The sequence below is a fragment of the Malaclemys terrapin genome, chromosome 24, assembly GCF_027887155.1.
Source record: "Malaclemys terrapin pileata isolate rMalTer1 chromosome 24, rMalTer1.hap1, whole genome shotgun sequence".
In the NCBI taxonomy this organism is placed as follows: domain Eukaryota; kingdom Metazoa; phylum Chordata; order Testudines; family Emydidae; genus Malaclemys; species Malaclemys terrapin.
Window position 1 is genome coordinate 473938 of NC_071528.1, and position 71356 is coordinate 545293.

Sequence of the window (71356 nt, forward strand, 5' to 3'; positions counted from 1 at the left end):
GACATGATCACATGTCACTACAAGACTTCATTGCCCACTTGCCAGCACACACATATACAGGAAGACTTACAGGTAAAACACATGCATCCGAAGAAGTGGGTTGTAGCCCACGAAAGCTTATGCTCTAATAAATTTGTTAGTCTCTAAGGTGCCACAAGTACTCCTGTTCTTTTTGAGATAAAACACAGCCATCTGCAGACAATGGTCCTGGTTAATGGGAGTCATCAAGATTCCAAACCACCATTAATGGCCCACACTTTGCATAATTACAATAGGCCCTCAGAGTTATATTTCATATTTCTAGTTTCAGATACAAGAGTGATACATTTATACAAATAGGATGATCACACTCAGTAGATTATAAGCTTTGTAATGATGCCTTGCAAGAGACCTTTTGCATGAAGCATATTCTACTTACATTATATTCACTCATTAGCACATTTTTATAAAATCATATAGACTGCAACGTCACACCCTGATCCCAGCTGGGGCAGGGATTGTGATCCGCTGTGTGTCTGGGCAGCACCGGACACAACTGAGCTCTGATCCCAGCTGGGGCAGAGACTGTCTCTTGCTGTGTGTCTGGGCCGCGCCTGGCACAACAGCACCCTGATCCCAGCTGGGAGAGGGATTGTCCCTCGCTGTGTGTCTGGGCTGCGCCTGGCACCACAGCACCCTGATCCCAGCTGGGAGAGGGATTGTCCCTCGCTGTGTGTCTGGGCTGCGCCTGGCACCACAGCACCCTGATCCCAGCTGGGAGAGGGATTGTCTCTTGCGGTGTGTCTGGGCAACACCTGGCACAAGGGGGCCCTGATCCCAACTGGGGCAGGGACTGTCTCTCGCTGTGTGTCTGGGCCGTGCCTTGCACAATGGGACCCTGATCCCAGCTGGGGCAGGGACTGTCTCTAGCTGTGTGTCTGGGCCGCGCCTGGCTCAACGGGACCCTGATGGCCTGCTGCACAAAGACGAGTGATGAAAGCAGGCCTCCTTGGTTCTTTATCCAGCTGTGGGAGGAGAGCAGAGTCTACAGGTTAGAGCAGCGGGTGGGGCACTGGGAACCAGGACTCCTGGGTTCTGTCCCTGGCTCTGGGAGGGGTGTGGGGTCTTGTGGTTAGAGCAGGGGGACTGGCAGTGAGGACTTTTGAGTTTTATATCTGGCTTTGGGATGAGAGTGGGGGCCCAATGCATTAGAGTAGTGGGGACTGGGAATCAGGACTCCTGGGTTCTATCCCTGGCTTGGGGAGTGGAGTGGTGTCTAATGGTTAGACCAGGGGAGGAAGCAGGGGCTTTTCTCTGGTAGGCGGCTGGGTGGAATGAGCTGTGAGCATCTCAGATCTGTTTCTAACAAACGTTTCTGAAGCACAAAATCGACACCCCCGGAGGGTGTTAACCAGTCCCTCACTGGCTGAACAGGATGGGGACTGAGCTCTCCTCTGCCCCCTAGAGGGGAGAGGGCATTAGCAGGGGCATGAGTATGGCATACAGAATGGCTCAGCAAAGACCCCAGGGGGAATTCAGTCTCCATGGCACATGAGCTGCGCCTTTTCTTTGTTCTGCCAGAAGCCTCCAGGTGGCACTGTTACAATCAGCTTTGCCTGTTCATGCCCTTAGTGTGCAATCAACTGTTCAGGCTTTGGAAGACATTAGTTTTTCATTCATTTTTGCACTTTAGTTCTCTCTCGGGTGCTCGCTGCCTCAGTCTGTGGGGAGTCATTTTCTCCCTGGGAACCTGGCATCGGTGGTTTCTGCTGAAAGTACCCACAGAGGGAGTTCCATGGATGCCATTTACAACAACCTCTGTACAGGACTGGTGCACGTACAGCAAATAAACAAGTTGCACTGAGAATATACCCAGCCTCCAGGGCCGGCTCCAGGCACCAGCTGACCAAGCATGTGCCTGGGGCGGCACCTTGTAAGGGGCGGGCAATCTTGGGGTGGCGGGGCAGCGCTCGGGGTTTTTTGTTATTGTTGTTTATTTGTTTTGTTTTGGCGGGGCAGCACTTGGGGTTTTTTTTTTTTTGGTTCAGTGGGGCGGCGCTCGGGGGGGGGGTTGTTTTTGGTTCAGCGGTGTGGCGCTGGGGGGAGTTGTTTTTGGTTCGGCGGGGCGGTGCTTGGGGGGGTTGTTTTTGGTTTGGCGGGGCGGCGCTCGGGGGGCTTGTTTTTGGTTCAACGGGGTGGCGCTCAGGGGGCTTGTTTTTGGTTCAACGGGGTGGCGCTCGGGGGGCTGTTGTTTTTGGTTCGACAGGGGGGTTGTTTTTGGTTCGGCGGGGCAGCACTCAGGGGCGGTTGGTTTTGGTTCAGCGGAGTGGTGCTCGGGGGGCTTGTTTATGGTTTGGCAGGCGGTGCTCGGGGGGATTGTTTTTGGTTTGGCGGGCGGTGCTTGGGGGGGTTGTTTTTGGTTCGACGGGACAGTGCTCAGGGGAGGGTTGTTTTTGGTTTGGCAGGGGGGTTGTTTTTGGTTCGAAGGGGGAGTTGTTTTTGGTTCGGCGGGGTGGCGCTCAGGGGGGTGTTGTTTTTGGTTCGGCGGGGCAACGCTTGGGGGGTTGTTTTTGATTCGACGGGGCGGTGCTCGGGGGAGGGTTGTTTTTGGTTCGGCAGGGGGGGTTGTTTTTGGTTCAGTGGGGCAGCGCTCACGGGCGGTTGTTTTTGGTTCGGCGGGATGTGTTTCTTTTTTGCTTGGAGCAGCAAAAAAGTTAGAGCCAGCCCTGCCAACCTCCATGGCACTAATTTCTCTTCCTTTGGGTAACTGACCTGCAAGGCCGTGGATTTTTCTCCCACTCCCCAGAGGAGCAGCGGTATTCCTGTGTTTCTGCAGCGCCTACCACATTGGGGTCCTTGTCTGTGCTTGGGGCTCAGCACTACTACAGAGCAAATACTAACTAATAATACATCTACAAGATATTTACTTCTTCATCCAAACACCATATAACACAGTTACCAGTTGCACACTGACACTGCGTGGGGATGGCTCGCCTGGAACTGAGATGCAGCCACCTCTGGGGTGGGGCAGCTGGGTAAGAGCTACACATAACACCATGCAGAGATGGTTCACTGGGTGCTGAAATGCAGCCACTTCTGGCACAGGGCAGCCAGGTAACAGCTGCCCCACAGGGATGGCTCACCCGGCACTAAGATGCAGCACCTCTGGGGCAGGAATCATAGAATCATAGAATCATAGAATATCAGAGTTGGAAGGGACCTCAAGAGGTCATCTAGTCCAACCCCCTGCTCAAAGCAGGACCAAATCCCAGCTAAATCATCCCAGCCAGGGCTTTGTCAAGCCGGGCCTTAAAAACCTCCAAGGAAGGAGACTCCACCACCTCCCTAAGTAACGCATTCCAGTGTTTCACCACCCTCCTAGTGAAATAGTTTTTCCTGATATCCAACCTGGACCTCCCCCACCGCAACTTGAGACCATTGCTCCTTGTTCTGTCATCTGCCACCACTGAGAACAGCCGAGCTCCATCCTCTTTGGAACCCCCCTTCAGGTAGTTGAAGGCTGCTATCAAATCCCCCGTCATTCTTCTCTTCTGGAGACTAAACAATCCCAGTTCTCTCAGCCTCTCCTCATAAGTCATGTGCTCCAGACCCCTAATCATTTTTGTTGCCCTCCGCTGGACTCTTTCCAATTTTTCCACATCCTTCTTGTAGTGTGGGGCCCAAAACTGGACACAGTATTCCAGATGAGGCCTCACCAATGTCGAATAAAGGGGAACGATCACGTTCCTCGATCTGCTGGCAATGCCCCTACTTATACAGCCCAAAATGCCGTTAGCCTTCTTGGCAACAAGAGCACACTGTTGACTCATATCCAGCTTCTCGTCCACTGTGACCCCTAGGTCCTTTTCAGCAGAACTGCTACCTAGCCATTCGGTCCCTAGTCTGTAGCAGTGCATGGGATTCTTCCGTCCTAAGTGCAGGACTCTGCACTTGTCCTTGTTGAACCTCATCAGGTTTTTTTCGGCCCAATCCTCTAATTTGTCTAGGTCCCTCTGTATCCGATCCCTACCCTCTAGTGTATCTACCACGCCTCCTAGTTTAGTGTCATCTGCAAACTTGCTGAGAGTGCAGTCCACACCATCCTCCAGATCATTAATAAAGATATTAAACAAAACCGGCCCCAGGACCGACCCTTGGGGCACTCCACTTGAAACCGGCTGCCAACTAGACATGGAGCCATTGATCACTACCCGTTGAGCCCGACGATCTAGCCAGCTTTCTATCCACCTTACAGTCCATTCATCCAGCCCATACTTCTTTAACTTGGTGGCAAGAATACTGTGGGAGACAGTATCAAAAGCTTTGCTAAAGTCAAGAAATAACACATCCACTGCTTTCCCCTCATCCACAGAGCCAGTTATCTCATCATAGAAGGCAATTAGGTTAGTCAGGCACGACTTCCCCTTCGTGAATCCATGCTGACTGTTCCTGATCACTTTCCTTTCCTCTAAATGTTTCATAATTGATTCCTTGAGGACCTGCTCCATAATTTTTCCAGGGACTGAGGTGAGGCTGACTGGCCTGTAGTTCCCCGGATCCTCCTTCTTCCCTTTTTTAAAGATGGGCACTACATTAGCCTTTTTCCAGTCATCTGGGACCTCCCCCGATCGCCATGTGTTTTCAAAAATAATGGCTAATGGCTCTGCAATCTCACCCGCCAACTCCTTTAGCACCCTCGGATGCAGCGCATCCGGCCCCATGGACTTGTGCACGTCCAGTTTTTCTAAATAGTCCCGAACCACTTCTTTCTCCACAGAGGGCTGGTCACCTTCTCCCCATGCTGTACTGCCCAGTGCAGCAATCTGGGAGCTGACCTTGTGTGTGAAGACAGAGGCAAAAAAATCATTGAGTACATTAGCTTTTTCCACATCCTCGGTCACTAGGTTGCCTCCCTCGTTCAGTAGGGGGCCCACACTTTCCTTGATTTTCTTCTTGTTGCTAACATACCTGAAGAAACCCTTCTTGTTACTCTTAACATCTCTTGCTAACTGCAACTCCAAGAGTGATTTGGCCTTCCTGATTTCACTCCTGCATGCCTGAGCAATATTTTTATACTCCTCCCTGGTCATTTGTCCAATCTTCCACTTCTTATAAGCCTCTTTTTTGCGTTTAAGATCAGCAAGGATTTCACTGTTTAGCCAAGCTGGTCGCCTGCCATATTTACTATTCTTTCTACACATCGGGATGGTTTGTTCCTGCAACCTCAATAAGGATTCTTTAAAATACAGCCAGCTCTCCTGGACCCCTTTGCCCTTCATGTTATTCTCCCAGGGGATCCTGCCCATCTGTTCCCTGAGGGAGTCAAAGTCTGCTTTTCTGAAGTCCAGGGTCCATATTCTGCTGCTCTCCTTTCTTCCTTGTGTCAGGATTCTGAACTCGACCATCTCATGGTCACTGCCTCCCAGGTTCCCATCCACTTTTGCTTCCCCTACTAGTTCTTCTCTGTTTGTGAGCAGCAGGTCAAGAAAAGCTTTGCCCCTAGTTGGTTCCTCCAGCACTTGCATCAGGAAATTGTCCCCTACGCTTTCCAAAAATTTCCTGGATTGCCTGTGCACCGCTGTATTGCTCTCCCAGCAGATATCAGGGTGATTAAAGTCTCCCATGAGAACCAGGGCCTGCGATCTAGCAACTTCTGCTAGTTGCCAGAAGAAAGCCTCGTCCACCTCATCCCCCTGGTCGGGTGGTCTATAGCTGACTCCAACCACGACATCACCCTTGTTGCTCCCACTTCTCAACTTTATCCAGAGACTCTCAGGTTTTTCTGCAGTATCATACCGGAGCTCTGAGCAGTCATACTCCTCTCTTACATACAACGCAACTCCCCCACCTTTTCTGCCCTGCCTCTCCTTCCTGAACAGTTTATATCCATCCATGACAGTACTCCAGTCATGTGAGTTATCCCACCAAGTCTCTGTTATTCCAATCACATCATAGTTCCCTGACTGTGCCAGGACTTCCAGTTCTCCCTGCTTGTTTCCCAGGCTTCTTGCATTTGTGTATAGGCACTTAAGATAACTCAATGATCGTCCCTCTTTCTCAGCATGAGACAGGAGTCCTCCCCTCTTGCACTCTCCTGCTTGTGCTTCCTCCCAGGATCCCATTTCCCCACTTACCTCAGGGCTTTGGTCTCCTTTCCCCGGTGAACCTAGTTTAAAGCCCTCCTCACTAGGTTAGCCAGCCTGCTGGCGAAGATGCTCTTCCCTCTCTTCGTTAGGTGGAGCCCGTCTCTGCCTAGCACTCCTCCTTCTTGGAACACCATCCCATGGTTGAAGAATCCAAAGCCTTCTCTCCGACACCACCTGCGTAGCCATTCGTTGACTTCCACGATTCGACGGTCTCTACCCCGGCCTTTTCCTTGCACAGGGAGGATGGACGAGAACACCACTTGCGCCTCAAACTCCTTTATCCTTCTTCCCAGAGCCACGTAGTCTGCAGTGATCTGCTCAAGGTCATTCTTGGCAGTATCATTGGTGCCCACGTGGAGAAGCAGGAAGGGGTAGCGATCCGAGGGCTTGATGAGTCTCGGCAGTCTCTCCGTCACATCGTGTATCCTAGCTCCTGGCAAGCAGCAGACCTCTCGGTTTTCCCGGTCAGGGCGGCAGATAGATGACTCAGTCCCCCTGAGGAGGGAGTCCCCGACCACCACCACCCTCCTCCTCCTCTTGGGAGTGGTGGTCGTGGAACCCCCATCCCTAGGACAGTGCATCTTTTGCCTTCCAATCGGTGGAGTCTCCTTCTGCTCCCTTCCCTCAGATGGGCCATCTAGTCCACTCTCCGCATTAGCGCCTGTAGAGAGAACATGGAAACGATTGCTCACCTGTATCTCCATTGCTGGTGCATGGACGCTCCTCTTTCTTCTTCTGGAGGTCACATGCTGCCAAACCTCCTCACAATCCTTCTGTCCCTGCTGCGCCTGCTCTGAATCTTCAGAACATTGTGGCCGTAGAAGCATCTCCTGACGTCTGTCCAGGAAATCTTCATTTTCCCTTATGCAACGCAGAGTCGATACTTGTTTCTCCAGCCCTCGAACCTTCTCCTCCAATATGGAGACAAGCTTGCACTTTGTACAGGCAAAGTCACTTCTGTCCTGCGGAAGAAAGACAAACATGGCACAACCTGTGCAGGTTACAACAGCTGATCGCTCACCTTCCATATCACCGTCCTCTTAGGAGCTTCCTCAACTGTTGCAGGAACTACTCGGAGAAACCTGCAGATGAAAGCCTTAGTGCGCTCTCCCCACGCGAACTCCCAGGCAAACTCCTGCTGTTAGCCTCTGCTGTTCGCCGCTCAGCTGGTTCGCTGCTGACTACCTTCCATTTCAGTTTATGCTGCTTTGAGACTCTAAGAGCCACTCTCCCAAAACACCTCCCCTCCCCCCGCTCCAAACACAATCATGGAAGTTCCCGGGACCGTGAGATCTCAGGAGCACAGCACTTACCCTGGCCCTGGGGCTGCATTAGCCTCTGGGAGCCCCGTCCTATCCCACCGCGGACAGTAACCAGGGAGGCAGGGGGCTACGGCAGATAGACAAACATCCCCGCTCATGGATTTGTAACCCACTAGCCCATATGCCAGGCTGACAGGGGCTGGGACTCAGGGGAGGAAAAGGAACTGTGATAAAGACTTCCTGGCTCTTGATGGCACCAGGCCTGACCTTCACATGTCAAGAAAAGCCAGTGGTGAGAGATGGGGGGGTAGGGAGTGGGCAAACTGGGAACCAGGACTCCTGGGTTCCATTCTCAGCTCTCAGAGCAGAGTGGGGTCTAGTGGTTTCAGCGATGGGTTAGGCACCAGAATTCCTGGGTTCTGTTCCAGCTCTAGGAGGGAAGTGGGGTTGTTTAGTTAGTGTGGTGGGTGGGAGTCTGGACTCCTGGGTTCTAGTCCTGGGAGAGGAGTGGGGTCTGGTGGTCAGAGCAGGGGATGGAACTGGGACTCAGGATTCCTGGGACAAAACCTGCAGAGGCTGGATTGGAAATGCCACAAGCGGTGCTGGAGGCTGGCCCCCGGACAGAGCGGCGGTGTGCGTCGACAGTGAATGACCGAGGACTAGCTGGGAAGGGACCAGCTGGGAAGGGCCCTCCAAGCAAAGAGAAGCAGTGGGTGTTCAATGCGCTAGAGATGGGGGAGCCCAAGGAGAGAAGCAATTATGAGCTCCTGGCACATGCTGGCTGCTCTGGTTCTCCTGCAGCCTTGTGGGCTCCCGCTCTGCCTTGAGCAGCCACAAACATAAATCTTTGCCAATTCACACCTAGACTCACGGTGCCATCTGCACCTATTCTCCCTGCTGCTTTGCAGAATGTGGTCTGGTCCTTGGGCCCCGCATTCCAGCTTCCAGCCTCGGCAGGCCTAGTTGACATCCGGCTGTGTCTCACTCCCCCTGGGAAAAGTTAAGCCCTTCACACCCAGTGGTGAGCTGGGCCAGCGAGTGGAGAAACTGAGTCATCAAATGATTACAACCCCCCACACACATTCTCCACCACCCTCCTCCCTATGAAGGAGATTTTGGGGCACAGAGAGCTCTTTAACCCAGCTGACAAAGGCAAAGTGAGATCTGATGGCTGGAGGATGAAGCCAGACAAATCCAGACTGGAAATAAGAAGCAGATTTTCCCCAGGGATGGAGCAGATTCTGCAGCCCTTGGAGTCTTTCCATTGAGATTGGGCGTCTCCCTCTAAAAGCTCTGCTCTAGCTCAACTACCAGATATGGGCTTGAAATCTACAAAGGGAGCAGAGTTCAAGGTATTCTAGCTTGGCCACCAGACATGGGCTTGTAATCTATGAAGGGAGCAGAATTTGAGGGCACACATGCAAGGAGGCAGAGTTGAGGATGCTCTAGCTTGACCCTCAGATTTGTGCTGGAGGCAGGGTAAGAGCTACACATAACACCATGCAGAGATGGTTCACTGGGTGCTGAAATGCAGCCACTTCTGGCACAGGGCAGCCAGGTAACAGCTGTCCCACAGGGATGGCTCACCCGGCCCTAAGATGCAGCACCTCTGGCATACGCAGCATACGCAGCTGTGTAGGGTACCCGCAAATTTGGGGCACCCGTGGGTCTTGGTGTCCACCCTCCCGTGTCTTCCTATCCCTGTTCTGACCCTTCCTGCAGGCTCCCACAGCTGGCTGCTGCAGCGTGGTGTCTCTTACTCCGGAAGGGATCTAGTAACTTAAAAGTGAAAAAGCCTCCAGCCTGCCAATCCTATTAGCACAACATTGAAACTGTTAAAGTGGTAATGAAGCCATTTAACAGGCATTTGCCAACCCCCAGGTATCTACTGTCAGTTTCTGAATGTACTGACAAAAACAGTTGTGCATTACTGTAATAACAGGTTTCAGAGTAGCAGCCGTGTTAGTCTGTATCCGCAAAAAGAACAGGAGTACTTGTGGCACCTTAGAGACTAACGAATTTATTAGAGCATACTCCTCAATATATGTTTCACTCTATATGCATCCGAAGAAGTGGGCTGTAGCCCACGAAAGCTTATGCTCTAATAAATTTGTTAGTCTCTAAGGTGCCACAATTACTGTAATATTTACTCAGAACATGTCAGTCTACAGGAACTTAGTTTAAAATTTGCTTTAAAAATATTTAATTAGTGTTTAATTTTAATTACTATAGTACAAAAAACTTGCTTCCAAAGTCTTCCTGTCCTTTCTGTCCATCCCTTTGTCCCTTCACCCTGCTCCATCTCCCAGTTGAAGAGAGCCCTTAAAGGGACAACACCCCTTTCCTTCCAGATAGCTGAACAAATGAGTTTCCCTTTCTATACTTCTGACGATTTGATGAACTAGTTTTAAGAGAACCCTTCAGCAAAATGAGTACCTTAGTAAGATATAAAATCCCTTGTTATGCCTAAAATCTTTGGAAACATTTTTTAAAGTTGGTGAAATTTCATAAACATGTGTAGTTTTATGGAGCTCACACACAGTAAATTAGTGTTCCCTTTTTCTAAAAGCAATGAACATTGTTATGAACACACTAAACCTCTGTGACTGATTAATTTAAAAGAATGTCTGTTTCAGTGAGTTAAATATGTAGTAATCTGGAATGATTACTTTATGAAGGCTTAAGAGTACATTTAAAATATAAAATCAACTTAGAAATACTGATTAAGAAAATGTAAAACAGAGAAGAGCTGCATCATGTATTCCATAATATTTAATGTTGTGTTCAGCAAGACAGCTGATTTGCCCTTACTACAAAGTTTTGCAAATAAATCTCTGACAAACTTCAAGGTATATCAGAAAACCTGTGACTGACATTTTTTATCCCCAAATTTAGTGCTTCTGCATGTCCAGTCTTCACCATCTAGCATGCAGTGGAAAACATGCTCCATTTCTTTAGAAAGAAATTGCAGAAGAGTGTTTTTTTCAAATGTCATTTGCATTATTTAGGTTCAGGGATTTGGCTGGAAGGGGGGTGAGCAGGATGGGGGATGGAAGAGAGGAGGGAGACAGTGTGGAGAGGGCGGGGCCTGGGCAGAGTGGGGGCGGGACCTGGGGCAGAGCAGGGGTGGAGTATGGGCAGGTCCACAGGCGGGCTGGGGAGCTAGCCTCCCCAAGTGGCAGCTTCACCCATTGCCCATGACAGCAGGTAAGAATGGGTCGGCTCCCACACACCCAGCACACGCTGCAGTGTCCTTAGGCAGGGGCTGTATTCACAGAGCCGAATGCACCGGCGCTGCACATTCTGCGTGCAGGAAAGGGTACAGGGGTCTCTGCCAGGAACTGTGACTCTTCGCCGCTGTGAGCTCACTATCCTTTGCTGCCTCGTCCCTCCCGCCCCGGGCTGCGAGCCTGGGCTGACGTCGGGCATAGGGGCACCAGTTTAATAATACTGCATAGGGCCCCATAAATCTAAGGACGGCCCTGGCTGGAGGCAGGGGGTGGTGCAGCCTGGATGCTCGTAATGGTCCCTTCTGGCTTTAGAACCTGTAAATCTCTGAGTCCTGCCTTCCAGCCAGCCCCCTCCCCCACTCCACTGCTTATAACCACTGGGCTTTATCGTCTCCTAAACAGCAAGTCTCTCGCTGCTGGGAGGTAGGAAGTTTCTCTCAGCTCCTTTCCCTCAACTCTCTGCAGAAACACACGAGGAGGGATTATTTTTATCGGCCTTGACCCCACTGCCTCCATGATGAGTTTCAGTGGTGGGATCAGCCCAGACAACCAGTTGCTCTCCCAGCTCTGGGGGTAGGTGAGAGCTGCTCTGAGATCTAACCTCCCAGCAGTTTTCCCTAGTCTGGGCCTACAAATGTCACATTTAGGGGACACCAGGGGCTCTTGACCTCTGCAAGGCGGCTCAGAACAGCTTCAATGATTTCAAAGTATCAGAGAATGTTTTTTGGAGCTGGCAGCCGGCTGACGCATCCCACCTCAGCAGCGGCTGAATTTCAGAGTTGACTGAATGCACCCTATGGGACATATCTGTGAGGCTGTGAAATAACTGCTGCGCCTCACCCCAGAGACTGCTGCATTTCAGTGGTGCGGGAATGGGTCACCATGTTCACACACTGTGAAGTGTTTTGGAGAGACACCAGATTAAGCTATAATTGTAGCATGTGAACAGCAAATTCATTAGATCGGGGTGGGGGCGGGAGGAGGGAATCTGAGACAGACCAGAGGGCTGAGAAGAACAGACCTGGAAGGAAGAAGTCGTCTATAAAACTGGTAACCACCTTCTCTGTTTGCCAAGCAGGAACTGTGTGAGGCTAGCATAGGGCCTGTTTGTGTATGTTTGCTTAAGAGCCTTTGGTGAAGGATCTTTGTCAAAGGCTTTCTGAAAATCTAAGTAACTATACCCACTGGATCCCCTTGTTGACTCCCTCAAAGAATTCTAGTGGATCAGTGAGACATGATTTCCTTTTACAAGGACTCTTCCACAACAAATCATGTTCGTCTATGTGTCTGGTAATTTTATTCTTTGTTATAGTTTCAACCAATTTGCCCAGTACTGAAGTTAGGCTTACCTGTTATACCAATAGAATAAAAACCAGCAGGATCTTATTAAGAGGGATAAGGCAAAGATGCCACATTTATTGTAAATATAATGATAAAGCAAAAGATAAAAGTAAACAACGTTGTTTGTCTACTTATTCCTATCACTACTTAGTCCTTATACACACACACACACACACATATATATATATTCATTCACACAATCATTCATTCAAGTTCTGTATAGGTGTTATAGTTACTAGCCTAGAAGTTCTCATGCCAAGTTACTGGCCAGGTATCTTGGTCATGAGGATGGAGCCGAGTCTGTGACAGATGCACCTGATGTTCCTGGAGGTGGCAGCAGAACCAGAGACTCCAAGTCCTCAGTCTTTAGAGTCCATTCTTATAGGAATTAATTCCTATGTTAGTCTATGGGAACTGTTTCATCCTGCTGTTGCTGACTCAATCAGCAGATGGCACATTCCTGTCCAAAGTGGCACATTCCTGGCGGCTCCACACTGTCCAAAGTTTGTGTTTCTCATCCTTCCAGGTGATGGGGTGGATCCCAGTTTACCCTCCGGGGGGGGGGGGTTGTCTGGTGGTCCTACTTGACACATTCTTCAGCCGATGGATACTCCCTTTCTAGGCTGGAACCTCCCTAACCATTCATGTACATCAAGCATTCATCAACATACATTCCATATCTTAACCATATTCTAATTTACTGTCTCCACCACTTTCGGGGTGTGTGCTAATTCATTTGAGACTCCCGGCCCTTTAATCACAGAGGGTGGGGGTCTGTTCCTAGGAGCTGTTGCTGTTACAATGAAGTGAAAAAACAACAAGGAGTCTGGTGGCACCTTAAAGACTAACAGATTTATTTGGGCATAAGCTTTCGTGAGTAAAAACCTCACTTCTTCGGATGCAAGTGAGGTTTTTACTCACGAAAGCTTATGCCCAAATAAATCTGTTAGTCTTTAAGGTGCCACCAGACTCCTTGTTGTTTTTGTAGATACAGACTAACAGGGCTACCCCCTGATACTTGAATGAAGTGAAAGTCACTTAACGACTTATAGCATTTGTTTACATTATATCAATTACAGAATACATTGCCTGAAGCAATGGCTTAAGGCTCACAGCAGGGGTGGTAACATAGTGTTTACTTCAAGAACATAGTCAATTAACTTGTTTGTAAGTTTTACATAGTGATAAAGTATCTTTCACAGGACAGATACAATCAATGGTTTCTACAGACAGTAGCTTACAAGTTTTAACAGAAGACCCAAGAGATTTTTGTACTTGGTGAAACTGTTGGATTTTAAAGTGTGGGGGACAAATTATGGGGGAGGGGTCACTGTCACTTGGGGGAATCACTGTTAGTACCTTCTTTAATATCCGTACATACCAGCCTATAATTGCCGGGATCACCTCTCGCGCCTTTCTTAAAAATTGGTGTCACATGAGCTATCTTCCAGTCATCTGGTACAGAAGCTGATTTAAATTATAGGTTTAGTAGTTACCCAATTTCACATTTGAGATCCTTCAGAACTCTTGGGTGATACCATTTGGTCCTCGTGACTTATTACTGGTTAGTTTATCAATTTGTTCCAAAACCTCCTCTAATGACACCTCAATCTGAGACAGTTCCTCAGATTTGTCATCTAAAAAGAATGGCTCAGGTTTGGGAATGTCCCTCACATCCTCTGCCATAAAGACAGATGCAAAGAATTCATTTGGAGCGCTCCTTTAGCATCTTGATTGTCCAGTGGCCCCACTGGTTGGTTAGCAGGTTTCCTGCCTCTGACATACTTAAAAAAATTTTACTGTTACTTTTTGAGTCTTTGGCTAGTTGTTCCTCAAATTCTTTTTTGGCCTTCCTAATTATATTTTTACACTTCACTTGCCAGAGTTTATGCTCCTTTCTATTTTCCTCACTAGGATTTAAATTCCACTTTTTAAAGGATGCCTTTTTGCCTCTAGCTGCTTCTTTTACTTCGTTGTTTAGCCACAATGGCACTTTTTTTGTTCTCTTACTATGTTTTTTAAAAGCAGAATGGGGGCTTGCCTACACTTACAACCCTGCGCTCATGCAGTTGCTCCAATTTAACACTTAGGGCTTGTCTACACTGGCACTTTACAGCACTGGAACTTTCTCGCTCATGGAGATTTTTTTTTAGACTGCTGGGAGAGTGCGGTGCTTTAACGTTGCCAGTGTAAATGTGCCCTTAATGAAGATCCTACCTATGGCAATAGGAGAGCTTCTCCCGCACAGGTACTCCACCTCCCCAAGAGGTAGTAGCTATGTTGACAGGAAAAGCCATGTCAGTTGCTTGTAGTGTAGACCAGGGCATAGTCAAACAACAAAACAAAAGGCAGGAGCAATAAACAGCCACTTGATGCTAAAAGTGATTTTAAAACCCTGAGGCAAGGAAAGAGAACTCCCAGGCTAAAAGGGACAAATTCCAGCCTACATGCACAAGCAGGGGGAGCAAACCTAAAAAAGGCGCTCCCCTTGGCTCCTCCTCCGGCCACTCAGCGCCCCCCCCGGCTGCTCCGGCCATGCCACGCCCCCCCCCTTGGCTCCTCCAGCCACACTGTGGCCATGCTGCGCCCCCACCCCCAGAGGGGCTCGGTCTGGGGGGAGGGGGCCGTGGGTGGGCTGGCGGCAAGGGCTAGCTGGGGCTGGCGGCTCCCCCCGGCGGAGCAGCAGGCACAGCCTTCGGGGAGGCTGGAGGGCTCCTCATGGCAGAGGTGGGGGGAAAGCTGCATGGCTCCGGCTGCGTTCTGGGAACTGGGGCCGCTGCCGTGGGGCCCGAGCTGGGCCCAAGTCACTGGGGCCGGGGGTGCTTGGCCGGCGCCGCTCGGCCAGGGCCGGCACCAAGCCAGGCTAGAGCTGCCAGGGCCGGGGCCGGCACCGAGCTGGGCCGGAGCCACTGGGGCCGGGGCTGGTGCCGGGGTCAGGGCCGGGGCCAGGGCTGGGGCCGGGGCCGAGCCAGGCCGGAGCCGCTGGGGCCAGGATCAGGCCGGTGCACTCGGCCGGAGCCACCAGGGCCGGGGCTGGCGCTGAGCCGGGCCAGAGCCAGTGGGCCTGGGGCTGAGGCTGGAGCTGGCGGGGCTGGGGCTGGCGCCGAGCCAGGTCGGAGCCGGGACTGGGCCGGTGCGCTTGGCCGGCCGCTGGGGCCAGGGCCGAGCCAGACCGGAGCCGCCAGGGCTGGGAGTGGGCTGGCGCACTCAGCCGCAGCCACTGGGGCTGGGAGCGGGCCGGCGCTCCGGGGCCCGAGCTGAGCCGGGGCCGCTGGGGTCGGCCAGAGCCGCTTGGCCGGGGCCAGAGGGAGCCACTTGGCCAGGGCCGGACTGGGCCGTGCCGCGCCGCACATCCCCGGAGCCCTTCTTCTCGCATCCCTCTCAGCCCCAGCTTACCTGATGCTGCCGGCCTGCCCCTGCTTGTTTTCAGACTTCCCGCGAACATGTGATTTGCGGGAAGCAGGGGAGGGGGAGGAGAAGGGGGGCAGAGCGTTCAGGGGAGGGGAGGAGGGGGAAGTGAGCTAGGGGAGGGGTGGCACCGCTTTTGAAAAATGTGATGAGGGGAAGCGGCTGCTTCCCCTGCACCCCACTAGCTACGCTAGTGTGCACAAGGTATGGAAAAAGTCATATCCCAAGAGATGATGCCTGTCCAGACAGAGGCGTATGGTGTAATACAAACATGACATGTAGATATTTTGCAGCTGTTTAGTGCATTAAAGTAGACAGATAGTTGTGACGTTCCCCTCTGGTGTTGTCTGGACCGGTGATCTGCCAGGTCACTCCAATCCTTGACTCTGGGAACCAGCCTGACCCTGCTCTGCTGTGAGAACCCCCACTCCTGGGCTGTTCCCGCACAGCCTCTGGCACGTAAGCTGCTCCTTGGATTCTGCAACTGAATGACACTAGACAATATCTCCGGTCCCAGACACAACCCTAGGAACCTCCATCTTGCAGTGTCCAGTTATGCCTGCTGGATCCTTATATGAGCTCATCAATTTAACAAAGAAAGTGATATGTACCAGGCTTGTTACCCCAAGGGGAGTCTCTGACATGCTTCAAACCAAATGCACTGCTTCAGGTAGAATAAACAAACAAATGTATTAACTATAAAGATAGATTTTAAGTGATTATAAGTCAAAGCATAACAAGTCGGATTTGGTGAAATGAAATAAAAGCAAAACGCATTCTAAGGTGATCTTAACACATTCAATGACCTTATAAACTTAGATGCTTCTAACCACAGGCTGGCTGGTTGCTCTTCAGCCAGGCTCTCTCCTTTGATCAGCACTTCAGTCGCTTGGTGTGGTGGTGTCTGTGGATGGAGGTGGAAGAGAGAGAGAGCATGGCAAACGTCTCTCCCTTTTATCATGTCCTTTCTTCCCTCTTGGCTTTGCTCCCTCTCTTCAGAGTCAGGTGAGCATTACATCATTGTAGTCCCTGATTGACCAAGGGAAAGAGGGGTGACTCACTCGAGAGTTCGACAGATCCTTTGTTGCTGCCTAGGCCCATGTCCTTTGTTCCTGTGAAGCTCTGCTGGATTTGTCTCATACATGCCCTGATGAGGTGTGAACTGCCTCTGCTCCTGGAGAGTTTTTGCCTGGGCTTATTTTAAGCCATGAGGACACATTTTCAGCCTCATATCTATATACATGAAATTATAACCTATAGCATTACTATAACATTACTGTAACAACAATGCTCAATGCATCATGAGACTTCCGAAGACACCTGACATGACAAACTTTGCATTGGATACCACTCAATCATTTTACAAGGATGAACATGGGGGTGCAGGGTGTTCCCCCGTGGTACAGAGAGTCACAGTAGTTGACTAATATTACAGACAATCAAGAGCCATAGTTTCTGGGATCTATCACTTGTGATGACAAATAACCTGTCTGAAGAGTCAACTTTAAAATTTGTGGCAAGACAATTCACTTTAAACTTGACTGAGGAGCTGACATCACAGCCATCTCAGAAAGTACTTACCTTCAACCCCTCCTGGAGCTGAAGTCACCAAATGCACCTCAGACTAGCCCTGGATGTAGCTGAACTGCAGTGGCCAGTTCACTACAAAAAAACCTTACAAAGATAAAAGTTGCATTCAGAGTGTATATGATCAAAGGACCACAGATCAAGAGCCTTCTCAGCCTCCATGTGCCAGCCATGATGGGCCTAGTGAAAAAGGAGGGAGAACTCAACAGAGGATTTGATGACATTGGAGTTTTGAAAGGAGATCCAGTACAAATCCACTTAAGAGACTATGCTGAACAAGAGAGTGTACAAAAACCCCTATGTAATGACTGGGGAGTGGGTGGTCAAGCTTACGGGATAGAGTCAAGTGCCAAGCAAGGGGTTAGAGGTGGAATCAGCATCAGGGATAGAGCGTAGGAGCAGGGACTTGAAGTGAGGTAGGAACCAGGAACAGACAGGGAGTGTGGGATAAGGAGAACATGAAACATCGGGGCTCAGAAGTCAGGTAAGCAGGCAGGGTTCAGGGATTCTTCTAGTTGCTCAGATAATTTCCTATAGCTTTTCTTGGTTTAAATAAAGCTCCCCAGCCAGTTGGGGGTGTTGGACGTTTCCCCCAACCAGAAGTGGGGCCCTTTGTGAGCTATCACTTTACTAGTTCTTTTCTTCCCCTGTTCAGGTAAGCAGGTGAGAGGCACAATGCCTCGGGACTGATAGGCCTGTGTTTGAGATCTATGGAACATTACACCCTACTGAAGAGACTAGCTGCAGAGTTATGTAAATTCAGAGGACATCATTACCTGGCCATCATGGACTGTTTTTCCAGGTATATAGAAATAATGTACTTGAAAGATATAGCATGTCACAGTGTTATCAAAAAACTGAAGTGCACTGTTGCTCACTTTGGTATTCCAGAACAACTAGTGATGGACAATAGATCACAAGTCACAAGACAGCAGAATTTGTCATTCCAAAAGAAATATGATTTTGATCATGTTACTAGCAGCCCACTTTACACACAAGCAAATGGAGAGTCTGAAGAGCTGTCTGTAGACAGCTAAGAAAATCCTACAGCCGGAAGATCCATTCCTTGCTCTTCTGAGCTACAGATCAACACAGATAGACAACAACTCCTGATGGGAAAACAGCTCAGAACAACTGTTCCAACTTGGAAAAGAACCTACCTCCAAGGTGGCCAGACATGAAGAGAGTGGCCAAATTTGATAAAAAGGCTAAAAGAGCTTATGAACTCTTTTACCACAGACATCATTCAGTGAGAGAACTGTTGGCTCTAGAACCTAGTGACCGTGTTTATGTCAAATTGGATGGAGAAAAAGGATGCACAACTCCAGGTGTCATAAAGAAGAAAAATTCAGCGCCCAAATTATATGTGATCCTGACTGAGAGTGAAGAGTTCAACAGAAACCATCGACATCTACAGTTTGTCCCTCGGAAAGTACAATCAACAGAGCAAACTCTACAGAAGGCAGATGCAGAACAAGAAGAAGACTCAAGGATTCCAAACCAGCCACAGCCAGTTGTTGCAAATAATGGACAGCCAGATGACCAAGTTGTTATGCATTTGGGTCGTGTAATTGGAAAATCAGTATGATTCAGAGACAATTAACAGACTAATATGTACTGAAGATAGCACAATAGAGTAAATATTGTAAATGGTAAGAACTTAAAGGGGGAGATGGAATGGAATGCTACTCTGCATTATACTGTTTTGCCACTGGGTGGTGTTGCGTGTAAAATACCTTATTTAAATAAACCTCAGACATACCTTGTATGTAGTGTTATAGCTGTGCTGGTCCCAGAATAGGAGAGAGATAGAGTGGATGAGGGAATATCTTTTATTGGACCAACTTATGCTGGTGAGAGAGCTACACAGAGAGAGCTACACAGAATTCTTCCTCGGGTCTGGGGAAAGTACTCAGAGTGTCACAGCTAAAAATACATGATCAAACAGTCTACCATAACCATAACAGCTATACCTCACTGTGGGACTCTGTACCTCAAAGCAGCACCTTGGAACTCCCATATTCACCACTGTCAGATAATTATGATATATGTCATACAAGGCATGCAATGTAAGATACCATAGGAAAGGTCAAAATCTGCTGAAACCCATTGTTCAGTCAAAATATGTATATCATTACTGTGTATGAAGTTATGAGATTTTGCTGTATAGTTGTTATTGAAATATGATGTAAGTTTAAGAGTTGTCCACTGCTAGTTCTCCAGAGACAACAAAGGAGGTGATCCACTCCCAGGAGGATGTTAAACTACCATTAGTCAGCAGGGGAGTTGTAAACAAGGGATTTACAATGCTGTAAGAGATCTGCACAAGCATCACACAATGGGGGACTGCTCAACTCTGTGGCTCAGCAAAGCCCATCCGGACATGTCTGGGGAAGTGTTTTCTAGGCACATGGATTGAGAATATAAAACAGGGTACAAGGGCATCATGCTCTTACTTTTCTCCTCCCCTGTCACCCCAGATTTGAGGGGTGTGTGTACCCCAAATGTTGATCAAGCTAATTGCAACCATATTGTATGCATTTAGCCACCATTAATTTATAACTCCACATAGTTAAGGGTTAATCTGAACACGCAGGGCTTCTGGAGATAAGATCAAATGCATTCTGCTAATCAGAATGGAAGTAGGGGAGAAAAGAGTCAACAATTTGAGACTGAAAGAAAATAAGTGAATGAAGACCTTGAATTTGGGTGCCTTTGATATAGAAACTTATTATGACTAAGATTGTTAGGAATGTTTGTTGATAAGTAGTTGATTGAAGTTAGGAGAGGTGATGACCCATTACGGTCACTATGAGCTGTGTGTTTTGTAAAAGTTAGTTATAAAAAGACTATATAATAGAGTGTACTTGGGAGCAGTTCTCTGAAGCTATCCTAAGATATTTTTTTCCTGACACCATACTCCCCAGTGGGGAAGCAACCGGCCATTGCTGACCTGCTGCAAATTACTCAAAACCACCTCAGATTCTAGGTAATTATTTGGGATGCACTAAACCTATTACTTATGTCTGTGTGTGCTTAAATCTAATAAATAGTAGTTTTAAATAAGAACACGCTTACTTCTATTAACCTTTCATCAGACAGAATTGCTATGTTCCCATTGATTTATTCCTGACACCTCCTGGAGTGAAATAGTTAAGTTACCATTACTTTAGGTTCTGAAAACCCTGGGTAACACCCCCCCACCTACGCTAGAAGCAATAAGAACACTGGGAAGACAAAGACTTGAACTGAAGAGACTGGTCCCAGGCTTAAAGGGAAAGCTTGTGTATTAAGAACCATAACCTACCTGCAACATCCAGTGGGGTGAGAAAAACTGCTTGATACAAATATTCCTGTTTAATAAAGTTAAGGTTTAGACTGCACGCTTCCCTTTTATTTTCTTTGGGAACTCTCTCTGACCTTTAGGGCCTACCACTTATAATCACTTAAAACCTATCTTTCTGTAGTTAATAAATCTGTTTTATATTTTTTCCTAAAACAGTGTGTTTCAGTTGAAGTGCTTGGAGAATCTCAGCTCAGTTTACAAAGCCTAGTATGTGTTCTCTCCACATCGAGGGGGGGTGGACTGGGTAATGAACTTATACTGGTCAGACTTCTGATCAGGGCAAGATGGTACAGTTCTGGGGTGCAAGGCTGGGAGCTTGGAAGATTTGTTGGTGCCTTTCTCTGTATGATTTGTGAGTGGCTCAGGAAGCATTCATGCAATTTAGCTGGGTGTGGGGCTCCACATGCTGTTGTACTGAGTGATAACAGCGCCCAGAGGGATTTGCTGCTTGTCACTAACAAAGCATTGTGAGAGACAGCACAGGCTGAAGAGTTAAGGGGACATAGCAGTACCTCAGTTCCAGGTTGTACCCTGAGGATCCCATCACACTCACCCACCTTGTCTCAGCCATGCCTAGCAGAGAATCAAAGGCTCTTATGAGGAACACAGCTGGTGTGGATTAGCAAGCACTATAGCCAGTCCAGATTTACTACAGGAACATGATACTTGGTGAGGCTGGGTGTTACAGCCACTGCATCCCTAAGGCAGGAGGGCAGGTGGGACAGCTGGATGTTGCTGCCACTGCATCCCTAAGGCCAGGCTGGGGACGTGGGGACAATCAGGTGCTGTTGCTACTGGATCCCTGAGGCCATTTTGGGAGTGGAGGCAGCTGGGTGCCATGGCCACTGGATCCCAGAGACCAGTTGTGGGAAGTGGTCTGGTACCACTGGATCTCTGAGTCTGGTAATTCTGGATTGCTAAGGCTGGCAAGATGGGGGGGGGGCAGCCATCTGCTGCCATCAATGGATCCCTGGCACTGGCTGGGGCATTGCTGCAGCCAGGAGTGTCTGGTTGCTGATGCCATTGGATCCCTGGGTTGGGTGTTGATACAACTGGGTGCCTGGATTCCTGAGGCTGGTGAATGTGGGGTGTGGGGGGGATAACCAGGTGCCACCAATCAGGATCTCTGAGATCAGCAGGGAGTAGGGGTGACCAGATGCCTCCACTATTGGATTCCTGAGGTTAGAGTCTTCAGCTGGATGCTGCATATCATTTGATCTCTGAGACCAGCAGGGAGTGAGGGGACAGCCAGGTGCCACCACCACTGGATCCCTGAGGCTGACAGAGGGCTATGGGCTGCTGAAGGTGGCCACCATTAGGCTAGCAGAAGCATGGCCAGATGCCATGGCCACCAGATCCCTAAGGCTGGTGTGGATAGGCAGCCAGGTGCCTCCACCATTGGATCCCTGAGGCCGCAACTGGATCCCTAGGGGGTAGGGTGGGAGGCACCTGTGCATCACCACTATTGGATCACTGAGGGTTCCATGGGGTTTGGGGAGATTTTGGCAAACCACTAAAGTGCCTAAACCACTATCGCTTGTTTCTAACAATGGACAAGTTAACAGGCCATACTGAACCATTCTTGCTTATTGCTAGCAGAATAGCCAAGTCAGCAGGTCGTAAATTGGTCATGCAGTGGCCTCAGTGTAACCAGACAGGAGGGGAGGTGGTTTTGGGTGCCACAGACAGGGCAGCTTGACCCCGTGCCCTTCCTGCTAAGAGTGTTAAAATTGCTGCATGTATTGTAGAAAAACAAGAAGTCTGTTTCTATGTGCCCCCAGGAATGTTTGTCAGGGCCCAAAGGCATGGACACTCTGAAAAAAAAACCTCTGGTTAATTGGCAATCATAAGTTTTCTTTAAGGGATATGTTATTGTATTACTAATGTATAAATAAGGGGGGAAAGTTTGAGGTAATTGGACTTCTCAGGAGGGGCTCTTCAGGGACACTCCCTCTGGACACATCTTCGGGTGCCCACCAGCAGACGGAAGCTTGGCCAGCTGAAGCCTGTCACAGTGCCACTCGAAAGCCACGCTCAGCTTCGGTAATTATTGAGGGTTGGGGTTGTTTCACTAACCTGTTGCGGATGTGTGTAAGTGCTTGAGACTAAGTAAAGTTTAGCTTTAAGTGAAAGCACTCTTGTGTTGTCCTATTTGTGCCAGCCATCTATTGGTCAGACGGCCATGTCTCCCTTGATTTATTTCCTGATCCCACCTCACACAGAGTAAAAGTTACCGAGAGCTTTGGGTTAAAAGAACCCCGGGTAACAATGGGGCCAGGTGAGGGCTGCAGGGTTCTGCCAACACTGGATATCTGAGATCAGCCATGGTGGTGGGGGCAGTTGGATACTACCATCACTGGATCCCTGTAATCCACAAGGATCCAGTGGCACCTGGCTATCTCCACCCCCCCCCCCCCAATACACCCTCTCCTCAGGCTTCAAGGATCCTGTGGCAACAGCATCCATCTGCCCACACCCACCTCTACCAGCCTTGGGGATCCAATGGTTGCATAACACGACCATCTGCATCCCATCCCATGTGCCTGAGGGATTCAGATGTGGTGGCAAGCAGCTACCCCTGCCAGCCTCAAGGATCCAGTGGTAGCAACTTCCATATGCCTTGTGACACTAAGCACTCCTGTATTCACTCTGTTTACACCATTGTAATAATGTTTATACAAAATATGCCTTGTGAAGCATCATGAAATGTGTATTAAGAGTAAAAGACATACACTGGAATTATGACTAAAGTGTGTTTAAAACAGGCATGTCAGGGGGAGCTAGTAAACAGGTTTGTACAGGTCTTGATTACAAATGAAGCAAGGTCAACCAGAAACAGTGGAATTGCAATTTACATGTGTACTAAACAGAACCACCAAACCTCACAAGGTTATTGGGGGATCAACATGTGTGGAACACTTTGGTCAGCAGGCAAAGACAACGAAGGCACCTTGGCATGCCAGATAAACAAAGCTATCAAGTTAACAAGTCGAGGAAGAGACAGCATGACTACACCCAGCAGAAGAGAGAAGCTAGGTCTGGGTTTTACTTTTCAGTTGACGCCATTTCAAAGGTTTACCAGTCTATAGAGACAGGGAGTCTGAACAACAAGTGATCAGCAACTGATTGTATACAACAATATTGTATGATAAAAGTGTATATTTGCAATAAAATGAAAAAATGGATATTTCCACTTTAAAAACTTGAGAAAAATGGAAAAAATAGATTCTTCAACTAAATCAAAATATTTGACAAAAAATCAAATTTTCATGTAAAATCAAATGACATTTTTTTAAGGAAAAAATAATTTTCAACTATAAATTAGAAAAAAAATGCCTCCATCCAGTAAGTATGGCTAACATTCTTTTTTGTTTATAGATGTATACAGTTACATTACGCCATATTAAAATGCATATTATTTGCTTGCACTCAATTTACCAAACAATCCAGATTACTGGATTACCTGAATCAGTGATCTGCCGTCTTCATTATTTACCACTCCCCCAATTATTGTGTCATCTGCAAATTTTATCAGTGATGATTTTGTTTTCTTCAAGGTCATTAATAAAAATGTTAAATTACATTTTGAGACCTATCATTTAGGCAGCTTTTAATCCACTTAATGTGTCTGTGTCAATTTTATAAGTTTCTATTTTTTAATCAAAACATCACCTGGTATCAAATCAAATGCCTTACAGTAGTCTATCCTATCACATGAACACTATTACCTTTATCCACCAAACTTGTAATCTCTGCAATAAAAGATATCAAGACAGGATCTATTTTCAAAAATAAGTATTGATTGGCATTAATTATCTTATCCTCAATTCTTGATTAATCTAGTCCCATATCAACCACTCCATTATCTTGCAGGGATTGATGTCAGATGGATAGACATATAATTACCCAGGTCATCCCAGTTACCCTTTTTAAAAATTGGCACAATAGCCTTCTTCCAGTCTTCTGGAACCTCTCCAGTGCTCCAAGACTTATTGAAGGTCAAAATTAAGGGTCCGGCAAGCTCCTCAGCCAGCTCTTTTAAAACTCTTGGAATGCAAGTTATCTGGACCTCCTGATTTTAAAATGTCTAACTTTAGTCTCTGCTGTTTAATATGTTCCTGAGATACTAGTGGAATGGAGTATTGTCATATGAAACGACTACATCATCTCGTTTTTCCCACATACCAAACAGATATATTTATTGAACACTTCTGTCTTAGAATGATAGGATTAGAAGGGACTGCAAGTCATCTAGTCTAGCCCCCTGCCAAGACATAGGATTTGTTGTGTCCTTTTGAAACCCTCCAGTGAAGGAGCTTCCAACCAGCACCAAATAGAGCAGTACTATTGTGACATTGCACTTTATATGATTTTATGAAAATATGCTAATGAGTGTGACTATAATGTAACTGGAATATGCTTCATGCAAAAGGTCTCTTGTAAGGTATCATTACAAAGCTTATAATCTACTGAGTGAGGTCATCCTATTTGTATAAATGTATCACTCTTGTATATGAAACTAGAAATATAACTGAGGGCCTATTGTAATTGTGCAGAGTGTGGGCCATTAATGGTGGTTTGGAATCTTGATGTCTCCCATCAGCCAGGACAATTGACTGTGGATGGCTTTGTTTGCAGGCAGGCCTTCCTATGAGTCAGGCTGGGAGGAATGAAGGCTTAGAGTCTAACAGGAAATTTGACCATGTCACCTGGTACTGAAATCCATCTTAAACCTGGTGCTTTTCTATTTAGAAGTGGGGGGTGGGGACCCAGAGAGACAAAAGATTCCCGCCTTGTGCCAAAGCTATATAAGGGGGTGGAACAGAACAAAGGGGGCGGCAGTCATGAGAAATTCCCTAGCTACCACCTGAGCTGGAACAAGGGGAAAGGATTGTGCCCAGACTAAGAAGGCATCCAGTCTGTGAAAGAAACTTATTGAAACATCTCTGAGGGTGAGATTTTATCGGTATTCAGTTTTATTACTGTATTAGGCTTAGACTTGCGTGTTTTATTTTATTTTACTTGGTAATTCACTTAGTTCTGTTTGCTATTACTTGGAACCAATTAAATCCTACTTTCTGCATTTAATAATATCACTTTTTACTTATTAATTAACCCAGCGTATATATTAAAACCGGGAGGGGGCAAACAGCTGTGCATATCTCTCTATCAGTGTTTAGGATACCCTTTATACAGGGTAAAATTGATTTATTTGGGGGTTGGACCCCATTGGGAGTTGGGCATCTGAGTTGGGAACACTTCTTAATCTGCTTTTAGTTAAGCCTGCAGCTTTGAGGCACGTGGTTCAGACCCTGGGTCTGTGTTGGAGCATTTGCTTTTTTTTTGCAACAGCATCACACTGCTGACTCAATGTCGAGGTTGTGATCCACCACGATTCACAGATCTTTCCTAGCAGTGCTGCTGCCAAGCCAGTTATCCCCCATTCAGTATTTGTGCATTTGGTTTTTCTTCCCTAAGTGTAGCATCTTACATTTGTCTTTGTTGAATGTCATCTATAGCCCAGTTCTCCAATCTATAAAGATCCCTCTGAATTTTAGCTCTATCTTGCAAAGTGTTGGCAAACTCCCCCTCACCCCAGCTGTGTGTCATCTGCAAATTTGGTCAGTTTGCTCTCCGTTCCTATGTCCAGGTCACTAATAAAGATGTTAAACACCACCAGACCAACAACAGATCCCTGTGGAACCCCACTTGAGACCTCCTTCCAATCTGACATCATTTCATTAATAGTTACTCTTTGTTTGCAGTTGTTTAACCAATTATATATCCACTTAATGGAGTTCTGCTCAGCCCACATTTCTCCAGCTTACCTATCAGAATGTCATGTGGCACTGTCAAAAGCCTTGTTGAAATCCAGATATATTATGTCCAACGCATTGCCTCTATCCACCAAACCACTTACCCTGTCAAAGAAGAAAATAAATCCGGTTTGGTATGATTTGTTCTTAGTAAATTTATGATGGCTACTAGTAATTACCCCTTCAGCATCCAGGTATTTGCAAATTGAATGTTTTATACATTGCTCTAGTAGCTTCCCAGGCATTGAAGTTAGGTTGACTGGCCTTTTCTTTGTTATTATTGATAATTCTACAAATTCCATCTCCTAATTGACCAGACTATTGTCAGGATTATTTTTGCTCCTAATGTGCCTTAAAAACTCCTGATTAACCTTAACTTTCTGGATGTAGATTTCGCCTTGTGTCCCTTGTCAATTTTCTACAGTTCCTAGCTTCTGATTTATATTCATTACTATCAACTTTCCCTTTTTTCCAATTGTTATATACTATTTTTTTATAGCTGCCTTCACTTCCCCTCTAAACCAGCTCATTTTTTTAACCAATATGGCCTTCTTCATCAGTTGTGGGATTGTGACTTTATTGCATCTAATAAAATGTTCTTAAACAATTCCCAATTATCATTCACATTTTTCTGATTAAATTTTTCCTCCCACTGATTTGGCTCATAATTGTTTTCAGCTTTGATAAATTGGCCTTTTTAAGGCACCATATATGTATATCACTGGTCTGGACTTTATTTTATTTGCATACTATAAATGTGATCAAGGCATAATCTCGTGATGATTCTCAGGGTATCCAGGACTGTGAGTCACCTTGTTAGCCCCTGCTTGCAGTGTGAAGAAGTCCTGCCTGTGCCTGGCTGAGCGTCAGCTCCCTAACACCACCTGCCTTTCGGCCACTCAAGCATTCTTCTCTGGGCTATGCCAGCCCTGTCTTCGCCTTGCAGGTTAACTATAGATGTACCTCAGTCCCTGAGCCCTTTTGACACATTCCCCTATGATATCCAGTCCCTGTCACTGGCTACTTACAGAAACACCAGTTTGCTATCCCTAACAGGAAAATGCATACACAAGCTTGTTTGAATCAACTGAGGATCAGCTTCTATATAACACCACAGCACTGAGATAGATTAATAGTGAAAACAATCATAAGTCTATTATGAAAGGCTAAGATTATAGAGATAGTGAATAAGGATAATGGAAACAGAAAAGTTACAAACACAATATCAATATTCACCTTCTAGAGACTAAACTTAACTTTACCAGGCTAAAGCTGTCACCTGCCAGCTGTCCATTCTCACCCAAAGCCTGCTTGCAGCAATTCCAACCCTGGCTGCTTGATTACTTCCTCAGGTGCAGAATAAACAAGAGGTGTCCTTTTGCCTTCTCCTTCTATCCCCAACGTTCACTGTTGGGCCTTAAAGTCAGAATGACACCCTGCCCCAGGGCTTGTTCTCTTGTGTGCTGACTTTATTTTGACTTCACATCCTCATATTGACTTCTTATGCAAACAGGGCTTCCATTGTGCTGGGCTACAATGCTTAATTTACATGTGAACTGAGGCAGACAGGTGAACATACATCCTCTAGTTGGCAAAAACCTGCTTGTCAACCCTGCCTTAACACAGACTTTACAATTATACATATACACAATTCCTTAAAGATCAATCATACATACATCTCACTGATTATGAGGCTTAGTATGACATAAGTTTTTATTAGAGAGCTCCCATGACATCCGTTTTGGATAAATGCCATGAAAACAGTGTGCTAGGTTTAGTGAGTTTGTCAGGCCAGTTAGGAGCAGCTGAACAGAACCTGGCAACAATGAGCACCAAACTTGGTGATTTGCATTGTTTTTTGGTATAGTTGCTGGACCCCCTACACTGGTCTATGTTAACTGGTTACAAGACAGCATGTGTATTGGTGTGTTCAGTACATGCCTAGATCATTGGTTGTGTCTACATTTGATTGATGAATTTATGTGGTTCTGGGTGAATTAATTAACTGATTGGTTAAAAATAACCTAATTTCTTGATCTGAGAAATACAGTCAAAGGTAAACCTAGAAATGAACAAAGCATTAAAATGAGTAAGCTGGACACAATAAAAAGGGTTATTTCTAATGAAATTCTATCATATTGGCTACCATACTTACCAAATTAGCAAATCTATTTTGTCAGACTTCAGCTTAAAATCCAATTGCAAACTTGGTAAATTCATATTAACCTCATTCACACAGTGCATGCAGGCATGCATAATGTCTGCTCCTGAAGGTTGAGTGCATATGAACATGTGTAGTGTGTCTGTCAAGGCTGCTTCCCCACTTTGAACTTTAGGGTACAAATGTGGGGGCTGCATGAAAACTTCTAAGCTTAACTACCAGCTTAGATCTGGTCCGCTGCCACCACTCCCAAAGTGCTAATTCCCTTCCCTGGGTAGCCTTGAGAGACTCTTCACCAATTCCCTGGTGAATACAGATCCAAACCCCTTGGATCTTAAAACAAGGAGAAATTAACCATCCCCACTCCTACCTCCGACCAACTCCTGGTGGATCAAGATCCAACCCCCTTGGATCTAAAAACAAGGAAAAATCAATCAGGTTCTTAAAAAGAAGGCTTTTAATTAAAGAAAAATGGTTAAAATCATCTCTGTAAAATCAGGATGGAAAATAACTTTACAGGGTAATCAAACTTAAAGAGTCCAGAGGAATCCTCTCTAGCCTTAGGTTCAAAGTTACAGCAAACAGAGATAAACACTCTAGCAAAAAGGTACATTTACAAGTTGAGAAAACAAAGATAAAAACTAACATGTCTTGCCTGGCTGTTTACTTACAAGTTGGAAATATGAGAGACTTGTTCAGAAAGATTTGGAGAACTTGGATTGATGTCTGGTCCCTCTCAGTCCCAAGAGCGAACAACCCCCAAAACAAAGAGCACAAACAAAAGCCTTCCCCCCACCAAGATTTGAAAGTATCTTGTCCCCTTTTTGGGTACTTTGGGTCAGATGTCAGCCAGGTTACCTGAGCTTCTTAACCCTTTACAGGTAAAAGGATTTTGGAGTCTCTGGCCAGGAGGGATTTTATAGTATTGTACACAGGAGGGCTGTTACCCTTCCCTTTATAGTTATGACACGCCCCCCAAATCACAGATAGTGTTGGACAGCCGGTTCCACACTGGCTGTGATTTCTTCCTGGAGCTCTAGGAGAAAACAGAGTTAATAAGACACATGCACCTTTAGACATACTACTGATTATATAAAAACTAACAATATGTTTCACTTTCCAAGAACAATGTTTAACCAGTTGATTCTGGGAAACTTTCCCGGGAAAGTGCATCAGCCACTTTGTTAGACGCTCCTGAAATGTGTTGTATTTTAAAATCGAAATCTTGGAGAGCTAAACTCCACCGAAGAAGTTTTTTGTTATTTCCCTTGGCGGTATGAAGCCACTGTAGCGCAGCATGGTCTGTTTGTAGTTGGAAACGCCATCCCCAAACATATGGGCATAGCTTTTCCAGCGCGTACACAATGGCGTAGCATTCCTTTTTGCTGATTGACCAGTGGCTTTTCCTCTCAGACAGTTTCTTGCTGAGAAACGCAACAGGATGAAATTCTTGATCTGGTCCTTCCTGCATTAAAACTGCTCCCACGCCCCGCTCAGACGCATCTGTGGTTACTAGGAATGGTTTGTCAAAGTCTGGGGCCCTTAGCACAGGGTCAGACATGAGTGTTGCCTTAAGCTGGTTAAAGGCCTTTTGACACTCATCAGTCCACTGAACTGCATTTGGCTGTTTTTTTCTGGTTAGGTCTGTCAGTGGGGCGGCGATTTGGCTGTAGTGTGGTACAAATCGCCTATAATATCCAGCCAAGCCTAAGAAGGATTGGACCTGTTTCGTTAACTTTGGAACCGGCCACTTTTGGATAGCATCCACTTTGGCCTGTAGGGGATTTATAGTTCCTTGACCCACCTGGTGCCCCAGGTAAGTCACTCTGTTCTGGCCTATTTGACACTTTTTAGCCTTAACAGTTAGTCCTGCCTGCCTGATGCGCTCGAAGACTTTTTCCAGGTGCTCCAGGTGTTCTGCCCATGAATCAGAAAAAATGGCCACATCATCGAGGTAGGCAACTGCAGATTTTCCCAATCCCGCTAGGAGACCATCTACAAGTCTTTGGAAGGTGGTGGGTGCATTTCGCAGCCAGAAAGGGAGTAACATTAAATTCGTACATCCCTGCCTGGGTGATGAAGGCTGACCTTTCCTTGGCAGGTTCATCTAGTGGTACTTGCCAGTACCCCTTGGTTAAGTCTAAGGTAGAGATGAATTGGGCATGTCCCAATTTCTCCAATAGCTCATCTGTGCGTGGCATTGGATAGTTGTCAGGACGAGTTACAGCATTTAGCTTACAGTAGTCCACGCAAAAGCGTATTTCCCCATCTGGTTTGGGAACTAGAACCACTGGAGATGCCCATGCACTCTTAGAGGGGCGGATTATACCCAACTGTAGCATGTCCTGGATCTCCCTTTTTATAGCAGTTTGGGCATGAGGTGACTCCTGGTAGGGTGGGGTTCTAATTGGGTGACCATTACCTGTGTCAATGGAGTGATACGCCCGTTCGGTCCGTCCTGGGGTGGCTGAGAACATTGGCGCAAAGCTAGTGCACAGCTCCTCGATCTGCTGCCGCTGCAGATGTCCAAGGGTCGCGGAGAGATTCACCTCTTCCACGCCACCATTACTTTTTCCTTCGTAGTAGACAACATCAGGCCACTCCGCGTTATCTGTTTCCAGGGCTGTAAACTGGGAAACCTTTAATTCTCTGGAATAAAAGGGCTAAAGAGAATTAACATGGTATACCTTAGGCTTTATGTTGGAGGTGGAGGATGCTATGAGATAGTTAACAGTTCCTAGGCGCTCCTGGACCATGAATGGTCCTTCCCACGACACTTCCATTTTATGGGCCTGGAACGCCTTTAAGACCATGACTTGGTCTCCTACTTTGAAGGACCGTTCTCTGGAATGTTTATCATACCAGGCCTTTTGCTCTTCCTGAGCATCCTTTAGGTTTTCTTTAGCAAGGGCTAAAGAGTGTTGGAGGGTGCTTTGTAGGTTGCTTACAAAGTCTAGAATGTTAGTTCCTGGAGAAGGCATAAACCCCTCCCATTGCTGCTTCACCAACTGTAATGGCCCCTTAACCTCGCGGCCATACACAAGTTCAAATGGTGAAAACCCTAAACTGGGATGTGGTACAGCCCTGTAGGCAAAAAGCAACTGCTGCAACACTAGGTCCCAATTATTGGAGTGTTCATTTACGAATTTACGTATTATGGCCCCCAAAGTTCCATTAAACCTCTCCACCAGGCCATTGGTTTCATGGTGGTAAGGGGTGGCAACCAAGTGATTCACCCCATGAGCTTCCTACAGGTTTTTCATGGTCCCTGCCAGGAAATTAGTTCCCGAATCTGTAAGGATGTCGGAGGGCCAACCTACCCTGGCAAAAATGTCTGCTAATGCCTGGCACACACTTTTAGCCCTGGTGTTGCTTAAGGGTACTGCTTCCGGCCATCGGGTAGCAAAATCCATGAAAGTCAGTACGTACTGCTTTCCTTTGGGTGTCTTTTTTGGGAAAGGACCCAGAATATCCACAGCTACTCGCTGAAATGGGACCTCAATTATGGGTAGTGGCTGGAGAGGGGCTTTGACCTGGTCTTGGGGCTTTCCCAGTCACTGGCACACTTCACAAGACCGGACATAATTAGCAACGTCCTTGCCCATTCCCTCCCAGTGGAAGGACTTCCCCAACCGGTCTTTGATTCTGTTCACCCCAGAATGGCCACTGGGATGATCATGGGCTAAGCTCAAGAGCTTTACCCAATACTTAGTGGGAACTACCAACTGTCTTTGAGGATGCCAGTCTTCCTGGTGCCCACCAGAAAGAGTCTCCTTGTATAAAAGTCCTTGTTCTATAACAAACCGGGATCGGTTAGAAGAGCTGAGAGGCAGTGGGGTTCTCCGTGCCACCGCCCAAGCTTTCTGAAGGCTGTCATCTGCTTCCTGCTCAGCCTGGAACTGTTCCCTTGATGCTGAAGACATCAGTTCCTCCTTGGACTGTGGACTTGGGCTTGGTCCCTCTGGAAGCGATGCAGGTGCTGGGGCTGTTTCCGTTGACCGTGAACCGCTGTCCGCTGGTGCACTATGTGGTATTTCAGGCTCCGTCTGAGCCTCTTGGGTAGGGTTATCTGCTGCTTCCGCCAGGTCAGGCTCGCTGGTGCCCTCTGGCGTTGGAGTTGTAGATGGGTTTGCAAGCGCTGGACTCAGTGCTGGCAATGGTTCTGGTGCTGGTTGCATTGCCAGTTCCGGTTCTGGGACTGGCTTTGGCTGGGTCTCTGGGATTGGATCCACTACGGCTGTTACAGTCGTTGGCAGGGGATCCGGTTCCACCACCTTTGGCTGGGTCTCTGGTAACACAGACGGGGCCCTGGGGGACGGCTCAGGAACAGGGATGGGAGTGAAAGCTTGCTTAGCCTGGCTGCATTCCCACCCTCTTGGCTAGCTTCACATGGTTGGCCAAGTCTTTCCCCAGCAGCAAATTGTCATAGACTGCAAAAGTCCACATTCCTGACCAGCCCTTGTACTGGACATGCAACTTGGCTGTAGGCAAGGATACAGACTGTGACATGAAGGGTTGAATTGTCACTGGACTTGTTGATGAGTTTGGGGTCCACTAGGAATTGGTGGATAGTCGACACTTGTGCCCCAGTGTCCCTCCACGCAATAACCTTCTTTCCGCCCACTCTCAAGGTTTCCCTTCGCTCCAAGGGTATGAGAGAGGCATCTGGGTCTGAGGATCTTTGGTGTGATAGTGGTGTAATGAACTGTAATCGGTTGGGGTTCTTGGGGCAATAAGCCTTTATGTGTCCCAGTTCATTACATTTAAAACATCGCCCTGCTAAGATATCACCGGGGCGATGTTGTTTGATGGAGACTGGTGTGGTGGGGTGAGAAGGCATCTGGGGTTTCCCTTGGGATGTAGGTGGGGCCTTGGGTTGTCCCTGGTGGTAAGGTTTTGTTTTGGGTTGCCCCTTCTGATATTCACTCCAACTGCTACTAGTCTTTTTTCTTTTCTGCCACCTCCCCCCATTTGGTTCCAATCTCCCCCGCCTCGGTTACAGTTTTGGGCTTCCCAGCTAGGATGTACCTTTCTATTTCCTCAGGAACACCCTCTAAAAACTGCTCCATTTGCATTAGGAAGGGCAACTCTTCTGTAGATTTAACATTTGCTCCTGATATCCAGGCATCTCAATTTTTCCCAATGTGGTAGGCATGTCGGGTAAATGACTCGTCTGGTTTCCACCTTAGGGCTCTGAACCGCCGATGGGCATGCTCGGGTATTAGCCCCATTCTGAGTCTGGCCTTGTTTTTAAGAAGTTCATAACTGTTCATATGTTCCTTAGGCATTTCAGCCGCCACCTCTGCTAAGGGTCCACTGAGCTGCAGCCTCAGCTCTACCATGTACTGGTCTGTAGTGATGCTGTACCCAAGGCAGGCCCTTTTAAAATTTTCTAAGAAGGCCTCAGTATCATCGCCTGCCTTGTAGGTGGGGAATTTTCTGGGATGGGAAGTGGTACCTGAAGAAGGGTTGCTAGGATTGGCTGGTATATCCGGCCTAGCCCGTGCTAATTCCAGTTCATGCTTCCTCTCTCTTTCTCTCTCCTCCATCTCTTTTTCTTTTAGCTCCACAGCTCTCTTGTGGGCCTCCTCTTTGGCTTTCTCTCTCTTTCATCTCTTTTTCTTTTAATTGGAGCAGTCTCTGATGTTTCCTTTCATTTTCTTCTGCTTCTAGTCTGGCCAGTTCTAGTTTGTTAGCTACGTCCCTGGTACTCATTTTCCTGTTTTCTTGTGCTGGGTCACACCCCCTCTGCAGTTCACTGAAACTGGGATGCACTCAGCTCAGGCAACAGAGACTTTCTAACTAGCTATCCCCGAGAGATAGAAAAAAAAAAAAAAAAAACAATTCATCTTGTAAATTTTTTTTGCCAGCTGTTTGCTCACTGCTTGACTCCTTCTCTTAACAAAGACCCTTGTTAAAAGAATTTAACACCTCTGCCTTCAGGCAAGGAGAGAAGATATGCATCTACCTTCAGCTCTGCTTTCCAAGCAGCTAGAAAGGAGAAAAAAAAAATCTTACTGGCTTTTGGTTTAAAATGATCCCACCGCTCTGCCACCATGTCAAGGCTGCTTCCCCACTCTGAACTTTAGGGTACAAATGTGGGGGCCTGCATGAAAACATCTAAGCTTAACTACCAGCTTAGATCTGGTCCGCTGCCACCACTCCCAAATGCTAATTCCCTTCCCTGGGTAGCCTTGAGAGACTCTTCACCAATTCCCTGGTGAATACAGATCCAAACCCCTTGGATCTTAAAACAAGGAGATATTAACCATCCCCCCTCCTACCTCCCACCAACTCCTGGTGGATCAAGATCCAACCCCCTTGGATCTAAAAACAAGGAAAAATCAATTAGGTTCTTAAAAAGAAGGCTTTTAATTGAAGAAAAAGGTAAAAATCATCTCTGTAAAATCAGGATGGAAAATAACTTTACAGGGTAATCAAACTTAAAGAGTCCAGAGGAATCCCCTCTAGCCTTAGGTTCAAAGTTACAGCAGAGATAAACACTCTAGCAAAAAGGTACATTTACAAGTTGAGAAAAAGATAAAAACTAACATGTCTTGCCTGGCTGTTTACTTACAAGTTGGAAATATGAGAGACTTGTTCAGAAAGATTTGGAGAACCTGGATTGATGTCTGGTCCCTCTCAGTCCCAAGAGCGAACAACCCCCAAAACAAAGAGCACAAACAAAAGCCCCACCAAGATTTGAAAGTATCTTGTCCCCTTTTTGGGTACTTTGGGTCAGATGTCAGCCAGGTTACCTAAGCTTCTTAACCCTTTACAGGTAAAAGGATTTTGGAGTCTCTGGCCAGGAGGGATTTTATAGTATTGTACACAGGAAGGCTGTTACCCTTCCCTTTATAGTTATGACAGTGTCTATGAGCTTCTGTGCACTGTGCGCGCTCATGTGTACTGTGCACACTCGATGTGTGCATTTATGTATGTAGCATAAGCACAGAGTGCATGACAAACTGTGTGTTCATGTACCCAATATATGGTCACATGCAGGGCCCTGAACACTACAGACCCAGGCTTGGCTCACCCACAGCCATGTGAGAGCATGATGATAAGTCTCACTCACTAGAAAGTGTTTTTCACTTTAACTTGCTGATAACCATTTCTGACTTTGTTCATAAACTTGTTTTACTTTGACTCTAAACCAACCCAGTGCTACGTTTGAAGTGTTTATTAACTCCAGTGTGTCATTGTTAGAAGTCTCAGTAAATGGCCCCTGAACTCTCTAATTCAAATAAGATGTGCCCACTTCAAGTCACGTGAAAGCCAGATACTGTGAAAAATGAAAGTTCTGGTCTAGACTGCAAGATTCTGTACTTTCCCTGAAATTAGCGCCTATAATGCATTTTGTAATGCCTATAGTACATTGGCTTTTGTAGATGTGACAAAATACATTACAGGCTGTGTTACATCTGGTACATCTATGCACCTTCTACTGGAATCAATGGAGCTGTCAATGCATCATTCCTCTTCTTCAGACAGGGAGGAGAATCTTCCAAAGACAAACATACTTTCACTCTATTCTCCCTCTCAATCTCTTTTTGCAACAATACAGAGGTATGTAGACAAAGTGACTTGCTTATGGTCACGCAGCACATCCTAGAAGAGAACCCAGGAGTCCCAAATCCTAGCTCCTTGCTCTAACTACTAGATCTTCTTGCATCTCAGTTACTATTTAATTTATAAAACTATGTTCCTTGAATATCATTCAACTTCAAAGTCAATGAGAGACACCCTGAGTCAGCAGTATCTGTGTTATTCCAGGATAATTTATTACACAGGACATTTGAAAAACATTTCCGAGACAGGAGCCAGCCTACATTTAGAGTCTGGGAGGTCCGAATACCGTCCAGCCTTCTCGCTTGCCTATCTTTGTAAAAGCAGCCAGAAGTCCTAGCATGAAACATGCTGAGGAACCAGTGGCATAGCTGTGATCTGGGAAGAGAGTGAAAGAAAGATAAGTTAAGTTAACAATATAAAGTATGAGTAAATCTTAACACATTTGGATTTTTCTTTTGATATTGATACTTGACTGCAGGCAGCCCAAAGGGCTGATGGGAAGTAGAAATTTAGGATTTCTTTTCTTAAAGATACATGGTTTTCCATTGTTTCTAGCCCAGGCAGTTTCTGAGGTATCAAGCCCTCTTATCCCATAGACCTGTCTCCTATGTGAATCTAATCCAAATTGCTTACTTTAGGAACTAAAATGTTTCCTGGTTTTTACTCCCATTAACTCGGAAGCCAACACAGCTAAGAAAAGTAAAGCCAGATTCAATTTCTTCCTGATCAACATTTTTTAAGTTCAAATCATCTATACCTGAAGAAAACCCACTGAAGACAAATAGGACTCCATAAGTGTCCCTGCGGGCCTGTTAGTGATGCGCAAGAGGCAAGAAATCAACTTGACTCTCAGAGTACATGGAGAATTTGCAGAGCTAGCAGCTAAATTAAGAACACCTCTTTACCTGTAAAGTGAGTCACATTTGTGAAACAGTAAGCACGGAGCCCCATAGTTAATTGGTTACATCATCGCATTTGAGATTAGAACTACAATTGTAACAGGCATATTGCCCCATTAAACAGGCTGCATGTGCATTCATCATAAAAACAAGCGCAGCCTTCTTTCCCCAATCTCTGTAAACCTTTCTTGGTTTGCTGAAGATATTCCAGGATGCATTACTGGGTTGCATCATGGACTGCAACAGGATTTCTGGTATCCAATGTCACAGTGATATATTCTGGGACATCTTCTATGAACTGAGGTGTCAAGAGAATTTCAGAGAAAAATAATTTCTGAGAGTAGTTAAACTCCGTTCTGTACACACAAGCTGGCTCATGGGGTTAACTCCATTTTTATTTTGCAGTTCATCTTTGAAGCTAGCTTTGGCCCCCCAATCTATCAGTGTTTTTGGTACCAGCCCAGACCAGCTTAATTTTCTGAACCTTGACCAGACTGGATTGGTCCAATGGAGCCCTTCAGAATTTGGCATGGCCTCCACTCATCTTCTGGGACATGCCTTTTCCTGAAAGGACTAAATCTATGAGGGCATGTTGCAATTTTCCTTGGTGAGCAATTTTTTTAATTGAGGTGGGGTTCATTTCAGTGGCCCACCACAGGCTCTTAGAGACTGATGTTTGAGAGATGTGCATATCACCATGGTAACTAAGCAGATCCAATTTTAATACATCATATCCATGGACTAGATTCTTATGCATCATACAATACATTTCAATGGGAAGGAGGTAACTTCCTGTAGACAGGGGTTTAAGAATTAGACAATTTTATAGAATTTATATAAATGCATTAAAAATACTTCTTGCTGTTGATTTAAACCTCTATGCTGACCACAACTTACTTCTTACACCCAAGACAATGCCTGATGCACAACCGCCTATGAAATAATTCAGGGCATCCTCCGGGTCCTCCCGGACATGGGCACTGAGGCAAGTGGTCAATCCAAATACTGCTCCCAAAGTAGCTGTAAGGAAAAGGTAAGGAGTAAGGGATACAGCAAGCAAGGAACTGAGATCTACAGTGCTGAAAACATACTACCCAGAGGCCTGGTGCACCAGGAACAGCCAGAGTTATGGTTTGAACCTTCTTGGGAAGCAAAGGAATAAATAACAGGGGGGAGGGATAGCTCAGTGGTTTGAGCATTGGCCTGCTAAACCCAGGGTTGGGAGTTCAATCCTTGAGGGGGCCACTTGGGGATCTGGGGCAAAATCAGTACTTGGTCCTGCTAGTGAAGGCAGGGAGCTGGACTCGATGACCTTTCAAGGTCCCTTCCAGTTCTAGGAGATGGGATATCTCCATTCATTATTACAATTTATTGCCATGAACAATTATCAGTAAGTCACAGAAAAATGGCATTTTCTAGTCAGATGAAGCAGACAGCCCGACCAACTGGATTCAGCATCCACACTCCCACATGTTATGTGTAAGCAAAAAGCTGCCAGAAAACAAATCAAACCATTTTTGTGACAACTTCCTGTTTGTTCAGATATGCTACTACACCCGCACCTGGGCAACTCTGTAACCTTTCTTCTAGGTCTAGTCTGGGTGTTTATGATACAAGTCACAGTCAGCCTACAGACTGTGACGTAGCATTACAATACAAGGCTCTGCAACAGTTTTCAATTAGAGCTTATCAATGCCAGTTCTTGCTAAAAAGAGCATTAGAGAACATGAAACTATCCCAACAGACTGAGCACGCAACCCCAGCCTCCATGCTTCTGCCATCTTGGACCTGGGAATCAAAATACAGCATCTCATGCAGTAATGCAGAACACCTACCTCCAAACTACTGGGTGGCCTTATGAATAATGATCAACAAATTCCTTTTCAGGAGTGAGGACTGCTAAAGGGATTATTAATTTCCTAAAGGGTTTTCAATAGTCACTAATATTATACTCCACTCCACTATTCCGCACTCTTTCTTGCTAGCATTTCCCCCAATATATGCACTGAATCTTCCAAGGAAGTGTCTGAGGAAGGACTGCAACTCAACTAGGTCCAGTCAGCTAAGCTGCCTAGATGACAGGGCTTGAAAAATCCTACTTCTGGGTATATGCATTGGTCCCTCATTACATAAGCATCCAGACACCTACTCCGGCCTATGCCCCAGAATGATTCACGAACCAGGGAAGGACAAGCATTCAGCCACTTAAGGGGCCCAATACAGTAGGAATGGATGCTCAGAGACCGCTTACAAGATTAGTTCTCATTCAAATCCAGCTGGAGGGAGATGTGGAGATGGTGACACCCACCTTGTAACTTTTAGCTCAGTGGTTAGAGCACTCCCTGGGCTTTGGGATAACCAGGTTCCGCCTGATGGGGAGAAAGGATTTGAACTGGGGTCTTTATGGGCTATTCTGATGTTAGGTGCACTCACTCTCTCCTGCTGAAGCTGCTCCATTGTGGATAACTAATGAGAAAGTGACTGGAGCAATGAACTGGACCCAGGGTCTCCCACCTTCCAGGTGGGTACCCTAACCACTGAACTACAGCTTGATTCCCATTCTCCCTCTGGCCAAATTACTATTTCACTGTGGATAAACACTTACAAGAGTCATTGGGCCATGCTTTCATTATTTATCCAGAGCACAAGTGTGTCAACAGAAGAGACTGATGGAGCTTCACATCAGAATATCCCATAGCGCCTCCCTGGCCAGCTCACTGGCTAGCTTAGGCAAGGAGCCACCTAGTGCGAACAGAGAAGCAAACAGAGGGAGTTTGCCTGAGAACCGTCCAAGAGGCGCTACAGTGAGTGCTGTATTAGAGGGGCTGTATTGTGAGCTGGTGGTTGAATAGCCGAGTGTCTGTCTGCTGTGACCATTTCCTTAACTAGCGCTAGTTGCAGGGACTGTTTGACCATGTGTTTGTTTGAAAAGCATGACTGTTTGATTGTGTGGTGGTTTGTTTGAAAAGATTAATTTGGGAGTGCTTTGTTCCAGGTGGGCCTTGAGTGGTTGATTGAAGGGAAAGCTTTGAGTTGGGGCAACTGCTTTGAGCCAGAAGCCTTAGTAAAAACAGCAGCCACTTGTGAACTGAGTGAGCTGTGAACAGAGGAAGTGTGCATGGGGGGAGTTCCCACAGAGTTTTTGCCTTTCAGGCTTCTGTGAGCAGTAAGTACAACATCTGAAGAGGCTTGTAGAAGAAAGACAATATGGATAGTGAGCGATCAGCTGTTGTGACCTGCACAGGATGTGCCACGTTTGTCTTTCTCCCAGAGGATAGAAGTGACTTCGCCTGTATGTGGAAGAGACTATTGGAAGGTTAAAGGACTACAGACCCAAGTATCAACCCTGCGCGCATCAGAGAAAATGAAGAGTTTCTGGATAGAAGTCAGCGTTTGGTATTGCAGGCACAGCATGCTGAAGAATCAGAGAGGACAGTGCAGAACGGGGAAGAAAATTGGCAGCATGTGACCTCCAGAAGAAGCAAGAGGAGAACCCGCGTACCTCCAATGCAGACAGAGGTAAGATACTGCACAAGTATTATGGCAGAGATTGGTTTGGAATAGTCATCTGAGGGAAGGGACCAGAAGGAGACCCCATCGACCAGAAGGCATGGGATTATCAGTGCTAACAAGAAGTAGGAAAGTATGGGATTTGCTTCCATGAAATTTTTCCCTCCAGCTCTGGCTGTTTGCGATTTCTGTGGAACAACCTTCATGGAGACACTGAAAATTCAAGTTTTATATTTGAGATTCCAAACTGTAAGGAGTAAGGCTTATGTCTACACTACACAGCTTTTAGTGTCAGGACTATTGCTACAGCTGTGTCTCTAAAAGGTATGCAGTATAGCCGTCGTTTGTCGGCTTTCCTGCCAACGAAAAGCTTCCAGCCCCAACGAGTGGCGTTAGCGTTGTCAGCAGGAAAATGTTCCTGCCGACAAAGAGCTGTTCACGCCGGTGCTTGTCATTGGCAAAACTACTGTCTTTTTTGGGGGGGTGCGGAGTTAATACCTCTGAAAGACAAAAGTTTTGTCATTCAGTTGCCAGTGTAGACATAGGCTAAATTTTTTCAGTTTTAAGTTATACCAATACAGTGAGTGTTGAATCCACACAGCAGCTCCTTAAGCCATCACTTACAGTTACTGATATTAAATGATCCACCTCAAAACATGTAATTTATACCCAGACTAATTTGACATTTCAAGAGTAGCAGTAGGGAACAAAGAATATGGCTGAAAGGAAACACCAACTATAATGTCCTGAATTTACACAGAAACTTTCATACGAAGATCTCTAAGCACCTCACCAAAATTAATTAAGCCTCACACTACACAAGTTTGTGCATGTAAACATTTTACAGATGGGAACTCAGAGACCGAGTGGTGAAGTTTGAGTTACCTAATGGCCAACATAAAGTCAGTGGCAAACCTGGGGACAGTCTCCAGCACAAAATCACCAGACCATACCTGCCTCACCAGTCACTTTACTTGAGAGTAGGGTGACCAGATCACAAAAAGGCAGTTTCGCAGGGGCGGGGGGCATTAGCACGCGCTGCCCACCCCAGGGCAAAAGGTGGCCCCGATGCAGAGGGGGCTGGGGATAAAGAGGGCATGGGGGGGTGAGGGAGGGGACTGATAAGAAGCGCTGGGAAGCAAAGAAGTCCGGGTGGGCGAGGGCGTACGGCTCCAGCGGGGACCCGGACAGGGCACAGGCTGGATGGGTGTAAGGAGGCAGAGCCCTGTAGTGGGATCGGGCAGGGACAAAGCTGTCTCTCCCATGGAAGTGGCTGCAGGAGCCCCCGAGCTCGGGGCTGGCCACGGGACAGCGGCGGTGCATGTGAGCCGGGGACCCCGGGGGCGGCGTGGGCGTGCGGGGGCCGGCACAGCCGAGCCACAGCGGCGGCCGGTCTCCCGAGGGGCTCCCGGCTGGGCAACGGGCGGGAGCCAGGGCTTTTCCTAGCCCCGCAGAGCCTCCCGCCCCCTAGCCCGCCATGGGCACATGCTGTGCGTCCCGCTGCTGGCAGGGAGCCCCGCGCCTCTCCCACTCGGCTGCACTCCAGCGGCTCCTTCCCGGCAGGGCGAGCTGCTGGAGCGCAGCCGAGCAGGAGAGGCGCAGGGCTCCCTGGTCGCGGCAGGGAAGTTTATGGGTTATGGGGACCCCAGCTGGCCCCTCGCCCCTGTCCGCCGGCCGCCCCGCCTGGAACAAGTCTCGCCCCCACAGCCCCTCTCCGCCGCGTGTCTCCGGCGGCCCATGCCCCCGGTCCGCGCTGCCCACCTGGGCCAGAGCCAGCCCCGGATGCTGCCTGCACATAGCCCGGGCCATGCCCAGCTAGCCCCTGGCAGCTGCGGCAACTTTCCCTTCCCCTCCCACGCTCCTGGTAGATGCCCGACCCTCCTCCCTCCATCCCCCCTCCACACATCCCTCCTCCTAACCTCCTCCCTCCATGGAGGGATCCAATGGGGGAAGGAGTGAGCAGAGTCGGGGTGGGGGTGGGGGGCGTGAGCGCCGGAGCAGAGGGCAAAATTGCTTTTTTGTCCAGTGTCCTGACTGAACATCGGTTGGGACGCAGGACAAAGAAGGAAATATCGGGACAGTCCCAATAAAATCGGGACGTCTGGTCACCCTACTTGAGAGGCCAATAATTTCAACAATGGGCTGTCCATTTAGCTGAATGAAGGCATCTTCAGACAAGAAACTCAGTTGCTGAAAGAAGCAAGGTCTCCTTACCCATTGTGACAGTGCCCGTAGCTGCCGTTTGCACACCCTTAAAGACTGACTCATGCTGGATCAATACAATATGATATGCCGAACCAACCAAGCCTACAAAAGGGAAAACAGTTTTAATGAGTGGCAGGTCAGAGCCCGTGCAGAAACACAACCTGAATGCAGGTTCCATGAGCACAAAACATGCTTGTTTATTACTGTGCTTGACCTACATGGCCCAATGTGCACCAGAAACCTCCACTACTTCGATCACCAGAGTAATGCACAAGAGACTACGGGTGAAATCCTGGCCTCATTTCAGTCAAGAGAATTATTGCCACTGTCTTCAATAGAGCCAGGATTTCAGCCTAACCATCTAAAGCCCAATGTTATGCATTGTTTGTGCTGTATCTCAAGCAATATGAAGGTGCAAGAGTAAAGCTAGAAAATAAAATTACATTTGCATTCTAAGGGCCTGTCATCCCCTGCACTGAAGCTCAAGAAGATTTACTAGGCTAGTGGTACAGCCACACCTTTGATCTTCCACCAAAAGCAAGATATGCATGGCTGAGTCATACTGATGCTACAGGGCAATTTAAAGGATTTTATTTTAAATTGGGTTTCTAACCCTGCCCCTCCCCCTTTTTTTTTTTTTTTTTGCTTCTTTCTAATGCATACAGAAGGCCTGAAAGGTAAAGGAGTTTTGTGGTTTGTTGAGAAAGAAGGTAGTTACTCTGAATAAAGTCTTTTGTTGCTTGTGTTTTTATTTTAATAATATCAAGTCTGAGCTTCCAGGCTTTGTTGGAGGACTTGTTGGGGGGCATCAGAGTTTACTGCAAGTTCTCAAGGCTCAATCCAGAAGAGTGTCAGGCACGTGCTTAGGTGCTTTGCTGGACTGGACCAGATTGCTCTGCACCATCCAGAATTGAGTGCTCACATTTTAAAGATGTTCACTCTTTATCAAAGACTCTTCATTGGGCATTCAAGTTAAATATGTGTTAACTGAAGCAAAAACTAAAATGAAAATTGCTTCCCCTGAACTTTCACTCACTTATGATTAGGGCCCTCCCAAATTCACTGCTTTGAAGAACACATCACGGACTGTGAAATTAGACCTTCCCCATGAAATCTAGCTACTGAAGGGGTAGGGGAGAGGGAACAATGGGGTGCCCCAGCTGGGGGATCCTACCATTCACCAAGCCCCAACTGCTAATCCAGTGGGATACAGAGGGCAGGACTTCCTCTTCTCCTGCATAGCTGCTCGGGGGCAGTGGGGATCAGACCTACCTCCAGGTACCTCGCCTGGCTGCAGGAAGCTCTGTGTCTGCTGCCAGCTCTGAAGCAGCAGGGGGCAGATCAGATCCACCTCCACCTCCAAAAATCACCCCCTTAAGAGGTGGTTGGAAAAATTATTTTGCTGACCTAGCTGCATCTACAGTGGGGGGTTAGGATCACTTAAAATTTCACACCCTGTGTGACATAGTTAAATGTAAACCAGGACTCAGATAGGGTATGAATTTAAAGGCCATTCCTGAAAAATTCCATGTGTGGACATCCCATTAACTGCATGCTTCTACCACAACTTATTCACGGACATAAACTAGCTGTAGTTTTGTTTTACATTGCTAAAAAAGCTACTGCAGTCTTCTCCTGAAGTGATAACATGTCAGAGGTAAGTGAAGTGATCCCTTTACAATTTACAAATCACTTTGAGATTATTTAGGATGAAAAGTACTACAGATATGCATGGTGTCAAGTATCGGGGGTAGCCCTGTTAGTCTGTATCTACAAAAACAACAAGGAGTTTGGTGGCACCTTAAAGACTAACAGATTTATTTGGGCATAAGCTTTCGTGGGTAAAAACCTCACTTCTTCAGATGCATAGAGTGAAAGTTACAGATGCAGGCATTATATACTGACACATGGAGAGCAGGGAGTTACTTCACAAGTGGAGAACCAGTGTTGACAGGGCCAATTCAATCAGGGTGGATGTAGTCCACTCCCAATAATAGATGAGGAGGTGTCAATTCCAGGAGAGGAAAAGCTGCTTCTGTAGTGAGCCAGCCACTCCCAGTCCCTATTCAAGCCCAGATTAATGGTGTTGAATTTGCAAATGAATTTTAGTTCTGCTGTTTCTCTTTGAAGTCTGTTTCTGAAGTTTTTTTGTTCAATGATAGTGACTTTTAAATCTGTAATAGAATGACCAGGGAGATTGAAGTGTTCACTTACTGGCTTATGTATGTTACCATTCCTGATGTCCGATTTGTGTCCATTTATTCTTTTGCGGAGGGACTGTCCGGTTTGGCCAATGTACATGGGAGAGGGGCATTGCTGGCACATGATGGCATATATAGCATTAGTGGATGTGCAGGTGAATGAGCCCTTGATGGTGTGGCTGATGTGGTTGGGTCCTCTGATGGTGTCGCTAGAGTAGATATGGGGACAGAGTAGGCAACGAGGTTTGCTACAGGGATTGGTTCCTGGGTTGGTGTTTCTGTGGTGTGGTGTGTAGTTGCTGGTGATGATGTAGAAGCACTTTACACCAATATTCCACGTGAGGATGGACTACAAGCTGTCAGGAACATGCCTCCAGCTTCCATCCAAGACACATCACACGATCCATTGTCTACAGCCAAGCCCTAAGATACAACCGAATTTGCTCCAACCCCTCAGACAGAGACAAACACCTACAAGATCTTTATCAAGCATTCGTAAAACTACAATACCCACCTGGGGAAGTGAGGAAACAGATTGACAGAGCAAGACGGGTACCCAGAAATCACCTACTACAGGACAGGCCCAACAAGGATAACAACAGAACACCACTGGCCATCACATACAGCCCCCAGCTAAAACCTCTCCAGCGCATTATCCACGATCTACAACCTATCCTGGAAAATGATCCCTCACTCTCACAGACCTTGGGAGGCAGGCCAGTTCTTGCTTACAGACAACCCCCCAACCTGAAGCAAATACTCACCAGCAACTACACACCACAGCACAGAAACACTAACCCAGGAACCAATCCCTGTAGCAAACCTTGTTGCCTACTCTTTCCCTTATCCACTCTGGCGACACCATCAAAGGACCCAACCACATCAGCCACACCATCAAGGGCTCATTCACCTGCACATCCACTAATGTTATATATGACATCATGTGCCAGCAATGCCCTTCTGCCATGTACATTGGCCAAACCGGACAGTCCCTCTGCAAAAGAATAAATGGACACAAATCGGACATCAGGAATGGTAACATACATAAGCCAGTAAGTGAACACTTCAATCTCCCTGGTCATTCTGTTACAGATTTAAAAGTCACTATCATTGAACAAAAAAACTTCAGAAACAGACTTCAAAGAGAAACAGCAGAACTAAAATTCATTTGCAAATTTAACACCATTAATCTGGGCTTGAATAGTGACTGAGAGTAGCTGGCTAGTCTTTAAGGTGCCACCAAACTCCTTGTTGTTTTTACAGATATGCAAAGTGCTTGTGCATTAATTAAAAGTAATAAATATTAAGGGAATCAAAAAGAGGGATGCAGCATTTGACCATTCCCCACACAATAATACTTCACTCTTTTCCTCTCAGAATCACAAAGCATTTCACCCATTAAAAGTAAAATATCCTTATGAGGCAAATATCAGAGGGGTAGCCGTCTTAGTCGGGATCTGTAAAAAGAGTCTTGTGGCACCTTATAGACTAACAGACGTATTGGAGCATAAGCTTTCGTGGGTGAATACCCACTTCGTCAGACATCACCTACAATACGTCTGTTAGTCTATAAAGTGCCACTTTTGTCGCTTTTTATGAGGCAAATGTTAATCTCATTTATCAATGGGGAAACCGAGGCAGGCAGATGCAAATCACTTTTGCTCTAAGAATGAAATAAAATTTCATTTTGCCATTAAAGTAATGAATTAGTGCTCTTTTACTGACACTACTTAATGCAAGCAAACAGAGCACTTCTAACTTTAATAGATATATAAAAAAAAAAAAAACACAAGAACTCACATCATGCCATTCAAAAGCAAATATTGCTCTTTTAGTGCTAGTTTGGCCACCCTGCATAGTCTAAGTTTTACAGTAAAGATTACATTTAAAAGGGAATCTGGACATAGAAAATACTATGTACAGCAGGGGTTGGCAACCTTTCAGCAGTGCTGTGCCGAATCTTCATTTATACACTCTAATTTAAGGTTTCGCGTGCCGGTAATACATTTTAACGCTTTTTAGAAGGTCTCTCTATAAGTCTATAATATATAACCAAACTACTGTTATATGTAAAGGGTGGCCTGCTGGGACTCCAGGCCCGAAAGCAGGATGAGCAAGGTTGGAAACCAAGATTGACAGCTGAGGTGAGTGGAGTAGGTGGCTGGTAGGCCTGAGCAGGGCTGGAGGCCTGGACCCTGTCTGCAAGAGAGCCTCCAATCAGAAGCAAGGTGAGTGGAGCTGCGCGGTAGAGACCCCTGGTTGCGAGGGACCAGCAGCCAGAACCCCAGAGCAGCGACTGGCTCAGCCCGCCGCCACTCTGGGGTTTCTGCCCCCAGCTCCTGCCAGCCGGGGTCTCAGCCCGCTGCCAGCCAGGGGTTCCTTCCCCCCAGGCCAGCAGCAGGTGCTGAGTTGGACCCGCGGCAGGTCCCGCAGGAGCCGGCAGCGGGAACTCCAGAGCGGGGCGGGCTGAGCGGCTCAGCCCACGCCGCGTGCCAGGAAAAATCGGCTCGCGTGCCAACTTTGGCATGCTTGCTATAGGTTGCCGACCCCTGACGTACAGGCAATGTGACCGAGTGAACACTGCAGGATCTTTTAAGTTTGGACTTTGCATTCATCTTAAGTGTCTGACTTTGTCAGCCCTCAATACCACTTTAAGGACTACCACTTTTGCGTGTAATTGTTTGGATTGAGTTTTCAAGCCGCCTTTCCCAGGGCCGGCTGCTCTCGGGAGATTTCCTGCAGTGCTTAAAGCCCCAGCTCCTGGAGTCCCGCTCGCCAACGGAGCCGGCGAGGGCTCAGCCAGAGGGGGCAGGAGCCCCCGGACACGAGCCTGGCCACCCCCGCGGGGACAGACGCGGCGGCAGCAGAGGCTCGCGCTAGCCGAGCTCGGGGCCAGGCGGGCTCAGCCAGGGCGGAGGCGGGGGGCGGGGCGAGCGGCCCGGCCGAGACAGGCCCCGCCCCGGGCGGAGGGGACGAGCCAGCCCGGTCTCCTCACCCAGCGCGGCCCCGATGCGGCCGGTGATCCAGGCCTTGCGGACGCAGTCGGTCCCCTCCGGGATCTCCCAGTAGCCGACCATGGCAGCGACAGCGGCTCCGCAAGGGCACGAACCAAAACACCGCGAGAACTCGCGGGCCACGTAGGCTCTCGCGACAACTTCCTCTCGTTCTCGCGAGCGTCTCTGGTGCCTTGGGTGTGAAAGAGCTTCCGTGAGCCAGGCGCGCACATGCGCAGGGCGAGGCCCGGCCCCGGAGCCCGGCTGTGTCGCTGCCCCGAGGCCGAGCGGCCGGGCCCCGGCGGTCCCTGCAGGAGGGGGCTGGGCTCGGTCAGGAAATGGATTCGGGAAGGGGCAGAGCAAGAATCCGCCTGACGGACCCCCGGGTGGCCGTTCCCCTCTGCTGCGCGGAGGAGTTAACCCTTCACTGCCGCCGACTTGTAGGCATCTCTGTGCAGGAGGTTCAAGGCTCCAGCCGTCACAAGCATCGCTCTGTATATTGAATTTCCCCGGGTGGAAAGAGACCAGCATTGTCTGGTTTAGTGAGACACTGAGCCAGAGCAGGAGTTTGAGTTTACAAGTGAGGCTCTACCCAGAGAGAACTATGAGGGCACAAGACCTTCTATTTTGTAAAGGATTGTTTACTGTCTCAGCACAGAGGCCAGTAGCTCAGGGCCTGGAGTTTAAAGAATTATAGGAAATGGGCTTTCCCACAATCAGGGTTTACTTCCCACAACATCAAAACAGCTTTGTGCAGCCCAGCCACTTCTATCGAGAGGAGGCACTGCATGTTGGGATTTGAGGCTTTATATGTCATGTCATTTGTGTTAAAAATAATAGCGACCATAGGCGCCGTAGGCGTTGTTTAGATGTTGCAGCTTGGGCTCTCACCTCCCCCCCCCCCCCGCCCCCTCAGGCTAGTGCAGCATGATAACATAAGTCCTGCTACCTCAAATCTGTTGGGCCCCACCTGGAGGCTCACTCCAGGCGCAGCATAGACATACCTATTGTAAACTTGTAAAACTTGAGGAATGCGTTTGAGCCATGAGAAAAAGCCATCCTTCCACACTGTAGAATCTGTACGTTAGTCCAATACTGCCACTGTGATCAGGCTGAAGCAACTGGTGTGTGTTTGTTTCTATGGTGAAATTGCTGTCAGGGAACTCTCTTCTTGCTAAACTTTGTGCCCCAATCAAACTGTAAAACATTTCCTTTCCTGCAACAAGTGTGTGTCTTGTTCTGGGAAAGAGCTTTATGGAAGAGAAATACAGAGCAACTACAGTGCCCTGCTAGCATAGAAATGGACTGGAAATTTTATGCATTATTTATTAATGTAAAACAGAAGCTATATAAATCCAGCTTTTTCCACACTTCTTGAACATTGCTTTTCTGGCTGCCCTCTAACCAATTCACAAACAGTGAGTATACCCCTTCACTCTCTAAATTGTTGTATTATCAAAAGTGAAATGAGGTGAAATTGGGCAAAAGATATTTGTAAGGATCTTTCAAGTTAGCACTCCCCTACACCAGTTGTTTTCAAACTTTTTTTCTGGAGACCCAGTTGAAGAAAATTGTTGATGCCCATGACTCAACAGAGCTGGGGCAGAGGGTTGGGGTACAGGAGGGGGTCTGTGGCTGGGGGTCTGTGACGTTCCCCTGGTGTTATCCGGACCGGTGATCTGCTAGGTCACTTCAATCCTGGACTCTGGGAGCCAGCCTGACCCTGCTCTGCTGTGAGAACCCCACTCCTGGGCTGTTCACACACAGCCTGTGGCATATAAGCTGTTCCTTGGATTGTGCAACCGAATAACACTAGACAATATCTCTGGTCCCAGACACAACCCTAGGAACCTCCATCTTGCAGTGTCCAGTTATGCCCACTGGACGCTGCAAGCTTATATGAGTTTGTCAATTTTTAACAAAGAAATTGATATGTATCAGGCTTGTTACCCCAAGGGGAGTCTCTGACACGCTTCAAACCAAACACACTGCTTCATGTAGAATAAACAAACAATTTATTAACTACAATAGATAGATTTTAAGTGATTGTAAGTCAAAGTATAACAAGTTGGATTTGGTCAAATGAAATAAAAGCAAAACACATTCTAAGGTGATCTTAACACTTTCAGTGCCCTTATAAACTTAGATGCTTCTCACCACAGGCTGTCTGGTTGCCCTTCAGCCAGGCTCTCCCCTTTGATCAGCGCTTCAGTCGCTGGCTGGTGATGTCTGTAGATGGAGGTGGAAGAGAGAGGAAGAGCATGGCAAACATCTCTCCCTTCTATCATGTTCTTTCTTCCTTCTTGGCTTTGCTTCCCTCCCCCTTCACAGTCAGGTGAGCATTACATCATTGTAGTCCCCTGACTGACCAAGGGAAGGGGGGTGACTCACTGGAGAGTCCAACAGATCCTTTGTTGCTGCCTAGGCCAGTGTCCATTGTTCCTGTGAGGCTGGGCTGGGTTTGTCCCATACGTGCCCTGATGAGGTGTGAACGGCCCCTCTATTCCTAGAGAGTTCTGCCTGGGCTTGTTTAAGCCATGAGGATGCATTTTCAGCCTCATAACTATATAAATGAAATTACACCCTATAACAAACATTACTATAACAACAATTACTATAACATTACTATAACAACTATGTTCAGTGCATCATGAGCCTTCCGAAGACACCCGACAGGACAAACTTTGCATTCGATACCACACAATCATATTATAAGGATGAACATGGGGGTGCAGGGTATTCCCCCAAGGTACAAAATGTCACAGGGTGTAGACTCTGGGATGGGGCCAGGGATGAGGGGATTGGAGTGCAGGAGGGGGCTCAAGTTTGGGGGGGGGCTCAGGGCTGGGGCAGAGGGTTGGGGTGTGGGATTGGGGCCCGGGCTTACCTCAGGCGGCTCCCGGTCAGCGGTGCAGAGGAGGTGCTAAGGCAGGCTTCCTGCCTGTCCTGGCACCACAGACTACGCTACGCTCCGGAAGCCGCCAGCAGCAGGCCCGACTCCTAGACAGAGACACACAAGTGGCTTCGCGTGGCTCTCACCTGCAGGCACCTCTCCAGCTCCCATTGGCCGGTTCCCAGCTAATGGGAGTGCAGAGCCGGTGTAGTGCATGGAGCCCTGTGCCCCCTCTGCCTAGGAGCCGGCCCTGCTGCTGGCCGCTTCAGAACAGGTAGGGACTAGCCCGTCTTAGCCAGGCAGCATGCCCGACGGGAACAGAGCCACCATGACCCAGTGCCTTATATTCTGCGATCCAGTACTGGGTTGCAACCCGCAGTTTGAAAACCACTGCCCTACCCCACTACTCCCAAAGCACCCCTCTTCCTAGGGTGCCCCAGCCCCACTTTTCCCAGGGTGCCATCCACCTGCCTCAAAGCACCCCCTGCTCCCAAAAGGGACCGTCTGCTGGGAGGGGGCATCCCTCTGCCCCCAAGGGGTCCACCCCAGGCCAGTGGCCCTGCTCTGCCCCAAAGGGCTCCTCTCTCGGGGAGGAGCATCGCCCTACCCCCAAAGGGCCACACTGCCCTCACAGCGACCCCTGTCCCCAAAGCCCGGGTCCAGGCCAGGATGGAGCGGGCTGGCTGGGGCGGGGCTTGCCGCGCCCCGCCCCGCCGGCCGAGGAGCGGAGCCGAGCGGGGCGGGAGCCCGCAGCCGCGGAGGGCCTAGCCGGGCCCGGCCGACATGTGGGCGCCACCGGCCGGACAGATCCGCGAGGCCAATGCGCACCTGGCGGCGCTGCACGGGCGCGTGGCGGAGCTGGAGCGGCGGCTGGGCGCGGCCGAGCGCACGGGGCGCGGCCAGGCGGAGAGTCTCATCCGCAAGGACGGCGAGCTGCGCGCGGCGCTGCGCGAGCTGGGGGCTGCCAAGGACAGGTAGCGCCGGGGGCAGCGCCGGGCGTCTCCTCCCGGCCCGGCCCGGCCCGGCCGCCCCCGGGCGCGGCGCCGCTCGGTCCCGGGCCCGGGCCCGCGTCCAGGCCGGGGGAAGGCTGGGCTGCGGGAATGTGTAACCCCCCGGGGGCCGACAGCCCGGGGCGGGGCTGGGCCGGGCCGGGCCGGTCGGTGGCGTGGCCCCGCGGTGAGACCGGCCCGGAGGCCCGGAGTTCAGGAGGGTGGCAGGGAAATCCGAACTGGCCCAGCCCCGGCTTTGGGCGCGGGGACCGTCCTGCTGCGAGCCCCAGGTGCTGGGGAGTAGGGGTTCGGCCGAGGTAAAACGTGCGCTCAAAGGAGCGTGGCCACAGGATTGACGGTCCCGTGGGCTTTGGGCTGCTGGTAGCAATGTATGGAAAGGATGTCACTGGATTGCTAACTTCTAATCTTGGCAAAAGCCATCTTGTGCCCCCCCCCCCCAATCCAGATATGACTATGACTGATGTAGTGTACAATAGCCAACAGAGCTTCTTCGGTTCAGGTTGTTTAACTTCTCATTAGAGGTCTCTATTTTCAGTTGCTTGTTACTTTGCTGATACTACACTTGAATTTAGCTCAAAGATGAAGTTTCTTCATACCAGGTCTCTGTCTCAGGCCGAATTTGTTTTGGAAAGTTTAATTTGATCTTCTGAGAACAGTGGTAGGGAAAAGTTATGCCCATGTTTTGTAGTAAAGGTTGCCAAGTCAAATTAGGAAATACCAAACCTAAGGTTGCTTGTGCAGTTCTAAGTCAGTCCCCTTGTAGGCATGCATGATGGTGATTTTCCTGAGCATGGCTCATCCTGCACGCTAAGACAGGGCTTCTGAGGGAAAAAAAGTATTTGATCATGTATTCCTTAATTCTGGTATTTCCTAACTATTCAATGCTTTACTTTGAAACCCTGGTGTTCTTTTAATGTGTTTTCTTAAAATTTTTAAAAGCAAACTGAAACAATAGAAATACCTTCATGCGAACTATATTCACCATCAAATGTGTCACTAGCAGGGTCAGGACCTTTAGCTCAAACTGCAGACTTCTACCGCCTGAGTTAATTGAACATCTGGTAGCATTAGTAGGCTGTTCTCCTGTATGTGGACCGATTAGAGGGGAAGAGATAGTACCAATCCCACTAGTAAAATGGGTATCTGCTGGGTAGTACCAATCCCAGTATTCCAGCAGAGGAATATTGAGACTCAGGAATCCTGGGTTCAGTTCTAGGTTCCAGGGGAGAGTATATTCTAGTGATTACAGACCCTTCTGTCCCCATCTGCTGTTCTCCTCCCTGTCTTACATGCATATCCACTTATCTCCCTGTTCCCTTCTGCTTCCAGCCTGTGTCCTTCCTCTGTTCCTCAGATACAAAGGAGTGAGTAAGGTTGCTTCTGCCACCTCCTTGCTCCCTTGATGCTAGCAGGATGAAAGCAAAAGGAGCAAGTGTCTCCAAATTCTGGAGCTTGGTGCTACAACAGAGGTGCAAGGACGGGAAAAGTTCTGCTCAGTCACAATATCATGGTGGAGGACATGTGCAGTCCAGTCAGCATGTAGCAGCTGTATGGAGATGGAGCATACTCAGTGCAGATAGTCTTTGGAGAATTTAGCTGCCAGCTTCTAACACACCTCTACTGAGCATGTGCAAACTACAGTTTTCACTGGCTTTTAACTTGCCCACATGTAGGCAATTTTTTACAGTTACAGCAAAACACACCTCCCTGACATCAGTTAACATAAGAACATAAGAGAGGCCGTACCGGGTCAGACCAAAGGTCCATCTAGCCCAGTATCCTGTCTACCGACAGTGGCCAAAGTCAGGTGCCCCAGAGGGAGTGAACCTAACAGGCAATGATCAAGTGATCTCTCTCCTGCCATCCATCTCCATCCTCTGACAGACAGAGGCTAGGGACACCATTCCTTACCCGTCCTGGCTAATAGCCATTAATGGACTTAACCACCATGAATTTATCCAGTTCTCTTTTAAACTCTGTTATAGTCCTAGCCTTCACAACCTTCTCAGGTAAGGAGTTCCACAAGTTGACTGTGCGCTGCGTGAAGAAGAACTTCCTTTTATTTGTTTTAAACCTGCTGCCTATTAATTTCATTTGATGACCCCTAGTTCTTGTATTAATGAGTTGATCTCCCTTGCCAAATTTCATATTCCTGTTGCAGGGCTTCTCAAAGAAATGGTTGTAAGAATTTTTAATGTGGGCAAAACAATGTATTTTTCCCTAAACTCATTATCTAGAGTGGCTGAACTGTTTTAGTTGAAACTTTCATAAAAATTCAGTCCAAGGGGCAGACACCCAGCTTGGAAAATTTCAGCCTGAAAAGTTAAAGTTTGGCAAAACTATAAGAAACAAGGTCTTATAATGGAAAGTGTTAGTTAAGTATCACTATTTGCACTGCCAGTGATGTGTTAGAACTGCATAAACAGCAGACCCAAAGAGAGGGACATGAGAGAAAGATTCAGGAAGCTTGAAATGATATGGGGATCATTTCTTCAACATTTTATATAAACTGTTTTTTTGAAACTGAAACACACTTCAGGTTTTTATAGAATGAGGGTAAATAAGTGAGGAACAGTAGTTATGTGCATGGCTACGTTTTAGTAGCCTTGTTTTGAGACTATTTTTCTTCTGTTTTCTTCTAAGAGAAATTACTGCTCTGCAGCAGAAGCTGCTCTCATCTGAGGAGACAATTCAGAAGCTGTTGAATGTTATCCAGAAAAAAGATGACTTAATTGTACAGCTGAAGCACAGGAGTCATCTTCTGACTAAAATCTGCAGAAACCGACCCATCCTGGACAATCTTCTGTCTTACATGGCAGAAGGGGAACAGTTAAGTACCCTTCCAGGGACCCAAAGTGATTCCAGTTCTCCGGTTCATGACGAGTTCCAGGAGTCAAACTGCATCACCAACCAGATATCAAAGCACAAAGACTTCTCTCTCAGTGAAGATGACCTGGAAGATCAGGAATTGGATACGAGCCAGTTTGGGACGACAGTGTGAACTGAGTGTGGAACATGACCTTTGTTACAAATACTCCAGTTCCGATTTTCAAACTTCCTTCTGTTTTTTAATCTTGTCCTGAAAGAACCAGGTTCAGATGGGAGTCTGTCCCCGACCCCCTCAGTTCTTGCAAGTAGCCTTTTCTATACCTCCTTCATTGAGGACTCAGGAAAGTAGGCTCTATGCAATACTACCTACTTGAGCGGATACTAAACCTTGATGAAATGGGCACTTATGGGTTTTCCACTGTTCCTTTATCATGGGGATCTTTTAATTCCTCCTGTCCTCCAGTATTTACTTTCCTCTGTGACCCCAAACACTTCATGTTAAGGATACTTAAGTCAAATGCTATATGCATAGTAGATCTTCCAGCACTGGGGGCCAAATGTATCACCATCGACTTTCAGCTTCTGTTGGCCTAAGTGCTGCTCCTCATCCAGGTCTGCTGTATATCAGAGCCACAGACAGTGATTGATTAGAGCAGGATGTTTATATACCAAATTCTAGGACATGATGTCTGAGTCTATAAACCTATAAAATATTGTGCAGTCTTGGGAACGAAAAATCTAAGTGCTCAAAGTTCTACATGTTTCAGTCAAAGGACGTATTAAATTAGTGAAAAGCTATCTTTTCTGGGAAGTTTGGCTGCATTGATTTTAGTTATATGCTGAATTCCTAACCTGATGTTTTGTTTTTGAGATTAGATTTGTTAGTTAAGGTTAATCAAATCTCTTTTCTTTTGCTCTATGGAGTTAGCACAGAAAGAAGGAAACTAGTGTATGGGTTTGAGGCAGATTCACAATGTAAATGGAGGGAATCCATTTTCTGAAATTCACCTTTTTTCCAGATTGTGTCTGTCTGTTTTAAAATTAGAGTGGAGGAATTAAGGGGAAAATATCACATTCATTAGTAAGAGGTATAGTCACTACAGTTGGTGGTGGGATTTTCTGGGTAGAAGGGTTAGTTTCTGACTTGATCACTCTGACTTGCATTTAAAACTTGGTAGAAAATTTAATCTATTTTTAAGCTTTTTAAAATTCTGCCTCTACTGTCCTCTTACAGCTTTAAGATTGGCACCAGTCGCTGCATGGGAACTTTACAGCTGGCCACTTTGTGCAGCAGCAACCTTTCTGCCTTTGTCTAGAACATGTAGATTTTCTCTGTGGTCTAACCAGATTTCTTTTCCAAATTCAGTCAGAGAGTTTAAACAAGATGACAGCAGCTCTATATGCAATTCCCTGTAGCTGGCTACGTACTTTTTTATATCTATCATAAAGACCTGCTTTTATATGGGATGTTCCTTGTTCAGAATTCTTCAGTGGGAAACAAAATGTGAGAACGGGTATTCGACTTCAAATAAGAGTAAAGGAAAATCTCTTAAAATTCCTTTTTGAGAAACTCTTATAAACATATGCAACATATTTATACCACCAGACTGAATTTCCTGTATTTTTATAAATCTAAAACCCTTGACTACTTTTGGTCACTAAAGATTCCTTTGCATTTTTTGTAAAACAGGGTTTTGGCAATTATGTCCTTGCCAAATACTAACTCAGGTAAATACATTCTGCCTCCATATAGTCTCTGCCATTTACAGTCAATAAATAATTCTTAACTTCTCCTTCATCAGATGTGTGGGAACAGTGCTGGTGGTGCAGGATGGACAGTTACATACAGTGAGAATGGTATTTTTGTAGTGGGTGGAGTGACCTCTGTTTGAAGAGTTTATAAAAGCACTTGGTGATTTGGGATTATAGGTGCTATGTAAACATAAGGGATTATTATCTCTTTACAAGTCTAAAGTAAATGTGCAGTTTCTTGTGAACATGTACATTATGCTGGTCTGGCCCAGCCTATGTGGTGTCCCTTCAATGCAAACAATCAACCTTCAGTGCAATAAAAATGTCCCAGTGTATTTTTCATCTGAAATTGTGTGTGTAAAATAATTTTGCATCTGCCTATATAGAGTTAGGAATTCCTTTGCGGTTTGTCAGATTCAGGTGCAGATATTTTGCACTTAACAACAAAAAAGAACGTCTTGCTCTCTTGCAAGGTGTCTCCCTTCCCCAGTGGAGAAGAAGGGGTCAGAAAGGACCCAACTGTGTGCAATGGCAAGAAAGACAACTGACTCAAATATGTGTCCAAAGCAATAATACTTCTCATTGTTTAAGCTGCAAGTGCTCCTGTCATGACCTTGGTGTAAAGGATAAACGATATGGTGGGACAGTCAGCCTTTTGAAGTTTCAACCACTATCTCATTACACTCCTTGCCTCTTCTAGTTGTCAGAGTTTGGGATGCATAACTCCCTCCACAGCAAAATGAGACTATAACCCTAATTAGCATATGTGTTTGTTTGTTACTATTGTACAATTAGGGTGCAAGAAAATATGTAGGACCAAGGGAGCTCAAATTAATCTTCTTAAAACTGTAACATTCAGGCAACTGGGCAGAAGTAATGTTCTGTGACTTAGGAATCAGTAGGTTTCAGGAAACTGGCTGTAAGTGCTTTTGTTTTGCTATTGCTGTGTTCTTCCTGGTAAATTGGACAAAATGGATTTGAAGCCCTGGAATGGATTACCTAGGGAGGTGGTGGAATCTCCGTCCTTAGAGGTTTTTAAGGTCAGGCTTGACAAAGCCCTGGCTGGGATGATTTAGCTGGGAATTGGTCCTGCTTTGAGCAGGGGGTTGGACTAGATGACCTCCTGAGGTCCCTTCCAACCCTGATATTCTAGTATTCTATTTGTAGCGTGTGAAACCCTAATGGGAAAGATAAAACTACATTTAGTTGTGTGCTGTCTCTGCCTTTATTGGCACTGATCTCATACACTGGTAAAGTTCTTAAGGCTCTGCTTTGTGGCTAGTTTATTAAAGCTCTCACTATACCATTTGGCCCTAATGAGGCATAGTCATTTTCAAAACAACCTGAGTACACTGGTGGATTTTAGAGCACTTTGAAAAATCTGCTCTCAAACAGAAAGCTCTGCTCAACTGTATTGAATGTGATGGCTACAGAACAACAAAGCTGAAGTTGCAAAAATATTTAAACTATGCTGAACTCATTCCATGGCCTTGAACCAAAATGTTGTTAAAAGCACTATATCCATTCAGTTCTCTACAGTGAAATTGATTCTGCAGGCAACTCCATGCCTGCAGATCTCTAAAGAAGGAAGAATCCAAATCCTAAATAGATTAAATCCTTTGAGAAAGAGGATGGTATTGTACATTCCTTCAGCTCCTGTGCAATTCAGAGTTTTTAAAATCTTTTGCCTTCCTTAACTTTCCAGGCCTCTTTCTAAAGTTTAAGGATGTAAACTTGTGTCAACATTTCATCCATTTATCAGCTGTTTGTTACTGTGGGTGAAGGGCTAAGCAATTAGTTACTATTTTAAATAAAAACTCAGGTTTTTTTTCTCACTGATTATCATGGCAGTATCATCCAGCTGCCTGCATTTATTATTTTTGTTGCATTTGCATCTGTCCTCGCTTAAGTTTTTCTTGCAGGATACAAAATAAAGATATTTTGGCATATTTGAGTCATGTTGTTTCCATGGGTTTTCTTTGCCTCTTCAGTTTTAAGTGACTCAACTGGTCAGAAACACACAGGGACGGTTTGTCCAGTGTTTTCACTAGACTATTTACTTTTGTATCCTCTCATCTGATCTCCTTTCAAACTTGGCCCCTCTCGTTTGAAATGCCCTTTTCCCTGGCATTGGTAAATAATTCTAGTTGTTCTTTGAAAGTTAACACATTTGCAAAACATAACTAGCTGTCCTTTTCTGACATCCCTAGTCCCCTGGGATGTTTTGTCTATGATCCTTTCAAGATGTATAATTACTATTGAATCTCCATGTTACAAGGGGGGGGATGGATAGCTCAGTGGTTTGAGCATTGGCCTGCTCAACCCAGGGTTGGGAGTTCAATCCTTGAGGGGGCCATTTAGGGATCTGGGGCAAAAATCTGTCTGGGGATTGGTCCCCCTTTGAGCAGGGGGTTGGACTAGATGACCTGCAGAGGTTCCTTCCAACCCTGATACTCTATGAATATTGTCACCTATCACCCAATTTGCTTTATATGAAAGGGGCATGAGCCCAGTGCTGCCATCAGTTACCTGCAGTAGAATCTCCTTTGCATATGGATAGGTGCAGTCCTGCACTCCCAACTCTCCAGAACATGACTATCTATGATGTGTGAGTGGTGAAGGAGAGTTGGCACCAACATCCAGGGGCTCAGTCATTGCTGATAGTACCTAGAGCCAATATTGTTTCCAGTATGTAGGAAACAGTATATTATTTAGTATAAAAAGCCCTTGATGAAGGTTGACAGCTGGGTTTTAAATGTCCCTTTATCGTCCACATCTATTGTATGTGCCACTTTTTCTTGTAGCCAAAGGAAGGGTGGGGCTGTGTGCAAACTGTGTTGGAGTCTTTCATAACCATATATAAGGGAACTGTTGGCCCCTTACTAAAACTCAGTGGGGTTTTTTTGGTTGGCTGCTCCCAGTACCAAAAGAAAGGGGAAGGGTTGATGGGAAATCAGGACTCTGAGACTGACAGTCCCCTGGAATAATGAGGAGAGGCCAATGCTCCAGGTCAGCCTGATTGACAGAGCGGGCAGGTTAATGGAAGCAGGAGGCCAGAGGGATCCCGTCCTCCGTGTGAGCTGGAACAGAGTGGGGCCGAACTAAGGAGAGAGCAGGGGCCCGAGCTGAGCTGGGCCATGGCAGCCACAGAAGCAGTCCAGGGAGCCGGGCAGAGCTGGGGGCAGAGACGCGGAAGCAGCCTGCAGAGCAGACCTGTGCTGGGGGCAGAGCTGCAGCAACCAGAGCCAGAGAGGCCAGAAAAGCAACCCAGGGAGCTGGAGGCAGAGCAGCATCAGGGATGAGGCCGAGTGGAGCAGGAGCTGGGGCTGGGGCTGGGGCTGGAGCAGTCCGGGGCCGGGTGCGGTGAGCAACTGGGGAGAGGAGAGGGACCCTGGGCGGCAGACTGAGCACAGGGAGACACCCCCCAGCCAAGAGGCCGTGCAGGCCAGACTTGGAGGGGCATCATAACCCTGATGGGGGGAGGGAGAGCTGATGCTGGGAAGAAGGGCCCTGCCACCTAGAGCCTGAAGGTGTGTGGCCACCGCCAGAGGAAGTGTCTGACCCACCCTGCAGCACAGCCAGGGCCTGAGAAGGAGCCTGGGACATGTGAGGAACAGACTGAACTTCCCTGACATTCCAGAAACGCTGGTTGTGACGTCCCCGTGCCACAGAACGGGGTGATGTGTTTTCCTTTAACCTTTCCCATTTTTTCCTTATTTTTTTTAAATTGGTTGCTGTTTAATAAATTGTATTTGCTTTGAACTGTATGTAATGATCAGTGGGTCAGGGAAGCATCCAGGGCGGAGAGAGCATCCCGGAGTGGGGACACCCTAGCCCCTGCCCTAAGCAGGGGTGGCAGGTTTGTATAATTTTCAGTGTTGTCCAGAATGGGTCCAAGTCCCACCCCCACCCCTCCCCCACTGCTGCCTTGTAAGCTGAGATATATTTTTTAATATACAGTAAGCATTTAACAGTTTTCCTATATTTCACAATGTGAGGGGGCGTGGGGGGATGAGGGCTGGGGATGAGGGTTGTGGGGGCATAAGGGCTCTGTGGTGGGGCTGGGGATGAGGGGTTTGGGGTATGAGAGGGGGTCAGAGCTAGGGCAGAGGCTTGGGGTGAGGGCTGTGAGGTGGGGCTGGGGGTGAGGGATTTGGGGTGTGGGAGGGGTAGAGGAGGGGTGGGGATGAGGACTGTGAGGTGGGGCTGGGGATGAGAGGTTCACGGTGCAGGAGAGGGCTCAGGGCTAGGGCAGAGGATTGGGGTGCGGGAGGGGTGAGGGCTCTGGCTGGGGGTGCGGGCTCGGGTGGGGCAGGGCTGGGGATGAGGAGTTTGAGGTGCAGGCAGGCTGCCCTGGGGCTGGGCCCAGAGAGGAGGACTCCACATTCCCCGCAGCCCTCTCCACGCTGGCAGCAGTGAGCTCTGGGGGAGGGCCCCCCCCCTCGCCCCTGGCAGCACACTCACCCCCACCACTGTCACTGCACGTGCTCTTAGGGGCCGGGCCCCTCTGTGGTGGGTGCTGGGGGAAGGCTACCATCATGTGTTCGCCTCCTCCCTCAGCCTGCCCCCGGCGCTGCTTCCTTTTGTAGCCGGCAGGGGAGCACAGCGCAAAGCATCAGGGCAGCCGCCCAGAGGGCAGGCAGGGACATAAAAACATGAGAACGGCCGTACCGGGTCAGACCAAAGGTCCATCTAGCCCAGTATCCTGTCTACCGACAGTGGCCAGTGCCAGGTGCCCCAGAGGGAGTGGGCCTAACAGGCAATGATCAATTGATCTCTCTCCTGCCATCCATCTCCATCCTCTGACAGACAGAGGCTAGGGACACCATTCCTTACCCATCCTGGCTAATAGCCATTAATGGACTTAACCACCATGAATTTATCCAGTTTTCTTTTAAACGCTGTTATAATCCTAGCCTTCACTACCTCCTCAGGTAAGGAGTTCCACAAGTTGACTGTGCACTGCGTGAAGAAGAACTTCCTTGTATTTGTTTTAAACCTGCTGCCCATTAATTTCATTTGATGACCCCTAGTTCTTGTATTATGGGAATAAGTAAATAACTTTTCCTTATCCCCTTTCTCCACATCACTCATGATTTTATATACCTCTATCATATCCTCCCAAAGGGTATGTCTACACTACGGGATTATTGCGATTTTACAGAAACTGATTTTTGGAAACAGATTGTATAAGTCGAATGCACGCGGCCACACTAAGCACATTAATTCGGCAGTGTGCGTCCATGTACCAAGGCTAGCGTCAACTTCCAGAGCGTTGCACTGTGGGTAGCTATCCCATAGCTATCCCATAGTTCCCACAGCCTCCCCCACCCATTGGAATTCTGGGTTGAGATCCCAATGCCTGATGGGGCAAAAAACATTGTCGCTGGTGGTTCTGGGTACAGCGCCTTTTTGCGCCTTTTTTCCTGGGTGAACACTGCACTGCAGATGCCATATCACGTCAAGCATGGAGCCTGCTCAGCTCAAGACAGCAGTCATGAACATTGTAAACACTTCGCGCATTCTTGTGCAGTTTATGCTGAACCAGGACCAGAAAAACCAGGCAAGGAGGAGGCGGCGACTGCAGCGCGGCGATGAGAGTGATGAGGACATGGACACGGACACAGAATTCTCTCAAACAGCCAGCCCAGGCGCTTTGGAGATCATGTTGTTAATGGTGCAGGTTCTAGCTGTGGAATGCCGATTCTGGGCCCGGGAAACAAGCACAGATTAGTGGGACCGCATAGCGTTGCAGGTTGGGATGATTCCCAGTGGCTGCGGAACTTTCGCATGCGTAAGGGCACTTTCATGGAACTTTGTGACTTGCTTTCCCCTGCCCTGAAGCGCCAGAATACCAAGATGAGAGCAGCCCTCACAGTTGAGAAGCGAGTGGCGATAGTCCTGTGGAAGCTTGCAACACCAGACAGCTACCGGTCAGTCGAGAATCAATTTGAAGTGGACAAATCTACTGTGGGGGCTGCTGTGATGCAAGTAGCCAAAGCAATGACTGAGCTGCTGCTACCAAAGGTAGTGACTCTGGGAAATGTGCAAGTCACAGTGGATGGCTTTGCTGCAATGGGGTTCCCTAACTGTGGTGGGGCGATAGATGGAACCCATATCCCTATCTTGGCACCGGAGCACCAGGGCAGCCAGTACGTAAACCGCAAGGGGTACTTTTCAATGGTGCTGCAAGCACTGGTGGATCACAAGGGACATTTCACTAACATCAACGTGGGCTGGCTGGGAAGGGTTCATGATGCTCGCGTCTTCAGGAACACTACTCTGTTTAAACCGCTGCAGCAAGGGATTTACTTCCCAGACCAGAAAATAACCATTGGGGATGTTGAAATGCCTATAGTTATCCTTGGGGACCGAGCCTACCCCTTAATGCCATGGCTCATGAAGCCATACACAGGCAGCCTGGACAGTAGTCAGGAGCTTTTAAACTGCAGGCTGAGCAAGTGCAGAATGGTGGTAGAATGTGCATTTGGACGTTTAAAGGTACACTGGCGCACGTTACTGACTCTCTCAGACCTCAGCCAAAGCAATATTCCCATTGTTATTGCGGCTTGCTGTGTGCTCCACAATCTCTGTGACAGTAAGGGGGAGACCTTTGTGGCGGGGTGGGAGGCTGAGGCAAATCGCCTGGCCACTGATTACATGCAGCCAGACACCAGGGCGATTAGAAGAGCACACCAGGAAGCGCTGCGCATCAGAGAAGCTTTGAAAACTAGTTTCATGACTGGCCAGGCTATGGTGTGAAAGTTCTGTTTGTTTCTCCTTGATGAAAACCCGCCCCCTTGACTCATTCTCTGTAAGTAACCCACCCTCCCCCTTCAATTACAGCTTGCTTTCAAAGGAAATAAAGTCACTATCATTTAAAAATAATTTATTCTTTATTAATTGATTATAAAAAGAGGGAGAGAACTGACAAGGTAGCCCGGGTGGGGTTTGGGAGGAGGATAGGAGGGAAGGAAAAGGCCACTAAAAGAGTTCAAGGTAATGACAGCCTTTTGGTTGGGCTGTCCACTGGGGTGGAGTGGGAGGGTGCACGAAGCCTCCCCCACCCCGCGTTCTTACACGTCTGGGTGAGGAGACTATGGAACATGGTGATGGGGGGAGGGAGGTTATACAGCGGCTGCAGCGGCAGTCTGTTATCCTGCTGCCGTTCCTGAAGCTCCACCAGACGCCGGAGCATGTCCGTTTGATCACGCAGCAGCCCCAGCATTGCAGCCTGCCACCTCTCATCTCGAGCATCCCTCATGACCTCATGTTCACTGGCATCTTTCCTAAATTTAGATACTGTGTCCTTCCACTCATTCAAATGAGCTCTTTAATTGCGGGTGGATTCCATTATTTCCGTGAACATGTCGTCTCACGTCCTCTTTCTATGCCGCCTTATCTGAGATAGACTTTGGGACGGAGGAGGGAGGCTTGAAAAATTTGCAGCTGCTGGAGGGAGGGTTGAAAAAAAGGAGAGAAGTTTTTAAAATGATACATTTTACAGAATAATGCTTATACTCTTTCATGGTGAACAACACTATTCACATTACATAGCAAATGTGATTTCCGTACAAGGTCGCATTTTCCATCTTAATATTGAGTGCCTGTGGCTTTGGTGTTAGAGATCACAGATGCAGGTCCGGGCAACAGAATTCAGCTTGCATGCGGCCATGGTAAGCCATTGTCTTTCGGCTTCTGCGCCCTCCTTTCCCACATACCAAGCAAAGCCTGTTGTCTGCTGCGGTTTTCCTGTTAGCCTTCAGCAGCACAAAACAAACTAACCCCCCCCCCCCATCCAATTCTCTGGGATGATTGCTTTATCCCCCCCCCCCCCCCCGCCCCCGCGTGGCTGGTAACAGGGAAGATCCCTGCTAGCCAAACGCGAAAAGCTCAGGGCCAATTCCTCCCCCCCCTCCGTGCTTGCCTAACTGCAGGAAGGATTTCTTTTCAGCCACAGGCAAACAGCCCAGTAGGAACGGCCACCTCTGTCCCCTTAATTAAATTCCCGTATTTCAACCAGGTTACCATGAACGATATCACTCTCCTGAGGATAACACAGCGAGATAAAGAATGGATGTTGCTTGAATGCCAGCAAACACCGGGACCATACGCTGCCAGGCTTTGTCATGCAATGATACCAGATTACTTGCTACTAGCATGGGGTGGTCAAGTGTCCTACCATGGAGGATGGAATAAGGCTGCACTGCCCAGAAACCTTCTGCAAAGGCTTTTGGAGTACCTCCAGGAGAGCTTCATGGAGATGTCCCTGGAGATTTCTGCTCCATCCCCAGACATGTTAACAGACTTTTCCAGTAGCTGTACTGGCCATGAATGCATCCCAAGTCCTCAGGGCAAATTAATCATTAAAAACCGCTTGCTTTTAAACCATGATTTATACTTACAAAGGTACACTCACCGGAGGTCCCTTCCATGGCCTCATTGTCTGGGGGTTGGGAGGGTACTTCTGTCAGGCTGAGAAAAAGATCCTGGCTGTTGGGAAGAACGGAGTGCTGTGTGCTCTCCGCAAGCTCATCGTCCTCCTCCTCCTCCTCATCTTCCCCGTCTGCAGAATCCTCAGGCATGGCTGAGATTACCCCCGCTTCCGAATCCACGGTCAGAGGTGGGGTAGTGGTGGCGCCCCCCCCCCCCCCCCCGAGAATTGCATGCAGCTCAGTGTAGAAGCGGCATGTCTGCGGCTCTGCCCCGGACCTTCCGTTTGCTTCTTTGGTTTTCTGGTAGGCTTGTCTGAGCTCCTTAACTTTCACGCGGCACTATGTGTCTGACAATTTTATTCTTAACTATTGTTTCAACTAATTTGCCCGGTACCGACGTTAGACTTACCAGTCTGTAATTGCCGGGATCACCTCTAGAGCCCTTTTTAAATATTGGTGTTACATTAGCTAACTTCCAGTCATTGGGTACAGAAGCCGATTTAAAGGACAGGTTACAAACTTCACATTTGAGTTCTTTCAGAACTCTTGGGTGAATTCCATCTGGTCCCGGTAACTTGTTAATGTCACTGGGACCAGATGAGGGACCAGGGCAGGTGCACGGGGCGGCAGGTGGGGCCTGTGGAGAGACCTGGCCCGAACATTGGTGGAACCAGGCCCCTGGGCCCTGAATTTGCTGGAGCCTGGGCACCACGGGCCCATATAACCTGCCGCCCCGGTCCTAAGTGACTATGACAAGGTTGGGGGTCGAGGCCCCAGGAATCCCAGGCCCAGCCTTGTTGGGGTTACAAGGACTCTGCCACACAGAAGAGTGAAAGGGGAGCCCTCAAGGTCAGGCAGGCCTCTGGGTAAAGGAGTGGGAGCGAGGACCCAGATCCTTTCACTAGCCAATTTCACCGGGGTAGTGTATAAGCCAGGAAAGTTCTCCACAATAGCAGGTCCATTCCCCCGCTTACACATAGAAACAGTATTTGGTATCCTAGTGATAGAGAGAAATCAACTCGAAGTTCATGTAATGAAGCTGCAGTTGCTAGGATTTATTTAAAAAACTTGTGCTGTCTATGATGTTATCACTTATATAGAGTTGCCAAGAGTCAGCCATGATAAAGAATGAGGAAGTGGAGTCTGCTGGGCTGCTTCCCCTCCTCCCTATTTGACAGCAGTTGCTGCAGTTACAGGTAGAATCAGTTTGAGTCCACGCACTGGAGACTATTTAAGGGGGAAATGTGGCAGCAACTTTTTTTCTGCTAATACTTCTGTCTTGCAAGTACCTTTGCAAAAGTCAGCAGCTGTGAAAATTGATCATGGAGAGCAGAAATAGAAAACTCATGTTACTATATGGTAAGCTAGTCCAGCTCCAGCTACTGCAATGTTCTACGAAATACTCATCAGTAGCTACGACAATTATTGCACACTGAACCAAATAAGTCTTCTGAAGAAAAAGAGCCCTCTGCCAACAAATCCTGGCTGATTGTAAATCTGCTGCTGCAGGACAATCAACCCTACATATAACACATGCTGCAGAGTACAATCTTATTGGCAGAGCTGGCATACCTGTGCAGATACAACAGTAAACACCAGGCAGGGGCAGTGATACAGAGGGGTTAAGGTGGGCAACTAGGAATTGGAGCCCAGGTGTCTCATGGGCTTGTGCAGCTCACCTAAGCCCATGTCTTCACTGGCAACGTTAAAGCGCTGCCGTGATGCACTGGCTGTACTGTCGTGTTACAGCGCTGAAACTTGCAGCGCCCAGGGGGGGTTTTCACACTCCCAAGTGACAAAGTTGCAGCGCTGTAAAGTGCCAGTGTAGACAAACCCTAACTTTGGAGCCTTAATTTATTTATCTGTTAAAGGAGAAAATACCCATTTCTCATGGCTATTGTGAAGCTTAATGAGTTTGCAGGTACTTTGAGAGTCCCTCCCCTGAGAATTTCCCTCATGGTTTAATAATACTGTACCTTCAAATCCATTATCTTGTCATCCCCTCCTTTTCTTTATGAGGGGTCGCAGGTTGAAGAAAATTGATGCCCATGACCCAAAGAGCTGGGGATGAGGGGTTTGGGGTATGGGAGGGGCTCAGGGCTGGGGCAGAGGGTTGGGGTGCAGGAAGGGGTTTCAGATTTGGGGGGCTCAGGGCTGGGGTAGGGGATTAGGGCGCAGGGTTGGGGCGTGGACTTACATCTTATTCATAGATTCTAGGACTGGAAGGGACCTCGAGAGGTCATCGAGTCCAGTCCCCTACCCTCATGGCAGGACCAAATACTGTCTAGACCATCCCTGATAGACATTTATCTAACCTACTCTTAAATATCTCCAGAGATGGAGATTCCACAACCTCCATAGGCAATTTATTCCAGTGTTTAACCACCCTGACAGTTAGGAACTTTTTCCTAATGTCCAACCTGTACCTCCCTTGCTGCAGTTTAAACCCATTGCTTCTGGTTCTATCCTTAGAGGCTAAGGTGAACAAGTTTTCTCCCTCCTCCTTATGATACCCTTTTAAATACCTGAAAACTGCTATCATGTCCCCTCTCAGTCTTCTCTTTTCCAAACTAAACAAACCCAATTCTTTCAGCCTTCCTTCATAGGTAATGTTCTCAAGACCTTTAATCATTCTTGTTGCTCTTCTCTGGACCCTTTCCAATTTCTCCACATCTTTTTTAAAATGCGGTGCCCAGAACTGGACACAATACTCCAGCTGAGGCCTAACCAAAGCAGAGTAGAGCGGAAGGATGACTTCTCATGTCTTGCTCACAACACACCTGTTAATACATCCCAGAATCAGGTTTGCTTTTTTTGCAACAGCATCACACTGTTGACTCATATTTAGCTTGTGGTCCACTATAACCCCTAGATCCCTTTCTGCCGTACTCCTTCCTAGACAGTCTCTTCCCATTCTGTATGTGTGAAACTGATTGTTCCTTCCTAAGTGGAGCACTTTGCATTTGTCTTTGTTAAACTTCATCCTGTTTAACTCAGACCATTTCTCCAATTTGTCCAGATCATTTTGAATTATGACCCTGTCCTCCAAAGCAGTTGCAATCCCTCCCAGTTTGGTATCCTCCGCAAACTTAATAAGCGTACTTTCTATGCCAATATCTAAGTCGTTGATGAAGATATTGAACAGAGCCGGTCCCAAAACAGACCCCTGCGGTACCCCACTCGTTATGCCTTTCCAGCAGGATTGGGAACCATTAATAACAATTCTCTGAGTACTGTTATCCAGCCAGTTATGCACCCACCTTATAGTAGCCCCATCTAAATTGTATTTGCCTAGTTTATCAATAAGAATATCATGTGAGACCGTATCAAATGCCTTACTAAAGTCTAGGTATACCACATCCACAGCCTCACCCTTATCCACAAGGCTCGTTATCCTATCAAAGAAAGCTATCCGATTAGTTTGACATGATTTGGTGGCTCCTGGTCAGCAGCGCAGCCAGGGTGCAGAGGCAGGCTTCCTGCCTGTCCTGGCACCGCGGACCGCGCTGCGCCCCAGAAGAGGAACCAAATGCGGAGCCGGTGCTTGGAGTAGGGGCAGCGCATGGAGCCCCTTGGCCCCCCTGCCTAGAAGTCAGACCCGCTGCTGGCCACTTCTGGGGTGCAGCGCGGTGTCGGACCAGGTAGGCACAAGCCTGCCTTAGCTGGGCAGCACCACCAACGGGACTTTTAATATCCTGGTCAGCGGTGCTGACCGGAGCCGTTAGGGTCCCTGGGTGCTGAGCAAGGTGATCCAGTGCCTTACATGCCGTGACCCAGTACTGGGTCACAACCCAAACTTTGACAAACACTGGCCTAGACCATTGTGGCCATGCACTGGAGTTGTGAAGTCAGCAACATTCCTGGCATAACAAGCAGTGTGTGATGCTTTTCAAGTTTGCATTACTGCATGATACACCAGTAGTTGATGTAGGTCCTGTTTTTTCTTGTAGATGCTGTCTTCCAGATAACCTGCTGCATGGATAGTAATTTATTTATTAAATATTGCTGTCAGGAGTCAGTGTTGATAGCCAGACACTGAGCACGATTTTTTTGAATAACATGTGCCTCAATTAGGATGCTGTGTTACTGACCCCAAATTATGACTGGTGCTAACAGGAAAATTGTCTACACAATTTGACACATTGCCAATTTACCCCTGTTTTTGTTATACACTGAGGGCAATGCTAGTTAGCTGTTTATTAATAATGTCAGTCAATTTTCTTTTTTTAATGTTCTCTGATAAGTTGGTTATGGTAATTACTATGTAACTCTCATAAGCAATACAAATAATTTCTTTACCAATTTGGTTTTTTCTTGCCTTCATATTGTTTGCTGCAATTAATTTATTATTTTTTTCTTTTGTTTAAACAGTTTAGCAATATTGTGCACATTGTTAATAGTGTACTGTTTCTTTAGTAGCCAGGCCCTCAATACCATGCATTATAGTTTTAGAGACAGTTTCTGCTGCCTGGTGGTCAAAATAGTTAATGTGACATATGTGTGTGTGTGTCATATTACCCCTGTTCCAAATGGATATTCCAGATTTAAATAATCTTGAAATTTAACCAATTTCATCTAGATTTTGGAATCTCCTCTTTTGAAAGATACCAGACTGTGGAATAGTCTTTTGCCCAGTCCTTGAGTCTTGTGCACATTCCTGATAAGATGTAGTATATTGATTAACAAAGAAGTACCGTAATGATACATTTGCTTTTACACCGTAATCAAATTTAGCCATATTTCAGTGAGAAACATTTAAAACCACAGGTGCATGAGTAGTATAAGGGGCCCCATCCACTTGTGACCCTAAGACCTACCCCCTGGGGCTATTACATCTGGGGTCAAGACAGACACATGACTGGAAGCAAACAATGTCATGTGACCCCTCTAAGAACTCCTCCCACCACCCTCTACCAATCAGGATGGGTTTATCCCCCTGTAGGACTGCCCTGAGAGGAGATTTGACCAATCGGGGTGATCTGGGGCGGGGTGATCCATCCAGAAGTGGGGTCGTGTGACCCCTCTAAGAACTCCTCCCACTGCCCTCTATCTATCAGGATGGATTTCAGCCACAGAGGACCTCCCTGAGAGCAGATTTGACCAATTGGGGGGAGTTCTGGGACAAGGTGACCTGCCCAGAAGAGGGTCATGTGACCCCTCTAAGAGCTCCTCCTACCACCCTCTACCAATCAGAGTGCAACACCTTCCCCAGAAGTCCCAGCACCACGCGGAAGAGGCCATTTCATTTCAAGAACGTGTGTTTTAGAAATCATGGAAACGCTAAGAGGAAACATGGACTCCTTCACCACACCCGTGAGAACTTTGGACTTTGTTTTAGCTCCGAGGGCCTTTGACCGCCTGCGGAGAAAGGACTACATCAGCGACAGTTCCAAGGAGGAGGAGGGAGTGGCCAAGGGGAGCCCTTTGGCCCAGCTGTTGATGTATATGCTGCAACCCGACCCTGAAACTCAACTACTTGTGAGGCAGACCAATGAGCATGATGGCCTCTCATCATCCACCCCCCTAGAGGAGGAAGGAGATCATGGCTTGCGGGAGTCACTGGCGGACAAGGTGAACAGAAAAGACGTTGCTCAGGTCAATGAACAATTAAGAAGTGACGGTTGAGGATGGGGTGTAATGGGTTAAGAAGCAGCCCGAGGTTGCATAAATCTAAAAACAAGCAGTAATCGAATCAACCTGCTAACTATAGACTTTGAAACAAAGAGTTAGGATGGTATAAAAACCTCCATTTTTTAGAGACTGTCCTCTTTCAACAGAAACTATCTTGACCAGAATACCTGCTGGACAGCAAACCAAGGTATGTTGCTTGTTTTAACTCTGAAAATATATATTATATAATGTCACTCTTTGTCCTTGCTGTCCTTACTAAGGCCTTGGCTACACTTGCGGATTCACAGCGCTGCGAGTGAGCGTGCAGCACTGCAGGCACTGATTACACGGGCGCTTTACAGCGCTGCACTCGCTGCGCTCGGGGGGGTGTTTTTTCACACCCCTGAGCGCAGCAAGTGCAGCGCTGTGAATTGCCAGTGTAGCCAAGGCCTAAATAATGGTACCTATCTTTATTGCAGTATGTAGTATGGAAACAGCAACTTCAAGCTGCTTTTCACCAGGGCCAGATAAAACCCCATTTTTAACTATAGTTGTGCTTTATACTGTTAAATTAAAAAACACCAGGTATAACGCAGATTGCAGAGGGGTTGATGCAATTGGGGAATAATACTAACTAAAAATTTTGCTTGTTCCTTAATCCAAAGGCCCAAATACACATGGGGGGAAACAGAATAACCATGTACCAGCATCCCCTTACACTGTAGTGGAAGGTAACCTTCTGCAATTGGCTTTTAAAAGCGTGTGTGTGTTTTAAAATGTTTTTTAATTAGTTTTAATGTTTAAATTGTGAATTAGGGGTCTGTGCAAGACATAGGTGTGGTTTTTTTAAAAGTATATGGTTGCAAACAGTTTGTTTCAAACTAACAGGGTTTTTTTTTACTATGCAAAATGTGATGTGTGCTTTTAAAATGGGTTGTTTTAAAATTAGTTTTAATGTTGATGTAAGCAGAGTCAGGATGAGCTCTACCCTGACATCTGGTGGTGAATTATGGTGAGTGACTCATAGACTCATAGACTCATAGACTTTAAGGTCAGAAGGGACCATTATGATCATCTGGTCTGACCCCCTGCATGCTGCAGGCCACAAAACCGTCCCTACCCCTTCCCTGGACTCTGCTGTTGAAGTCCCCAATCCTGTGTTTTAGTGACT

General features: G+C 47.4%; 2 protein-coding genes across 2 annotated transcripts; one reads left to right on the forward strand and one right to left on the reverse strand.

The window, feature by feature from the left end:
- Positions 1-36035: 36035 nt before the first annotated feature.
- On the reverse strand, positions 36036-47780 carry NDUFA11 (NADH:ubiquinone oxidoreductase subunit A11). The gene is made up of 4 exons (XM_054013286.1): positions 47659-47780; positions 42472-42564; positions 37645-37767; positions 36036-36223 (listed from the first exon to the last, which is right to left on the reverse strand). Exons 1-4 carry the CDS (start codon positions 47738-47740, stop codon positions 36111-36113), a joined length of 411 nt encoding a protein of 136 aa, XP_053869261.1. The 5' UTR covers positions 47741-47780; the 3' UTR covers positions 36036-36110.
- Positions 47781-50668: 2888 nt separating this feature from the next.
- On the forward strand, positions 50669-58094 carry VMAC (vimentin type intermediate filament associated coiled-coil protein). Its single transcript, XM_054013287.1, has 2 exons — positions 50669-51523; positions 54203-58094. The coding sequence occupies exons 1-2, from the start codon at positions 51333-51335 to the stop codon at positions 54558-54560; spliced, it is 549 nt and encodes a 182-aa protein (XP_053869262.1). The 5' UTR covers positions 50669-51332; the 3' UTR covers positions 54561-58094.
- Positions 58095-71356: the final 13262 nt, after the last annotated feature.

What these genes read in the sequence shown, in the direction of transcription:
- NDUFA11 (XM_054013286.1), bottom strand. Translation starts at nt 47,740, where the DNA reads ATGGTCGGCTACTGGGAGATCCCGGAGGGGACCGACTGCGTCCGCAAG. An exon ending in CCGCATCGGGGCCGCGCTGG is followed by an intron (nt 42,565 to 47,658) that starts GTGAGGAGACCG and finishes TCCCTTTTGTAG; the next exon opens with GCTTGGTTGGTTCGGCATAT. An exon ending in CATTGTCTTGGGTGTAAGAA is followed by an intron (nt 36,224 to 37,644) that starts GTAAGTTGTGGT and finishes CTCTCTTCCCAG; the next exon opens with ATCACAGCTATGCCACTGGT.
- VMAC (XM_054013287.1), top strand. Translation starts at nt 51,333, where the DNA reads ATGTGGGCGCCACCGGCCGGACAGATCCGCGAGGCCAATGCGCACCTG. An exon ending in CTGGGGGCTGCCAAGGACAG is followed by an intron (nt 51,524 to 54,202) that starts GTAGCGCCGGGG and finishes TTTTCTTCTAAG; the next exon opens with AGAAATTACTGCTCTGCAGC.